General features: G+C 42.3%; 2 protein-coding genes across 6 annotated transcripts; both read left to right on the plus strand.

Moving 5' to 3' along the window:
* Window positions 1-5,493: 5,493 nt before the first annotated feature.
* Window positions 5,494-30,367, plus strand: IFNGR1 (interferon gamma receptor 1). Its single transcript, XM_030448430.1, has 7 exons — window positions 5,494-5,650; window positions 17,528-17,642; window positions 18,037-18,209; window positions 21,147-21,307; window positions 22,036-22,213; window positions 23,184-23,299; window positions 28,510-30,367. The coding sequence occupies exons 1-7, from the start codon at window positions 5,566-5,568 to the stop codon at window positions 29,002-29,004; spliced, it is 1,323 nt and encodes a 440-aa protein (XP_030304290.1). The 5' UTR covers window positions 5,494-5,565; the 3' UTR covers window positions 29,005-30,367.
* A 9,027-nt stretch (window positions 30,368-39,394) lies between these two features.
* IL22RA2 (interleukin 22 receptor subunit alpha 2) lies at window positions 39,395-45,722 on the plus strand. 5 transcript variants are annotated; one of them, XM_030447692.1, is made up of 8 exons: window positions 39,396-39,598; window positions 39,967-40,084; window positions 41,000-41,150; window positions 41,934-42,112; window positions 43,347-43,516; window positions 43,972-44,053; window positions 44,134-44,150; window positions 45,144-45,722. In XM_030447692.1, exons 1-8 carry the CDS (start codon window positions 39,524-39,526, stop codon window positions 45,165-45,167), a joined length of 816 nt encoding a protein of 271 aa, XP_030303552.1. In that variant the 5' UTR covers window positions 39,396-39,523; the 3' UTR covers window positions 45,168-45,722. The 5 variants fall into 5 exon arrangements, with proteins under 5 accessions (XP_030303550.1, XP_030303552.1, XP_030303551.1 ...); XM_030447691.1 differs by lacking the exon at window positions 45,144-45,722 and adding an exon at window positions 44,783-45,060; XM_030447690.1 differs by having other exon boundaries at window positions 39,395-39,598; window positions 43,972-44,150.
* Window positions 45,723-67,915: the final 22,193 nt, after the last annotated feature.

Consider the following 67,915-nt stretch of genomic DNA (forward strand, 5'->3'; position numbering starts at 1 on the left):
TGGAAACACTGCAGCTTTTTAGACATGTTCATCAGCTCAGAACCCTGCCTTCTTAATCTGTGCCTGCTACCTTTCTCTCTTAGTTTTCTTTTGTAGCAGGCAGGTACCTTCCTGAGCCTCAACTGAACCTGTTGTCTTTTATTGGGTGGTTGACTTTAAAGTAGTGTTCATTGCTGCTGCTCTATTGGAGGGGTGAGCACCCTGGTCAGCTGCCACTATACCACTAACAGCATTTGGTGATGCCAGGATTTCCATGATCCATAATTTATCTGCTTTCTTCAGGATTCAGTGCAATTGTAATTACACAATAAGCATGATGGGCATTTAAAAGAGCTTCCTGGGTAGTGGGACATATTCTTTCTCTTCTGGAACAAGTGGTAGCAGTCTCTGATAAGAGACAGCTTAGCCTGCTTCAGTTCTCTGATTCCTGGAACTGTTAATTCAGAAAGAAGGGGTAGCCAAGGGGAGTTAATGGGCAGAAACTTAAAAATACTGCTAGAGTCAGGAATGCTGCTTCTGGAAGATCAGAATGTGTATTTTTACTGTAAGTCTGCATGAAAATATCACTGAACTTCCTGATTTATGGGGTGTGTAGAAGCTAGATGTTTGTAATGATCATTTTTTTTGGAGGGGGGAGGGGGGCCTTATTATTTGTACCTTTTCAAGGTGAACACAGGTAGTGCTTTTAATCAGTGGGGTAAAGTTCTGGTTAGAGGTAACTTCTTCATGTTTTTGATTCCTCTTTGTGACAGCATTTAAAGAAAAGGTGGAGCTACCTTTGAAATACGCCTTTCCTAAAAATATTTTCTACTGCCTCACACAGGTTCCAAACTTGTTCATTCCCACACTAAATACGGTATCTATCTTAGTTTTTCAAAGCTTGAGCAGTATTTCAAAGACAAAACCCTGAAGGCCTAGAAACATAGCCTTGTTTGTGAGAAAGCATGACTATCATGATGAATCAGAGCAGGAGGCATTTTGTTGGAGTGTTTTTGGAAGAAAATGGACATGTGAGCAATCCTGACTACTTAGCATTAGACAGAGTGAGCTAAGGGGCCCAGCTGCAAAATTATTAAAAGATCAGCTACGGGCAAAAGATAAGGGAGCTGGCAGCAGAAAAGAATAACAGGATGGGAAAGCATCGCTTAGACAGCCCATAAACAGTTGTGCTTTACCAGTTAGTGCCCTGTGGCGTATGAAGAACGTGTTGTATCAAACAGCAATATGCTCATAATATGTTATCAGCCTGATTGTGTATAAAAGGGCTACTGCTACTCTCAATAAACGGCAGTACTTTGATTACGTTGATTACTTTGATTATATTTGATTACATTGATAGCATGTTGTCCACTGATCTCCCACAAATGGCGCCCGGAACAGGGACCCTCTTGCTGTTGCTTCCCAGGAGGGATGAAGACAGCTGGAATGAGAGGGTAGCAGGAAAGTCGACTGAAACAGCTTGTTGCCCCGACGGCTGGGAGTAGCATGCGCCCACTGGAGGAATCTCACCCTGATCAGGTGAGCAGTCGGGGAGGAGATGGGGTCTGCACTCTCTAAAGAAGAAGAGGCAGTAGTTAAGCTCCTCCAACATATCCTCTGCAAGAGAGGGATACGTTATGACAGTGGCAGTCTGAAGCAGCTGCTACAGTGGGCTAAAGAAAGAGCCCTGATCCCCACTGTTGGTATAGCTTTTGAGCTGTGAACGTGGGAAGAAATTGGGAAGTCCCTCTGGTATGAAATTAGCAAAGGATCTAAGGCGGCTGGAAAATTAGCCACGTTATGGTGGCTGATTCGAGACACATTACAAGAAATGAAAAGTGAGAGGGTAGCAGCAGCCTTAGTGTTCGCTGCCTTAACGCCTGATCTAGCAGTATCGACGAATGCTTAAAATATGGACTTGACCTCTGAACAGTTACTGACGAATGCCCAAAATATGGACTCAACCTCTAAACAGTTATTTGAGGCACCTAAAATACCCCCACCAGCATCCGCGGGGGCTATACTAATTCAAGCTCAGCCAACTGTGCCATTTGACCTTGTGGTTCTGCCAAAAAGTAAAAACGGGACCAAGAAGCAAAAACAAAAGCGACCAAAAACACCGCTGCCACCAGAATTGTCAGTGGACCCAGAGGGAGAGGTAAGTCAGAGAACACGGGTGAGGAATCTCAGGATGCAGACCCCCACCTCCCGCATGCCTGCTGTGGCTCCTGGCCACTCGGCCGTCACTGCCTTCCTTCCCACCTCCACCACCCCATTTATCTTCTCAACCACCGTTGCCATCAATCTGTCCTCTGCTCCCCTGTCAACACCAGCAGTGCCTGCTATAGAGCAACAACCAAAGGAAGAGCTGGGACTTGGAGACAAGCAACTAAGGGAACTGCTGAAAAAAACGGAAGAACTGGAGACCAAGGATGAGTATACCTCTGAAAAAAAAACTAGTTTTTGCTCCAGGGAACATCCCGAACAAGCCAGGGGCACTAATCCATTTTTTCCTCCTGATCCATTCACTATTCCTGCTCTTACTTCCCTTAACCCTTTAACACCCACTGCTCCATCTCTTCCAGATCCAACATGGGAAGGGGAGGGTGGTGGGGAAGGTGGAGGGGAAGGTGGGAGTGTGCATCCCGTAACTAGATGGAAGGGAATTATTTGAAATGCTATAGTTGAAGGAGAAATGGTTCCCAACATGGATTCGATGGCTTTTCCAGTGACTGTAGGACCAGAAGGAGGAGGTCAATGGGTTGCATTAGATTGGAAAATGATAAAAGAAGCCAAAGTTGCCATTACGCAGTATGGTTTGAAATCGTCATTTACTCAATCTCTTTCACAACATCTTCTTACTGCTCAATTGTTGATGCCATATGATACAAAAATGCTCATTAATACTCTGTTAACTCCTTCTCAACAATTGCAATTTCATAATAAATGGTAAATGCTGTGTGAAAATGCAGCTGTGATTCCTAGACAGAACACCGATGTATTACACGGAGTGCAAGCACAAATGTTACTTGGTGCTGGTCCTTTTGTAGGTGCAGATTTGCAGGCAACAGTTTCAAACTGAAGTGTTACAACTTTGACAAGAATTCGCTTATAAGGCTTTGCAAACTGTTCATGATCCCGCACAAGCAACCCCCTCTTTTACAAATATTAAACAAGGGGGAGCAGAGCCATATTCAAAATTTGTGGATTGCTTATATTCAGTGATAACATCACATTCCAATCTGTCAGAAGAGGTGAAAACAAAAATTTTTGATATGTTAGCATATGACAATGCAAATGAAAAAACTAAACGTGCATTAGGACTACTCCCGACAGGTTCTACAGCAGCTCAATCATTAGAAGTTTTTGAGTGAATGCTAGAAGCAGATAAAGCTGCTTAAGAACCATCATTGCAATATGGTCCTCAATACTGATGTATATTGTGGTGCATGGTGCAGTGGTGTTTCATACAGAGATAAAAAACTTGGTTGGTAATTACACTTTCAGTTTTAATTTGGGAAATTATAACACTTCATCTTATTTCGGGCTGACTCCACCAGATTTTAGTTGCAATAGCATTTCGTTTTTTAATCTTCTGGTGGGTGTTGTTAATTTTTCTCATACATTGGTGAGGAGTAAGACAAAAACCACAGTCATGAGAATGAGCATGCCTTTTCAGAGGCCAAGAGGTGCTGTTCTGAGAAATGTGTTTACTTACAGGTGAAGGACTATGGTCAGTCCTTGAGATGACTGTCAGAATACCTAACCTCTACCCAGGGCTGGTGATTCCTCTATCCAGGGATAGTGCTTTCCTACACCTACTTTTGTGTCAAACTCTATTTCAATCATAGAAGCATTTAGGTTGGAAAAGTCCCTTAAGGTTAAGTCCAATTGTTAACCTAGTGCTGCAAAGTCCACCACTGAACCATGTCCCCAGGCACAACATCTGCTTTTAAATACCTCCAGGGATGGTGAATAAATCCCCTCCCTGTGAAGCTTTCTCCAGTGTTTGATAATCCTTTTAGTGAATAAGTTTCCTGTCTAAACCTTCCCTGGTGCAGCTCAAGGCCATTTCCTCTTGCCCCAGTGTCATAGGAAACATCTTATGTGTTAGATTATATTACGCAAACATTCCACCATTTGAGAAGGTAAAATCCACAGGCCAGTGAGCAGTCAATATTCCAATCCAGACAGTTAAGCACTTGTTGGTTGTGAAGCTTTTTAGTGCACTGGTGTTAAGCACAAGGGTAAGTCTACAAGTGTCAAGTTGCCATATAACGTGAGCATAGTTTCACAATCCAGTTTCATCAGCCTAAAATGCAGATGGGAGGAGAAGTTGACTCTCTAACCTCTACACCCCACAGTCCCATTTCATCACCTGTGGAGACACCACTATTTCTGAGACTGTACCAGTTCAGCTTTTTCTTTGGCAATGCTGTTGTTGGCTTGTGATCTTCCTTCTCCTGGCTGCTCATTCCCTCCCATGCAGCAAATCATGCTGTCTCCTCAGTATTGCAAATGCAGATGGCAGGAAAAGCAACTCCTCTACACTTTTCTCCAGGACATGGGACAATGTTTTCAAAGGAAATAAAGGTGAAGAAACAGCTGTACATTTTTCGAACAGGGGTGTGAGAAAGAGGAGGCATTACATCTCTGGCAAGTAGTTCCATTTCCTCACTTCAGTCTCACTGAAGGCCTGGGAAGAGGCATGGGTGTGAAGGATCCCTAAAGCTGCCTCCATTTCAGGTCTAGAAAACATGTCACTTGCGTAAACTCAGAAAGGAGCTGCTACATGCCCTAGAGCTGGTGGGTGTGAGTACCATAAATTTTTAATTTGTGTTCTTGTGCTCATCTCACCCTCGAAGTTGGCTGGTAAGGTGCAGCATTATCTGGCATTGGTGGGAGAGACAGAAATAGGAGGGCTGAAAGCTGCCACCTCCATCTAGCTTGGCAGCAGGATCACTCCATTTTATTAAGTGCACAGAAGTTCGGGTTATTTGCAAGAAAGAGTAAAATCTCTTCAGTACAAATTGTGATTCCTCTGCGCATGTGAATTCAAAGTACTGCTTCTGAAAAACTCCATTGTGCTTTTTAAGGAATGGGGAATGTGTAAGAGAGCGGCAAAGTTTCCACGTGACGAGGGGGACGATGCACCTTTCAGCGCTTGGGGCTGACAGGAATGACACAGGACCGGCGCTTAAAAAAAAACAAACAACAAAACAACCCACAACGAATAAAGCCAGGGCGCGACGGCGGCAACACCACCCAACACAAACATTCACACCACCCAACACAAACATTCACACCACGGCCCCCGCCAGCCCCGGGGAAGCTCCAGCTTCCTCCCCTGGGCCCCAACCCCATAACCCCGACACAACGCTCCCCGGCGCCCGGCAGTGCCCCTGAGCGCTGTTTCCCACCCCATGCTGGCTTCCTCCCAGGGGCGCTGCCGCCCGGCCCGACCCGGCCCTCCCCAGCTGTGCCGGCGGGCGAGGAAGGCACCGCGCAGGCGCCGGAGGGGAACGGGGAGGCGGAGGAGTGCGGCTCGGTGCGGAGAGGTCGGAGCTGGAGTTGTAGCCGCACGCCATGCGGGTGCCGCTCGCCCTCCTGGTGCTGGCGCTACTGGAGCTCCTCCGCAACTCGGGCTCCGGAGGGGAGCAGCCGCCCGCAGGTAAGGGGCCGGGCAGGCTGGGCCGGGGGAAGGCGGAGGGCAGGGCAGGCTGGGCGGCAGCACGGTACTCTTGAAAGGGGCGAGGGGCCTGGAACGGATACGGCGGTGCGTGACTGAACGCCGCCGAGGCGGCGGTGGGGCCTGCCCGGCCTCGCCGCTGCTCTCCGGTAGCGTGGCGAGGCGGAGGGGAAGTGTCGGGGTCCGCCTTGCCGCTTGGCTGGCGGACGAGCAGATTCACAGGGACGTGGTGCGTTTTAGAGGCCGTGCCAAGGTGGAATGATTGCACTTAGTTGTCCCTGGGGATGAGCCACACCATACTGGACTTTGGAAGACTCTTTACTGCTCCTAGTCCATATGAGGTAAATCTAATAATATACCCGCTGGCTTGTCCCTCGGTGGTTTACATCTTGAGTGCCCAATTTGTTTGACTTGGTGGTTGCTGGCTTCACCGTGAAACCTTTCGGGGAAACTTCTTCCAGAGAAGGGCAACGAGGCTGTGAAAGGGACTCCAGCACAAGTCCTGTGGGGAAGGGCTGAGGGAGCTGGGGGTGTTCAGGCTGGAGAAGAGGAGGCTCAGGGGAGACCTCATCACTCTCTACAACTCCCTGACAGGAGGGTGTAGCCGGGGGGGGGGGGTCGGTCTCTTCTCCCAGGCAGCTGTCAGTAAGACAAGAGGGCATGGACTTAAGCTCTGCCAAGGTAGGTTTAGGTTGGATATTAGGAAATATTCTTTCCAGAGAGAGTGATCAGGCACTGGAATGGGCTACCCAGGGAGATGGTGGATTCTCTGTCCCTGGAAGTTTTTAAGAAGAGACTGGATGTGGCACTCAGCGCCATGGTCTGGGAACCACAGTGGTAGTGGGTCAATGGCTGGACTTGATATTTCAGAGGTCCTTTCCAACCCAGCTGATTCTGTTATTCCTTTTTTCACATTTTAGAAGTAAGGAGGTTTGCAGTATTAACTAGTGTTTTTTGAGATCTGACTTCACCTCTTTTAGGTGCGTGCTTTTATTGCTAATAGAATATGCTACTTTTACATCGCATTAAGCAATTTTAATGTACAAACACAATGCCAGTTGTGTATGGTATACCGTGTATCATTTGTTGTGATGGATAACTCAGGGGTCAGTGTGCATAGAGGAAATGCTCTGTCACCTTCCTCTGCTTCAGGGCACACTTTTCCTTAGAACCCAAGGGCAGTTGTCTGAACAGTTGAACACTGCTGCCTTTCCTACAGCTGGGTGATTAGCATAAATAGGCCTGTGACTCATCGGTGGAGCTTCGTTGTTTGGAACTCTGTCTGCTTTTAAATGTCCTAGAAGAGAAGGCTGCTGGTCAAGTTTATTAGTATTTATTATTAGTAGTATTTATTATTATTATTATTATTAGTATTTATTATTATTAGTAGTAGAAGACTAGAGACTGTGACAGCAGTTCAGGTGCTTCTTGCACATTGAAAGCCAGATTTTCAAGGTGATGTGTGCACTTCATTTTTTCAGCTTCCTTCCTGATGTGTATGATGATCTCAGTGGTTTTGATTTGTTCAGATTATTAGCAGTCATAGCAGTTCTTCTGTCCAGCCTCAGATAAAAACAGATTATAGGAAGTGCATTTAGATGTAATCTATTATGACTTTCCAACTATAACAAAAGTGGAGAACTGTCATAAAATGGATACAGCAGCATTTAGATTCTGCTGTTACAGCAGGTTTTAAAATGTATTCTTGTGGGGTTTTTTAAGGTGATGATCTAGGTCTGTCTTTTGTTTCATATTTTTTAACATAAACAGGGATTTTAGAAGCTCTGTGGAACAGTATAAAACCTCAGAGTTCTGAGAAGATAAAACCCCATTGTAAATAGAAGCTGTAAAAATGCACTGAGTATTGTGTGTAGTCTCTGCTCCCAATTCCTGTGAAATAATTTAAGTTCACTAAATTAAAACAAAAAGCTTTTAATTTTAGTCCTACTCTTCATACTTTCTTCATTTGAATGTGGTTTCCTTTTTGTGTTTAAGGTCTTTTAAGAACTTAGGTTCTGCATGGAATTGTTGCACCCACTAATTCAAGCTTGTTTTAATAACTTTGCTAAGGGAGTGCCATCAAAGTATAGGAGTGACAGTATGGTAGAAGTGTATGCTTCATATTTGTTTTGGAGAGATAAATGAAAGTGAGTGAAGAAAAGCCTGTGCAAACCTTTCCATATATGCTGTATGGCTCCTGCTGCTTAGCAGTCTGGGCAGATAGCAGGGACAAAATTCCTCAGCACCTTGTTGCTTGGTCTTGGCCTGTCTTTTGAGCTCCCCTCCAAAACCACCTTAGCAGGTCTCCCCTCCAGCAGTGTGAGGAAAGCAGGAACTGGATGGTTTATCTTTCCTTAGTGCCTTTGCTGCCAGAAGTGCCCAATGGAGACGATGGATGCTAACACAAGTGTGCTGCCTAGCTGGGGAGCTGACAAGTGGACAGAGCCAGCGCTCTGACAGTTGTTTCACACAGGGTGTGTGCCTGGTACTTCTGGTGAGTGCTGAACTCTTCCTGCTCTGCAGTTCTGAGCAGTACTGCCAATTCTCTTTTAGCCCCCAGGTCGCTGTATTCTGCTTTAATACAGGCTAAATTTTGCCTGATTCAGAACAAATTGAATTGAGGGCCTAAATGGTTAAAGAGGTCCATTCTAGAAGGGAATACAGCTTTCAGAAACAGACTAAATTCTTACTGTGTCTTGTTTTTCACCTTTAGTACAGACTTGCTACTCTTTAAACCCATTTGCCAGGGCTTATGCTGCCTTTTTGACAATTTTGTTTTTTTTTTTTTTTTTAATTGTGTATTGCTGCAGTGTCCAGCAGAAGCACTTGGGCAGTACTCATTTAATCTGATCTCTTTCCTCTCCTCTTTCAGTGGTGGTGAATGCTAAGGAGAATCTCTTTTTTTTACATTTGTGAAGTCACCAAAGCTGCTACCCTTTTTTGGGTGCAATTAAAGTGGATATATGAGCTCAAGTGGAACACAGGGCTGGTATATCACATGGGCTTGTCTATGGGACCAGTGCTATTCAATGTATTCATCAAGGACCTGGATGAAGGAACAGAGTGCACTGTCAGCAAGTTTGCTGATGGCACAAAACTGCGAGGAGTAGCTGATATATCAGAAGGCTGTGCTGTCATTCTACAAGTCCTAGACAGGCTGGAGAGTTGGGTAGGGAGAACTTCAGTGAAATACAACAAAGGCAAGTGCAGAGACTTGCATCTGGGAAAGAACAACCACAGGTACCAGTATAGGTTGGGGACTGAGCTGTGACAGAGAGCAGTGTAGTGGAAAGAGATGTGAGGGTCCTGGTGGACAGAAGGATGACCATGAGCCAGCAATGTGCCCTTGTGACCAAGAAGGCCATTGGCATCCTGGGGTGCATTAGAAAGGGGGTGGTTGTTAGGTTGATAGAGGTTCTTCTCTACTCTGCCCTGGTGAGGCCCCATCTGAAGTACTGTGTCCAGTTCTGGGCCCCTCAGTTCCAGAAGAACCAGGAACTGCTTGAAAGAGTCCAGTGCTGAGCAATCAAGGTGATGAAGGGAGCGGAACATCTCCCTTATGAGGAAAGACTGAGGGAGCTGGGTCTCTTCAGCTTGGAGAAGAGAATGAGGGGTGACCTCATTAAAGTTTATAAATATGTAAAGGGTGAGTGTCATTATAGAGCCAGGCTCTTCTCAGTGGTGTCCAAGGATAGGGTAAGGGGCAACAGATACAAGCTTGAGCATAGTTGGTTCCACGTAAATACGAGGAAAAGCTTTTTCACCATGAGAGTGACAGAACATTGGGACAGGCTGCCCAGTGAGGTTGTGGAGTTTCCTTTTCTGGAGACACTCAAAACCCACTGTACATTTTCCTGTGTGACTTACATTAGATGATCCTGCTCTAGCAGGGGAGTTGGACTCGATGAGATTTTGGGGTCCCTTCCAACCCGTAATACTCTCTGCTTCTGTGTTAAAGAAGGCACACTGTTTTCCCAGTCAGGGATCCAGAAGGGACTGATTTGTTAGCATTTTATCTAATACTGCATGTTCTTTCTTAGGCTAAATGTTGATTACCCACTTGGAATGTTCTCTTGGCTTGCTGAAATGACTTAAAACTGTTTTCCTAATGTGTCACCCAGGGATTTTAGGGACTTTTTTTTACTTTTCACAGGAAAATAAATAAAAAAAAGCACCTTCCAAAGATTCTTTGCATGCTTTTTTTTCAGTTTGTCATTTTGATCTTTCAATTGTTTTCAATCTCTATGTTAGTGCCTAAGTGAAATTTAATAGACACATGCAACTTGATCTCTTTTTTTTAAAGCTGTTGGCTCCATAGAGTATTCACTGTGGAGTCCTCAGGCCTTATTCTCTTACATGCATTATTATTCTTTCAGTTGAATACTGTTTCCATGAACATTGGTGCCTCTGTGTATACAGTAACACCTCATGACCTCCGCCAGAATGAGAGGAGGAACTTAGTTGTTGCACAAGATACAAACATGAATTTAAAGACTATTTAATTTTTATGTCTCTGAACTGGAGAAGGGGAAATTCAGTGGATTCAGTTTTTGTTGTTGGGTGATTCATTGCTGAGGCTTAATGAACAGATGGGACATCTGCATGTATAAAAAATAAGTACTTCTGTATATCCTTTAAAAATAGGTTTTTATTGACTATATGGGGGTTTAAAACTTGTGTTTCACAAGTACTTTCCGTAGGTAATATGACTTGGAAATAGTTATAATCTAAAATAGATAGTCTAGTTGTATGGAAATCTTTCTCTGTTTGTGTGTGGCTAACCCTATGGTGATTGGTGAAATATGGGCAGTGTGGTGGTGTTTTTTGACTTGAGGAGGTGAATGTACAAAGCAAGACAAGTTAAACTTGTAGAAACAAGTGAGCATTTTCAGGTTTTATGTACTGGAAGCAGAACTACGTTGTATGTGCTGTACAAGTAGTGAATTTGTTGTTGTTCACATTGTCTTCCTTGGGCGTCCGCCGGGAGCCGAGCAGCCCGGGAGAAGCTGCTGACGGCGGGGCGGCGGCGCCCCGCCTTCCCCTACAGTCGCGCTCCAGCCCTAAGCTGGAGCCCTGCTGGGCTCCGGGGCGTCCGCCGGGAGCCGAGCAGCCCAGGAGGACCTGCTGACGGCAGGACGGCGGCGCCCTGTCCTCCTTTCCTAGTCGCGCTCCGGTCCCAAGCTGGAGCCCTGCTCGGCTCTAGGGCGTCCGCCGGGAGTCGAGCAGCCCTGGAAGAGCTCTTTACGGTGGGGCGGCAGCGCCCCACCTTTCTCCTATAGTCGTGCCCTGGCCCTAAGCCGGAGCCCGCTGTAGCGGGTGTTTTTGCGGCCGCTGGCTTTGTCGTCCAGTACGGCCCTGTGCATATGTCCCGGGGTTGCCGAGCCTGCCGCGGCTTCCCCCGAGTCCCCAAGGGCTCGGTGAAGGCACCGCTCTCCTTTCGGAGGGCTTGGGTTAAGTGTGCCCAGCTGGTGGTGTGGTCCCGGCTGCACCGCTTCGTTTTTTTTGCCCACAAGTTTGCAGTGCCGGAGAGCCCTCTGACTTTTCCTGACCTGGGGGATTCGTGAATTTTTACAGGGCAAAGGGGAAGGAGGCTGTCGGGGAAGGAGGCTGTCGGTGAAGCCTCTCTCCCCTCTCCTTTACTTTTCCTTCGGCCTTAACCTGGAGCTCACCGAATTGCTTTTTTTGTTTTTTTTTTTCCCCTCCTCTTACTGGCCCTAATCTGGAGCCCGTGAAAAGCCGGGCAGAGGGGAAACAGCAGCCCGGCCGTCCCACCTCGTGACGGGCAGCTGAACTCGGGCGGCTTTGGGGTTGCCTTCCCTCGGTGGTTTTCCCCCTGCTCCCCGGGTGCTAACCTTGTCAGGGTGCTGCGCCCTGCGGGTTGGCGTCGGTGGTTTTTTGTTTTTTTTTTTTTCCATCTGCAAAACCGATCCCCGGCAGGGATGAGCGGTTCCCTACGGGTTTTGGAGCCGGCGGCCGGCGGCGGTCGCCGGCAGTTTCGAACGCTGAGAAGACGACCCTGTCGGGTGCGTTACCCTCGTCGGGCATGAGAAAGGGTAAAAAAGGAGGAAAAAAGGGAGCCTGTGGTTCCGGAGCAGGTGGGGGGCCGGTGACGCCTCCCTGCTCCTTCCCGTTGCAAAGCGAGATCCGTTTGAGACTGGATGTGGCACTCAGTGCCATGGTCTAGCAACCGCAACGGTGGTTCAAGGGTTGGACTCGATGATCTATGAGGTCCCTTCCAACCCAGCCAATTCCATGATTCTATGATTCTATGATTCCTTAGTCTTAGATGCAACTAGGTATACTTATTCCTGTTACTATGGAAAAAAAAAAACCAAACCAAAAAACCCTCCCACTTAGCAGCCTGGAACCAAGCATCAGATACTTGCAGTAAAACAAGTGTCTTTCAGTAGTATTTGTTTTTATAATGCCCTCCCACGTGTATTTCCTTTCTGTACAATACACAAATTAGCTTTAACTGTTCAGTTTCTTGCAGATACAAATGTCTCCAAAACTTAAATACCATTAGTTAAGGTACTTGCACATTAAGAAGATACTTGATACTGTATATATACACATACACCCCACAGTAGTGGCACCTGCTAAGGTCTTTGCCACCAATATCGCAGCAATAGTTAGTCTGGATTGTTTGTATGTGAACAAATAAATATTTGTATTTCTATCCCACTTATGTAGGTTGGTCATAAACTGATGCAGGTGTGAGTTTGTTGAGTTTGTGTTGTTGTATTCCCATGTCTGTTCTCTACTAAATATTCAACTTCTAGGTCACCCAGTGATCATGTTTGTGCTTCCTTTTGTTCCTCCTTTAGTCCTGCTTTTGCTTTTTAACACTCCATCTCTTCATCCTCAAAGGCCAGGTGTGCTTCTTTTCTTTCAGTAATCTTCCAGTATAGTCTAACTGGCCTACCTTTGCCTTTTTTTCCTGTATTCTCTGAACACAGAACTGCCATTTAAAGTTCCTCCTATGTTCTTCCACAATGCATGTATCCAGCTAAATTTCTGCGAAAAAAAATGTTCCTGCTGACATTTCTGTTGCCTGTCAGCCAGTATTGCTGTCTTACAATGCCGGGTGAATGGACAGAGATAACTGCAGGTGGAGATCACTGCATTTGAACTGGAAGTAAACAAGAACTTCTTGAATGTCCTGTATGACATGATTTGCTGATATATTTTCATCTCACCTTTTCCACGTTAAGTTTCTCAGTGTTTGAGTTTGCACCTCAAGTGTTGCTGCATTTGCTTATTTATTGTAAGATATGATTCCCATTGTGGCATTAGCCACTATCAGCTTCCTCCAATTGTGCTTGCTTAGCAGCACAGAACAGTGTGAAATGTGTTTAAAAAAATAATGTGTCATTTATGGTTTAAGTAAAATAGTCCTTGTTGCAGCATTTTAACTGGCAGTATGCAGAAGTGGCATCTGTGAAAATTAAATGTTAGCGCTTCGAAAATCTGCAGTGTTCTTTATGGTCTGGAGTGCTGGTGTGAAATGAAGCTGATGTGTCCCAGGGCCATTTCTCTGCACTGGTACAAGATGGGGAACTAGCCAGAGAAATCACTAAAAGCTAGATAAACAGCTTGAGTAAAGGGGCTGTGAGCTGAACAGTGAAGACCATTTGGGGCAGGCAGGTAGGATGAGAGACCTGAAGAAGAGGCCTAGAATTGTCTGGCCAAGGCATTAAAAGCAGAATTTCCATGGGTAATCACATGCTGATCCTTCTTCTGTGCCTTTTTTGAGGTCCTTTGGTCTGAACTGTTACAGTGCTTAGCACTCAGTTCTGCATCTTAAACTTCTGTGACTTGCACTGAGTTTCTGTGTATTATTACTAAATGAAGAGTAAGTCCTTGGTGACTCAAATTGGTAAGGCAGTGACTGCAAGTAGAGGTAGTCTTCCATGAAAATAACCATTGCAGTTAGGGAAAGGTGGTGAGCTTTCAGGCATTCTCTGGCTTTAAAGTAACCAACAAATCTCAAAAATCAACACAAGCTGAGAAAAATTTACTTTTTCCTTCACTAGAAGTGAAGGTGGTCCATTGAACCACCTGAAAGACAGTATTTCTGTTGCTTGTACAGAAGAAGATTGGTACAAGGTGTGATTAGGTGTCATCCCTTAGAAAAAAAAGGGAGGAGATGATTCTTGGCCCGTGAAACATGGAGAAGTTAATGAGATGAGCGGAGGTGTGTTATAAACCTATTTCTTTACTGGCTTTTGTGAGCAGAGCTATAGGACTTTGAGCTTCTCAGTTCATGCTGAAAGGTGTCCTTAATGCCTGTATCAATGTTTAACAGTGGGCCAACAAGTAGATGACTGAGAGATGCTCCTCTCCCTTTCAGAGAAGGGTGCGACAATGAGAGGCTTATAGGTCAGAAACTAAGCTGCATAAGCTTTGATGAAGCAGTAAAGATGAAAAGGAAAATAAAATATACACAGAATCACTGTCCCCTCACCCCCCAAAGGTGCTCATGTCACCACCAAAGCTGCAGGGCAGGCCTTGGAAAAATCCCAACTTGTCCAGAAGGATGCTGTGAGGGACATTGTCAGAAGCCTTAATAAAATCCAAAAAGGCTAGGAAGGTGACCTTATAATAGGATATTAGTTAAACAGGCCTTTCCATTTTTTAATCTATGATGATTGTATGTGATGATCCTGTTGTCCTTTAAATGTCTTTCAATAGCAGCCAGTATGATCACCTCTATAATTTTTACAGGTGCTGAGGTTAGACTAGTAGGTCTGTAGTTTCCTGGGTCCTTGCTCTTGTCCTTCTTGTAAACTGGAATAATGCTGGCTAGCTTCCAGTTAATAGGGACCTCCCCGGACTCTCAGTGCTCTGGGGTAAACCCCATCAGGTCATGTGAACTTAGAAACATTCAACTAATATGACTGCTCCCTTAGAATTTCAGTGTCCACAATTGGGAAGCTGCTGTTCTGCAGCCAGGATCCTCTGATTTAGAGGACTGAGCAGGCCAAGGTTTATCAAAGGTTGCTTATTATCAAAGTGGACTATTACTCAGATAAACAAAAGGCAGTAATGAGACCATTGTTTAAAACTGAAACTGTTCAGGTCCCAGCTGCTAATAGACAGTGGGCTCCAGCTCCACAAACACATACAACGCCTTATTCACTGACAGAGCTCACTGAAATCCAAGAGAAATTCTTGAGATTGGCCTCTGAAACTGGTATGTTTGGAGAGTTTTTCTGACAGGAGGAGACAGAATTTTCCTCTCTGAAAATGGGGCACAAGGTTACTGGGAGCCTGGAGTTTTCTTAAATGCAGGAGATGAGCAAGGTATGTGATCCCTGACCCCATTGTGCAACATTATGGGCAGGAGGCACGGATTCTCGAGAGCAAGGAGACCACCATACTATTTGCCAGCAGTAAATGTGACAGAAAGCTTACAGGCAGCTTGTTTCCAACTTAGGCATGATAGGACACTGGTTCCCCAACATCCCCCTCCCATGTTGTTGAATGCTCACCTGAAATGGTTAACACCTGGAATTCTGGGACTTCCAGATTTGTTAAAATTATATTGGGTCCAATTACAAGACCTGGATCATCCTGGGAGAGGAAATAGGCAAGGAAGAGCTGCTGATCAAATGATGCAGAAGGAGGTAGTTCAGGAGCAAATCAATTATAGAAGAACGAGAGAGGTCACCATGACCCCACCTAAACAGAAAGCAGTGAGAAGGATGAAAGTGAGGTTAAAGGCAACCTTCCTATCAAAGTATTTGGGGCAAGACAAAATCTGATATGGGTGGAGGGGATAGAGAAGACGATCTCGCAGGATGTAATGGACAGGCTACCAACTTTGGTCTCAGAAACATTACTGAGAGTCTGAAAGGATGGGAAATCCCATCCTAAGCTACCATCCAAACAGCTCAATAATTAATATAATACTCAAAAACCACAGCTTGAGGAAGCATCTGCTCCTCCTCTCCCTGGGGAGACTTTGATAGATTTGAAGTTAGGAAACTAGAGATGCTGTCCCCTAGATGTGAGCCACTGGACAACAGCTGGATTTATATAAGATGGCTTACTGGAAGTCAAAGTGAGGATTTGATGGTTACCTTCTCCTTGGGGCCTTTTAAAACACCAGATGCTTCCTTGGTAGGCACAGGCACACATGTACCTGGTTTACAAATAAGTGTTGCCATTAGGAGCATCATCAAACCTGGAAAAAAAAAATAGGGTCACCCCCATACCTCTCTGATCATCTTTGAACAGGTCAACATTTCTGAAAGTAAAAAAGAGCTGCAACACGGTTTTGGATTATTAGTCTTTTGGAGAAAGCATATCCCTGATTTTTTTGATCATTGCTTGCCCACCATATGACTTGACTTAGAAAAGAGCCAGGTGGGACTGTGTACTGGTTCATGAAGAAGCTCTAAAGCTCCTAGTTTATGAGGTGGGATTGTATCAGTCCTTAGGACCCATACACCCAACTGATCCTTTGCATGCATGCAATCCATGGGTTTATCTATACATGTTGCAATGAAGATCTTTAAGTCCAACACACCTGCTTGGCTTTATCTTGTGTAGTTTTATAGAATCATAGAATCATAGAATTGGCTGGGTTGGAAGGGACCTCAGAGATCATCGAGTCCAACCCTTTTAAAGGTACAGAAAAAAGATACTTACTATGGGAAGAAGGCCTTTTTGTGTCCAAGCTAGCCTTGCAGGAGGCAGACAAAATTGTACAGCAGCAGCCACTCATACTAAGAGTACCCTCTAAGGTTTTAAAAGCAATCACAACAGGGACCCTTCCCCCTGCAAGGAGCTGCTCAACAAGAAATAATCAGAAAATGGTATGCACAGTTAAGCCATTATTGTCATATCCATAAGACTGAGGAAGGTGCTCCTAAAATACTTCCTGTACAGTAGCCTCTTAAATGGGGACTTGGACAAGGGATCTGCAACATCTCCCATCAAGGTAGCACCTGAGTTTAAATCATCCCTATAAAATGTTTGGTTTACCAATGCATCTGCCAAGAGAGAAGGGAAAATGTAAATATCAAGCAGTGGCTCAATATCTGAACACTGGGGACAGAATTGTGACAGAGGGAGAGAGGGATGCCCAAGTGGGAGAGCTGGTGGCAGTCTGGAGTGTAATAACTAGTAGGAAACTCCAGGCTGCACTGTATATCTTTACAGAGTCCTATGCTGTCCTTAAGAGATGCCTGAAAGGCTCCCTTTCTGGAAACAGAATAAAAGGGAACTTAATCAGATACCAGTCTGGCAAAAGGAAAAGTGGCCAGAAATCTGGGCACAGAACAAGGGAATCCAGTGGGTTTTCCATACTCTGTTTTATCCTCAAGCCAATGGCATTGTTGAGCACACCAGTGGCCTTCTGGAACAGTTTTTGAGGCCCTATGAGCCAGGCTGTCTTTTGGCAAGGCTGAGTTGGCAGACAGTAGAATTCTGTAGAGCTCCCCTGGAGCAAGAGAAATCTGCAGGACCTGGGCTGATCTCACCTAACTTAGATAGATTTATACCATCTTCCTGGTATGTCTGTATAATACCAACATAGGGGTATAATTGTCACAGCTTATGAACCTAATATGGGCTGTGTGATGGACCTGCTTTCAATGAGCATGGGTTATCCAGGGTTCTGGGAAAGAAAGCTGTCTCTATAGGCGACAAGAATAATAAATCACATCACAGGGCTTGTATGTGTTTGTACTGGTGGCAAACTAGTCCACTTGTGGGATAATTGCAATTTTTACATTTAGTTTTTTATTCAGTTATTTCTAGCGTATTGCCTTTTCCAAACACTTTAGAAGTATATTTGATTGTTCTTATGATTGACTAGGTCAGTTTATCAAAGTGTTCTATTTCTTCTAGTGCCTTCACCAACAAAGCCTCTAGTAACATCTGAAAATTTCAAAACTATCTTCAATTGGCAGTATCCACCTATGTCTGAAACTCCTCGTTTTACAGTGGAAATCAAACCTTACAAGTAAGTTCTTACTCTTTTGTCATTTCCTGATTTTTCTCTGCATATAAAAGCAGTAAGTCCCTGGTAAATTCTTTTGATTCCGTGTGTTGAAATCAAGTAGGGTGAAGTTTGCCTAAGTGTAAGTTAAGGTAAAATTTGTAAAATGACTGGATGGTTGAGTTTGGCAGGGACTTTCGGAGGTCATGTAGTCCAATCCATTTGCTCAAGCAGGATCACCTAGAGCCAGCTGCCCAGGACTGTGTCCAGGTGGCTTTTGAATATCTCCAGGAATGGGGACTACACAACGTACTGAGCTAGTGTTCAGTCACCCTTTTAGATGTTTTGTCACATTCAGTGTATTGTGAAGTATTGTGTAATTGTAATTGTATTAACTTTAACTTGATCTGTTTTACAGTTTGGGTACCTATAAGAACGTCTCAACTTGTGTGAACATTTCAGCTCATTTTTGTGATGTCTCAAGGGAAATAAGTCATCCTTTGGACTCTTACTGGCTTCGAGTTAAAGCTCTTCTTGGGTCACAACAGTCTGAGTATGTTGAGTCAAAAGAGTTTATTTTGCAAAGGCATGGTAAGTTCCTTCACAAAGTAAACCTCATAAATTTTCCCCAAATTTGAAAAGTTAGTAATTATCCTTTTCACTGTATTATTGTGTCTCATTTGAGAATATCGTGAAGTCAGGAGTCCAGGATTAAATGAAGCATGATGGCTGTTCAGTAGGAACTTCTGTAGTTCTGCCTCTGTGGGGACTATAATCCTATGTACTGACAGCTTTCAGTGTCTAGATATTATCTAGAAATTGTGGGAGTCCACTGGAGCATCATAACAAACAGTTGCTCATTGTTCATGTAAATCCCTGGGCTGCTTTGGGAGAAATCACATTTTTTCTCATCAGTATTGTGTCTAGATTTCAGGCCAGCCTGTCCAAAGCAGTGGGGGAGGCACCAGCTTTAGACAGAGCTGGATTTTTGCATTTAAGAGTGGAGACCCTGTTTGTTTTCCACTATGGTTCCCTCCCTGCCCTATACTTTCATGACTTGGAATCTCTGGTTTGTTTCTAGTATTTGACAAAGGGACAGAAGTCATGGTAATAATGCTGGGTTTGACAGTTTTCAGAAAACTGGTAGCCATGTGTGGAGGAGAGAGACAAAACCACTTGCCCATTGAACAAGAAACTAAGATGTTAAATCAGATCATTAGACATCAAAAAATTACCATAGGCCTTTGCCATGAGAAATGAAGTTTGCTAAGTACTGTTGCTCAAGATGAGATTTGTTTAGATTTTCAGCAGTGTTTGTTTCAGTATGTTCTTTTTTTTAACTGAATGATTTATGATGGGATCTAGTCAGTGGTATTTTGTGTTCTGTTCTCATTCACATAAATATGTGTAATTAATCTTGCCACTTCTGTTAAGGATAACAAAAAATCCTTCTTCAGATATATCAATAGCAAAAGGAAGGGCAAGGAAAACCTCCATTCTTTGATTGACATGGGGGAAAACATAGTTACCAAAGATGAGGAAAAGGCTGAGATATTTAACACCTTCTTTACCTCAGTTTTCAACAGTAAGACAGGGTGTTCTGAGGACAGCTGGCTTCTAGGGCTTGTAGAGAGAAATAAGAAGCTGAATAGCCTCCCTGTAATCGAGGAGAGAGCAGTTTGTGACTTGCAGAGGCACTTGGATCCTCACAAGTCTACGGGACCAGAGGGGATCTACCCCAGGGTGATGGGGGAGCTGGCAGAAGAGCTCTCCAAGCTGCTCTCCATCATTTACCAACAGTCCTGGGTCACTGGGGATATCCCAGATGATCGGAAATTGGAGAATGTCACACTGATCCACAAAAAGGGCCAGAAGGAGGACCCAGGAAACTTCAGCCCTGTCAGCCTGACCTCAGTGCTTGGCAGGGCTATGGAGCAGATCATCCTGGGGGCAATCACACAGCACCTACATGATGGACAGGGGTTCAGACCCATTCAGCACAGGGTTAGGAAGGGCAGGTCCTGTCTGACCAACCTGATCTCCTTTTATGCTCAGGTGACCCGTATAGTGGATGAGGAGAAGGCTGTGGATGTGGTCTACCTGGACTTCAGCCAGGCCTTTGACACCGTCTCCCACAGCATTCTTCTGGAAAAGCTGGCAGCCCAGGGCTCAGACAGGAGCACTCTGTGCTGGGTTAGGAACTGCTGGAGGCCCCCAGAGAGTGGTGCTGAACAGTGCTGATCCAATTGGCAGCTGCTCACCAGTGGTATCCCCCAGCGATCAGAACCGGGCCCAGTTCTGTTTAATATCTTCATTGATGGTTTGGATGAGGGGACTGAGTCCACCATTATCAAATTTGCAGATGACACTAAGCTGGGGGGGAGTGTGGATCAGCTGGAAGGCAGGAGGGCTCTGCAGAGGGACCTGGACAGACTGGAGAGTTGGGCTGATTCCAATGGGGTGAGGTTCAACACGGCCAAGTGCCGGGTCCTGCACTTTGGCCACAACAACCCCATGGGGAGCTCCAGGCTGGGCACAGAGTGGCTGAGAGCAGTCAGGCAGAAAGGGACCTGGGAGTCTGGATTGACAGGAAGCTGAACATGAGCCAGCAGTGTGCCCAGGTGGCCAAGAAGGCCAATGGCATCCTGGCCTGTATCAGGAACAGTGTGGCCAGCAGGTCCAGGGAAGGGATTCTGCCCCTGTACTCAGCCCTGGTGAGGCCACACCTTGAGTCCTGTGTCCAGTTCTGGGCCCCTCAGTTCAGGAAGGAGATTGAGGTGCTGGAGCGGGTCCAGAGAAGAGCAAGGAGGCTGTTAAGGTATCCAGCACAAGTCCTGTGAGGAAGGGCTGAAGGAGCTGGGGGTGTTCAGTCTGGAGAAGAGGAGGCTCAGAGGAGACCTCATCACTCTCTACAACTCCCTGACAGGAGGGTGTAGCCAGGTGGGGGGTTGGTCTCTTTTCCCATGCAGCTGTCAGTAAGACAAGAGGGCATGGAGTTAAGCTCTGACAGGGGAGGTTTAGGTTAGATATTAGGAAAAATTCTTTACAGAAAGGGTGATCAGGCATTGGAATGGGCTGCCCAGGGAGGTGGTGGGTTCTCCATCCCTGGAGGTTTGTGAGACTGAATGTGGCACTCAGTGCCATGGTCTGGTAACCACGGTGGTAGTGGATCAAGGGTTGGACTTGATCTCAGAGAACCTTTCTAACCCAGCTGATTCTGTGATTCTCTGATTGCTTTTGTTGTTTTTCTGTTGTCAGTGAGCTGAATATTTATGACCTTACATATTTAGGAAAGTTGAATTGCTCAGCAGTGAAATTCCATGTCCATTTTAGAAGCAGATTTCTGAATATCAGACTTATATTCATAAAGTAACCTCCTTTAGTTCTAAGTGTCATATTGTGTGATATTTATAACATTGAAATAAACATGTAATTCTTCTCAAATCTCTAATGAACTTTGGAAAGCTAACTATAAAATATTTTTTGTCAAAAGCTTTGGCCTAATAGCAAGGGTGCAATGTGTTGCAGGAAAAATAGGACCACCAAAACTGAAGCTCTCGAGACACAGTGATAAAATCGTGGTTGATATTTACCATCCTCCATTCCCATCTGTGGAGCTTCTTCCTCGGACCGAAGAAATTAATTTGGATCCCATGTACTCAGTCACTTTTTGGAACAGTAAAAATGAGGTAAGTTTCAAAATGAAATCTTCAAACTAAAAATGTGGTTTTTACCTTAAATGCATGAACAAGGGGTTCACTCCTGTGACACTTAGGGTCAACAGATATCAATAAAACAGCTGAACTTAACAGAGGACTGCTGAAGCCCTTAAACATCAGTTGTATCACCATGAGATACATGTCTGGGAGGTCTGGATTTTAGTTGTCCAGGGAGACATCTTGCAACAAAAGGAGATTACTGCATTAGTTGTGCACAAGAGAGAGTTACTTGAACCCATGCTATAGTTTCTGCATATGTATTAAAACACTGGTAACTTTACCTATGCCCCTTTTATTTGTGTAGGGTAGACCTTTAGTTCAAGATGATTACCTTTCAAGGTATTGATACCACTTTATTTAGCAATCATGGAGGGTAAATTTGAGAAAGATTAGAGTAGATGTGTTTATTTACCTTTTCCTGTGTGTACAGATACAAATTTTATAAGGGAATTAGGAGTGCAAATCTAGATTGCAGTCAGTACACATTTTAGAAGAAAGCCCCGTAGTGTGATCAAATACAACATTTTAAGGTAGTTCACAAGCTGATGGCTAAAGTTCACACAGCTTTTTCAAGGTATCTGGATGATGTAGGAGCTATATCTAATACTGATTTCACATTTTTGGAAGTGTTGAAAGATAGTATTACATTTAAGTTGATATATTGAATCAAATTATATGTTATGACTGATTTTTTGCAGACTAAAGAATTGTTCCCTGAAGACAACTGTACGGTGTATAAATGTACTCTTGAGATCCCAGTTCCTGCTGAAGATTCCTCTTACTGTGTTAGAGCAAGGGGAGAATTTTATGGCAATCTGATGATTGGCGCTCCATCAGAAAAAAGCTGCATTGATGTTTCTTTCAAGCAGAAATTCAGTAAGAAAAATCTAAAACTTTAGTTAGAACATACTGAGTCTGACCAGAAATCTGTTACATCTAAGTATTTGAGCTCTGATTTGAGCCATGGGATTACTTGGATGCATACAGGAGAATGAGAGAAGGGAAAATATGTCATTCTTTTCCAGCTGTACTTTACCAGTTCTAAAGATGTTTATTTAAATTAACCCTGTTGGATTTTGGGGGGGATGCTTTTCCTGCTTTATTGATACTACGAAACCTGTTTAACTGCACCTGATCATTGGTGTGATTAACATATGACAAATGGATCATGCACCAAGTTGTATGGTTTTCAGAAGTGTTGTTTCTTTTAACAAGTGGCTTTTTGTTCTGTCTTACCACTGAGGAAAATATATAGACTTTTCTTAAGTTTGAGGCAACTATAAATTTGTGGTCATGAAACTGTGATGTTAACATCTTCACTAAAAGAGAACATAGGCAGCTAGTGATACGACTTTGTATTTCTGATAACTTCTTAAACACTTATTAATGTTTACTTCATTACTTCTCTAGAGAAAAGAGATAAAATTGATAGAAGAGTTGTGTTCATTCTTTCATGCACAAGAGCAGCACTGTGATCGAGGGGGAGAACGTTAAGGAGAGTCAGACTAGTGGAACCTTACTCATAGTAGTTAACAGTTCTATGTCTTGGAAGACATCTTTTTGTCTCCATCTGTCACCTGAAACAAAAAATTAAGTATAAAATTCCTTTACCTCTATAAAAACATCATTGTGTTTATTTAAAATGAAAGTTTTCTGTCATTTTTATTTACTTGACATAGTGCTTTGTAAATAAAGTTTTTTTCGGTGAAAAGAAGGTGGTAAATTAATAAATTCACACATTACAGTTAAGCTTTTTGACCTAATATGGCTTCTGAAGTTATTCTGTATGATACAGCAGGGGTTTATTTTTCCAAACTTCCTCACAGATTTTGCTCTAACTTCATAGGCATGCAACATATCATCATTCCGTGTGCTGTAATTTTGAGCCTGAGTCTAATATTGTCAGTATTTTGTGGCTGCAAGAAGATAAGGAAGAGGAACATAACGCTGCCTAAGTCTTTGGTAAGTTCAGACTTCATATCTGTGTCAGATTTTTACTATCCGACTAAGTAACTTTTATAACTATAATATCTTTTGTCTGCTTCGTCTTTTTTTACCGTGGTCTTGCAGATGTTTAGGATTTATACCAGTCTAATGTTCCAGTGCTGTTTCTAATGTTCTGTTGCAGCCTCTGCGAACAGGTGTCATATTCATTTTAGAGCTAGACTTCAATGTCTTTTTAAATGAAGTAGCAGTAATTGGTCCGGTTTGGGAACTTTGCTCTTAACACCTCAATGTGTGTGCAGATGGGGAGGTTTGTATTCTTTCCAGTAGTGACACAGAACCGTGGAATCGCTGAGGTTGAGAGACTTTTTGCAGTCGTCTGGTCCAGCCCTTTGCTCTGACAGGATCACTGGGAGCAGGCAGCCTGGGCCTTTGTCCAGTTGGGTTTTCAATATCTCCAAGGGAGGAGACTCCACAACACACAACCACAGTCTGTGCCAGAATTCAATCACCCTCACAGTAAAAATCGTTTTCTTGCAGTCAGATAAAATTCCATGTTTCAGCTTGTGCTCGTTTCCTCTTGTGCTGTCACTGAACACCTGTGACATTCCTTCATTACATGGTAATATTGTGATAATACTAAATGCTAAAATGTTCTTATAGATGTGCAGAGTAAGGAAGGTGAAGTAATAGTGAAGTAAGAAGAGAGAAGAACAACTAGGTGAAATGTTTTCTCACGCTGAGCAGTCACAGGGAAGAGAGTTCAGCAGCTGTACTATCTTAGAAGGTTCCTGTAGCCATCCTTAGGAAAACAGAGTGAATAAAGAGCAATTTCATATCAGGCAAGAGCAGAGTATCTGTCTAGTACTGCTATTGTGTCCTGGTGTCTCATTAGTCTCAACATGTGAGGCAGTATTAAATGGTAATCACATTGAGAGTGTATCTTCTCAGCAGATACACAAAACATATTTCAAGAGGCCATCTCCTTCTGCTTGCCATCTTCAGTAGTTCTGATTTGTCATATACTAAATTTTTCTTGTAAGGTTTGTGATCAGTGCTAAGCTGTTTCAGAAGGAGCCTGGCCTTAATGTATTGGTATGATGGAGGTATCTCCCTTTGATTTAACCTTCTTCTTCTTTTCTTTCTTCTTTTTTTCACTTTTTTTTTTTTTTTTTTAGTGTGTAGAAAAAAACCACTCTATAAGATAAAGATTCATTGAAAAGCATCAACTGCAATTTTTAGCTCATACTTAGTTCAACCTTTCTGCTCCTTGCTGGTGCTTACTCCAAGCCCGACAGGGATGACAAGTCTGTGTACTCTCACCGTATTTGTGAAACACTCCTGGATAATCACAAAGAACTTAAGAATTATCTTTGTAAATCTTAACTTCTTTGGTAGACAGCATCTATTTTTGATTTGGATGAATTATAATTGTTCACGACTGATACTTGCCACAAATTGTCATCTTACAAGAGAGAACCTGCTTTACTACTTCTTGTGATTTTTTTTTTTTTCCTGTAAGCATCTGTCTATAGGACAGTAACATATTCTTCTGTTTCTACATTAATGCTGCATTAATTTGTTTTGGGATCATGCAAAGGCCATGCAGATTTTTCCCAGGTGCTAAAAAGATTTGAAATGGACTTCTCAAACTCTCCTTCATAAAATGTATACCTGAAAATTACTTGTAGGTGGACAAGCCATTAGAAGAGAAAGTCAGGAGAGAAAGTGTTGATTACCTCAACTGTTGTGGATTTCTTGGTATGTTATTTATGTGTATCCTTGAGCTTGGGTTCCACCAGTGTATCTCCCTAGCCTGTTAAGACAGTGAAAGACCTTCAGGCTCAGGTGCTCTTTACTGGAGAGAGAAAGATATCTTGAGCACTTGCACACGCCAGGGAACAGCTTAAGGTTGTCAGTTTGTTAGTATGAGATAAGATGCATGAGAGACAAATATTAACATACATAAGGTAAATAATTTTCTTCAAATAGCAACTGTATCTTGATTACTCATTACTCAAGGTGCTTTGAATTCCAGATAGCATAATAAGATGTGATTCTTTTCTTTGAAGATAGAGGTAACTGCATGAGTTGCTGACTTGTCTTGTAGTCATGACTCACTGACTCAAACCTATGGTTCCAGGAAGCCCTGAGGTGTTTTTTTTTACTTCTGATGACTTCCTTATTTCATGAGTGGGAATAGGAGTGTCTTGGCCTGATCTTGCTTTGCTCAAAAACTCAGAAAAAGGGGTTTCCTTTTTGAGAAAGGAAGTCTTGAATGTAGCTGTATAGAGAGTACTTTATCTTCGAGGTCTATCTCTAAGTATTTCCAGCTGGCACTGTGAAATCCAGAGGACAAGGCCTTCCTCTAACACGTTTTACAGTTGTGACTTTTAGGGCCATGTGACAATCCTAAAAAGGACAGAAACAAGAACTTGTTGGGCTTTGGTTTTAACTTTAGTATAACATGTGCTGGTATGGGAACAGATGGGAAGTTGTGATTGCAGCTTTTAGCCATAGTTTCTTCCAGCATTTCTTGTTAATTCACATACCTCCAGGATTCCAGTTTACACAGAGAATTGTTTTCTCTTGTCACTTGCTGTGGGACTATTAGAGGCAGATTTTTCCTTCCCTCAAAAAAACTTGCAGATTCTGATCCCTTCAAGGTGAGTGTGAGTATACAATAAGTATCCAGTAGTTTTTCATGCATCTGTATAAACAGGTTTCAAAAGGTACATTAATCCTACCAGTTGTACATGGTATTTTCAGTATCTGCACATTATTGATTATATTCTGGCTTCTGCAAAGATCTTTTAAGCATCTGCTTCATATGAGCAAGCAATTTCCATACATACTCATGGAAATCACTCTGAATATTCCTCACTTAGTGTTCTGACTGTTTCTGCATAACAGGAAATGAACACCCGGAGAGAATGATGGCTGAATGGCACTTAGGTTGTATTGTGGTATAGTCTCAGTGTCAGGAGCCACCTTAATGCTCTTCCTAGCAGTTTTCCAGAGGCAGTCCTTGATTCCCCAGGGGATCACATCACTTTAGTAGCATTGACATGTCTGTCTGTAGAACTCACTTAAATTGCACATGACTGCTCTCCAGGGAGCGTTTGTTTGTTCTGTGGTGGTGTTTTTTATTTGTTTTCTTTTAAACTATGATAATTCCATTAATCCAGAGTAAACCACAGTGCTATCAACAGGTAGCAGGGCAACTGAGCAGAAAGGTATAGGGATGAAGTAAGGGTTGAAGGTAAATTATAAGGAAGATAACGATGTAAAGATACAGGGTCACAACCTTCTGATCAAGGAAGACTCTTGAAAAGCACACTGAGATTTGATTGTCTGGTTTTGATGGTGCTCTCAGTTCATATGCTAATACAGACTGGGCAGTTCTTGCTTATTTGTAGGTTTCTTAAACAGTGTTATTTTTCTCCCCTTTTTCTACTCCTAGCCCTTTCTTCCTTATTTCCCTCAACTTGTAGTTTCAGTCAGATTATTTTGTTACAGAGTATCTAAAAAACCAGTATTTGTGTTCATTTTATTAAGATATTACCTTAGTCTATGATACACATATGTAATGGATTATGAAATTTGGAGAGGAACTAAGTAACCCTTTTCCCCCGTGCTTTTGTTAGCCTTAGGGAGCACTATCATAGGGCTGAAAATTTACCCTCTTTTATCATTTATATTCTTGAAACCACCTTTTACAAAAATAATTCAGAAGAACTTTTAACAACCTGAAGGTATGTCATAATTGCTTAAAACAAGCATTGGCATTGAAGGAATTAATATATTCTTCCTGTGGAGGGGTTTCAAAGTGAAACAATAAGGCTTGTCTCAGCATTGAAGGAGAGCTTAGTGACACAGTAACCAGGAAGACTTCAACATAAAGTAATGGGTATGCATAAAAGTTCTCATGTAATTGTAAAGATCTCTTTCCAAAGTTTACTTTGCTCCCAATTGAGAAAGGTGCCACAAAATATTACAGTTATTCCAACTTACACTCATCAGCTATAGAGTATGAAAGGTTTTCCCAGCAAGTTGAAGAGTATTACAGCTTTTTCTTCCTTTGTTGTTTTTCCTCTACATTGCAAACTTCAAATTACTTAAAATACACTGGGTAACATGAAACAGATTTGGTCCTTGCAAATGTGTTTGCACATAGAAAACGTTTTTGAGAGCTTATATAAAAGTGTGACTCATAGATAACGATTTTGGTTGGAAGGGATAATCTAGTTACAGCCCCCACTGCTATGGGCAAGGATACCTTCTACTAGACTAGGTTGCTGAAAGCCCCATCCAACCTGACCTTGACCACTTCTAGGGAGGAAGCATCCACAACTTCCTTGGGCAACCTGTGCCAGTGTCTCGCCACCTTCACACTAAAGAATTTCTTCCCAATGTCTAATCTAAGTCTACCCTCCTTCGTCATAAAACCATTCCTCCTTGTCCTATTGCTGCATACCCTTGCACTGATTTCCTTTCCAGCTTTTCCTGTAGACCCCCTTCAGGTACCGAAAAGCTGCTCTAAGGTTTTCTGGAGCCTTCTCTTTACCCCATGTGAAAAAACCCAGCTCTCTCAGCCAGGAGAGGTGCTCCAGATCATCTTTGTGTCCCTCTTCTGAACAAACTCTGACAGCTCCATCGGGAGAGCCAGAACTGTACCAAGTTCCTCAGGTGGGGATCTTAATGAGAGTGGAGTTGGGAAGGGGCAGATCACCTCCCTCAACCAGCTGGTCAGGCTTCTTTTGATGTGGCCCAGGATATAGCTGGCTTTCTGGTCTGCAAGTGCACATAGACAGCTCATGTTGAGCTTCTCATCAGCCAGCACCCCCAAGTGCTACTCATCAGGGTTGTTCTCAATTCATTCTCCACCCAGCCTGTAATGGTGCTTGGGGTTGCCCCAACCCTGGTGCAGGACCTTGCATTTGGCCTTGTTGAACTTCATGTGGTTGCATGAGCCCACCTCTCAAGCCTTCACCTCTTAATGAAACAGTTGAAGTCATAGACACAGGGTAATGACTGTATATATACACTATACTACAATAGTCTAACTTTGCTAATTTCTCTTGGTATTGGTTGGCATGACATTAGAGTTGTATTATGAACTTGTGTCTTTTTTTTTTAAACCTCTAAACTTCGACAGAAGATAGAGCAAATAAATTAAGCTGATTATGTGGAACTTAAAGTAATTTTTTTCCTCCCCCTCATTTCAGGTCAGCGTGATAAGAAACCTGAACACTGACAGCATTCTAGACTCAAAATCAGAAGCAAAATACATATATGTAGTAGACGTCTTGCCATCCCCTTCAGGGTTGCCAGAGAATGATGAAGTAATCTCGCTGGAGGGAGAGCCAAAAGAAGAAACTGTTAGTCCTGAGAATTCCACTGAAGGATCCTCTTCTGTTCCTTCCCCAGAGGCACCAGTGAAAGCAGAAAAGGTCCCTGTGCAGGAAAGCACAGAGGAAGTATCTTGTGATGATGAACACAGTCACAAAGTAAAAGAGAGTTACTTTGTTTCTGACAGTAGCCAAAGTGAAATGTGCACTAATTCTTCAGATCCAGAGGTTTCTGCTGCAGAAATACAACAATTGGTCATTCCGAGCAGCTGTCTCCAGTTTTCAGGCTATGACAAGCCTCATGTTCCCTTAGATACATTTATAGATGTTGGTGAAGAACAACCTGTGATTGCTTACAGGCCGACAGAATAACCAGGATACCTGAAGTTTTCTACCAGCACTCAGGAAGAACAGCATTACTGAAGATCAGGGAAAGTCTGGGTTATATTGTGAGCATCTACAAGTTGTACTTGTTCTGATCCAAATAGAGTAGCCTTACTACAGTTGGATCTTGAAATGAGACTGAAAGTAGTGCCTAAGAACAGCATAAAAAAGGGGGAGACTCTTCATAATACTTCCAGAAATGTTCAAGTATATGACATAACTCACTATTTCCTATTTGGAACCATAGAATCACAGAATCGTTTGAGTTGAAAGGACCTTAGAGATCATCCAGTTCCAACACTCCTGTGTGGGCAGGGACACCTCCTACTAGACCAGGTTGCCCAAAGCCCCATCCAGCCTGGCCTTGAACACTTCTAGGGATGGGGCATCCACATCTTCCTTGAGCAACCTGTTCCCAGTGTCTCACCACCTTTACACTGAAGCATTTATTCCTAATGTCTAACTTAAATGTAACCCTCTTCCAGTTTAAAGCCATTCCCCATCATCCTGTCACTACATGGCCTTGTAAAAAATCTCTCCCCAGCTTTCTTTTGATCCAGTCTGGGATATGGTTGGATCTCTGGCCTACAAGTGCATATGGCCAGCTCATGTTGAGCTTCTAATCACCAGCACACCAAGTCCTTCTCCTTAAGAGGCTGTATTCAATCCATTTCGACCTAGCCTGTAATTGTACTTGGGATTGCCACAACCATGAGGTTGGCATGGGCCCAGCTCTCAAGCCTGTCAAGGTCCATCTGGATGGCTTCCCTTCCCTCATGTTAACTGCATCACACAGCATGGTTTCATCATCTCACTTGCTGAGGGTGCACTCAATTCTGCTGTCCTTGTCACTGACAGGAGGATCATTAGTGCCAGTCCCAGTACCAGCCAATTTGAAATGGTGCTCTCTAGCATGTTGACTTCACTACAGTTTGGTGCTCTCAGCAGACCTGCTGAGCTTGCATTTGGTTCCACTCTCCCGTGTTGCCAGCAAAGATGTTAAACAGCACTGGGCCAAGTACTGACCCTTGAGGTACTCGGCACACGTCTGCATTTGGACACTGAGCACTTGATGACAGCTCTCAGGGTGTGATCATCCTTCATCAAGACAGGTCACCTTCCCCTGCCTCCCAGAACAGGACTGGCTTGGCTGCTCCAAGTTTTTTGTGGACTGTCACTGGGACCCTGGACTTGGGCACTTCTGTCTGCTGCTGAGGACAGTTGGAAACTTTTCTGGTTGGGAAGTAGTTACAAACTGAGGAGTATTGGTTCTGTGCGTAGATATTTTTATACATTTGTAATTCACCATCGTTATTTTTATTATTACTTCATTAAACCTTTTTTAGCTTGTTTTGTGGTGGTTTTTTTTTCCCCCAGTCTTAAAGTCTCTCTCCCATATTTCCCTTTTTATCTTCCCCCAGGAGGATAGCGGGGAGGATAACAGAGAGCATCTGTTGCCTGGTCATTGGCAAAAGCTGTGAAAAATTTATTGTCACCCAACATGGGGTTAGATTGAGTCTTGTACTCTACTGACTGAGCTAGGCAGACATAATGACCTGTCCTGGAGCCTCTGGCAGAAAGCACCAGGGGGGAATCAAGGTTGTCCTTTAGGATCTGGGAGTTAGAGGTTATAGAGGCTCAGAGGCCAATTACACTCCCACAGAGAAAAAGAGATCCTGGCCCACCTGCAGAGGAGTTGGAGCTGCTTCAGGAGTAATGGGTGCTCAGGCACAGCTCCTCCTGGCAACCACCACTGCTAGCCCTGAGTTGGGTGTGCAAGGGGAAGGTAGCCTCTCCTCTGAAAGCACATTTCACACTGCAGTGGAAGGACTTTAAACACCTTTTTAGCATGAGGAAGATCAGGTGTCCACTGGCGCGTAGAGCCAAGGGGGTAGGGGAGACTTATCCGAACAAAATTCGTCGGGGGGAGGAGGGGGAGCCGAGGGCACACAGCGTGGGCTGCAGCATGGTCCTCCGACCTCTGGCGCCTGCCGCAGCCGCCGCCGCATCTCCGTTACAGACGGGCAGATAGGGACGTCGAAACCAGCCGCAGGTGGCCCGGGGGCGAGCAGCTTAGAGTCCTTATCCACAGGCGCGATCTCGCCTAACATGACTCGGGTGGCGGCAGCCACTTTCTTTTCCGAGTGGTGTAGTTGCAGAGTATTAATAATTTCCCTCCACGTCTTCCCAAATTCTTTGGCTTTAGCATCTCCATCTAACGTTCGATCCCACAAGGCATATTCTTTCCCAAGATGTGACTAGCTAAAAACATGGGTTTTCCTTGGTTCAATAAGCTCTATTTCCCCCAGTCTTGTTTCCAGCAGTTGCTAGTAGTGATATTAAGAGACAGCCTAAAAACAGGGCAAATGCATGATGGTATTTCTGCTAGGCTGCAGTCCAACACTGCAGTCTGAGGACTTCTGGCACAGGGAACATGGAAATGCCTTTGCAGTTACATCGTCTTAGCCTTGCTTTTGCAGTTCCGTAGTACCAAATATGTGAACCATGTGATTTTGAAACTGTCAGGTAGTATTGATCTGTGCCCTTTTACTTTACTACTAAATGAGTTTAAATTAGTAAATTAATATTCTTATGATGAAGAAATAATTTGCTTAAGCTTCTGGATATCCATGCATAGCACCTTGACATGAGATATCAAAGTGCCTAACAATTCCAGGTTCAAAATAATTTAATATTCCTGCCTTTTACAGATACACCAGCCATCCAGTCTGACACAGTGTAGAAGGTTTCACCACTTCATGCTGTTTCAGGTGGTGTAGTCCTTCTCTTGTTAAGACTGCAGAAAAAAGAAACTTGCATGAGAAGAACTGTTTTTCTCAAGACTAGAAATAACTGGTTGCTTTGAAGTGGTGCCATGTAAACAGTTTAGGATTAATAAGTAGGAGCTATTGTACTTGGTTTAAATTCATCATTTCAGCATGTCTTAAAAAAAAAACCAAAACAAAAAAGCCCAAACTGACCACAGAAGTTGTCCATCTCATAAAACAAGTGCCCTGCACAGATTTTTTTTTTAGTGTGTTTTTTTGAAGATTCAGTTCTTTAACCATGAAGCCTTTTTCTATGTTCCCTAAATGGATGAAATCAGTGGGCTAGGTGGGACCTCCAGGGGTCTGTGGTTTATTCTTCTCCCCCAAACTCCATCACTGTTCCTGCTCATTTGTTTAAGGACTCTGTGACTGCCCCAGGCAATTTATTCAAGGAGTTTTTACCCCTACAAAAGTGTTTGCTAACAAAACTTGAGAAACTTAATTACCCACAGTGGGCCTCCGGAACATGCTTTGGTTCTTGTCTGAAATTTTTACTTGTAAATACTGTAAATTTTAAATGGTTTTACATGGAATTAAAACAAAAAAATCCTAGAAGACAAATGTGTGTGCTCACTTTTTTCTTACTGTTAGCTTTTGTATTGAAGACTAAATCTACTTTTGAAGCTTGCTCAGTTCATGTTACATATGTGGTGTATGCTTAAGCAATATTGAAAATTAATAGAAGACACTGTGGTATAGCCCATATGCCTATGTGTATAATTAAATGTAGCCAGTTACTGTGTTACACTTACCAGATGTATTAGAATTAATGTTAACCTAAGGTAATTTTTCATTTGCTGAGATATCCTTTGGGTGAAATACCACTCAGTCCATGCATTGGTGGAAGTCTGACTTTGAGGATGTGATTTGTATTCATCTGTATTGAAAGAGAGCTCTCTCCTGTACAGATGTGAGGTGATGCCTTTGCTGTACTACAATGCTTGATCTTCGAGAGAGATGAGGGCTGACACACAAGCTCCTTGATCCACTGATTCTGGCTACATCATCACTTTGACAATTTCTTTTCTTGCCTTTTAACATTATTAATGCTGCCTGCAATAACTTCAATCCAGTTCTGTTGCTGGAGCCTGGAAACTCTCCTTATGATTATTTTTAAATTATGGACAAAAATTAAATGGTCATACTATATGAATGCATTAATTGCTACAGAACAAGCAAATCTTGGCTTCCTTGACACTCTTACTGATTACTTGATTTGAAGTTTAAATGATCAGAAAAGTCTTACTTGATGCAGTGAGCATGTGCACTCTTACATGTACCTTTTAAGTCAACTGTTCATCTTTAAGTGTCATGCTAATTTACCCAAAAGAATCTAGGCTGCTCTTAGAATTTTTGTTTTACTTGTCAAATCTAGAATGTGCAGTTTAAAAACATTTTCTGCTCCTGATCAAAACATTTACTCCTTCCAAGTAACTTCTTGAGCTTATGGGTAGGGCTGTTCCTGGGCTGATTCCAGTAAGAGCAGTTGTACAGGAGGAATTCAGATTCTCTTAGAAGTATCTGTGCAGATTGAGCAGAGTTAGAACAAATGGAGGAGCTTGAACTTTTCATATGTCTGCATTAATTACTACATTTAAATCCAAAACACAGACTGTGTGAGCTTTAGTATTGGATCAAGTTTTTGATTAGCCCATTATGAATTGCAAAACAGTCAAAACATTTTTTTTCCTCAGACCTTGGGGTTTTTCATCTCATTTGAACGTAGCTCTTAGCCTCATGTTTTCTAACTTGCCCATCTGTGTAATTGGACTATGACAGGGTAGCTGATCAGGCTGAAGACTAATTTATCATTTATCTGGGCACAAAGAAATTTTATTTTCTACTGCTAGTCACAGCCTAAAAGAGGAAATGTGTGACACACAGAGCTAGTGATGTGCAGGCAAACAAGGTGGTTCTTCTAGCCAGGTTGCTAAGTGTTCTGCAGAATCAGTCCTGTGATTGTCAAATATTTGCAGTAGAGCAGCAGAGCAATGATAAGTCTGATTCAGCTTTACTGTGCTGCCATCTCTTGAGCAGCACAGACTCAGAAAGGTTCCTTAAACAAGTTATACCTTGTTTAAGGTATAACTTGTTTGCCTTCAAAAATACCCTTCCACAAAGAGGATATGGAATCCTTTCAGATTTAAAATACTTAGAGAAAAGAACACAAACACAATGGACTGTGTTTTCTTTCTGAGCATGACTTTGGTGTTATGTTGTAGGGTTTTTGAGGTTTTGAGTTTTTTGAAGGGTTTTTTTGTGCAAGTTAATATCAGCTCAGTTAATTATAGGGAGGGTGGACAACATGGGAAGAAGCGTCCCAGAAGACAGGAACCATACATAGTGATGTGTGTTTTTTGCTACCAGAGTCGAGGTCTGTGACCACAGCAGCCATGATTGCAACCTACTGCAAATGTGCTTAAATGTGAGATAAATAATAACAGGCAAGGAAGGGTTGCAAAAGCTTGTCTGAATAGATAGGGAGCAGAGGCAAAGAGGCAGAAAGTACCTTTGCAATTCCTCAGTCTCATCTTCCACATTGGCTTCTTCCAGGAATCAGTCTGGCAGTATGTCCTGGTTTGGGCCACGATAGAGTTAGTTCTCTGTCTTGTAATTTTGCTTTCAGCTATGTCTTTTGTAAGTAGCTGTACTTGCTGAAATTAACAGCAAGTTTCTCAGTCAGTGTCTGCTTCTAGGACCCATAATACTCAGTGTTTATAGTTACTGCTGGAGAATGGTGTGCAGAACCAAGGACACTGCTCAGTTTCGAGGAACATCTTGCCCTCCGGAAGGAGAAAAGGAGTAAAGAGGTCACACCTGCAGCCCTTCTTTAGGAAGGAGCAGACAAGATAAATGATCAAACTTGACCAAATGGAGTATTCCACCCCATACATGTCATACTCAGTATAAATTTGAGGGATCATGAGGGTCAAACCCCTTCCTTCTTCCCCTTCTTCACCTGTCCCTGTTTGCTTCATCATCCTGGGAGGATTCCTTCCATTCATCTGCCTGTGGTCCTGATCTGTGCCATTCTCAATCTGTGTGTTTCTGCCTCCAGCTCCTGACTGCTGCTGACTCCAGGATTCCAGCCTGGACTTTCCCAGGGCTGCCCTGCAGCCTCAGTGGTGACGTGAGAGTTACTGGGGGAAAGCGGGGAGGATCACAGTATAATTTTCCTGTATATTTGTATATATTTAGTATTTTTTCATTTTTATCATTACTGTTTCATTAAAGCTTTGTAGTGTAGTTTCCAACCCATAAGTCTCTCTCCCTTATCTCTCTCCTTTCTTTATCAGGGAGGGGATGGGGATTAATAGAGAGCATCTGTTATTTGGTTAATTGCTGGCCCAGCATTAAACTGTGACACAGTACCAGTTAACCCTGCCCAAGTCTGAATAGAAATTGGAACAAAAGACTGTGAATTTGAGTGATTAATTACTAAAAATTACTTTATCAACTGCTTCCAGAGCATGCAGCAAAGCTAGCAATTCTATTTGAGATATACCAAATTGCATTGTCTCTAAGAAAAAATACAGAACGGAGCTTTTTGACAAACAAGTATCACAGAGTGATCTCAATTTTCTGGTTAAATGGTCACACAGTAGACTCGAAATTAAGTCCTCTGGGAAGTGTAAAACCCATTTATGCTGTGTGAAGGATTCTGTCTTGAAAAGCTAAGCACACTGATTCCTGTATGTCAGGAGACTATACACACAAGATCTGAGAAATCTTACTAAAACAAAACATACAAATAACCAAACAAAAAATACAACAAAACAGAGCAACAAAACCCTGTAAAATTGAAGTATGTGTACAAGTTCAGTGGTAATTTGGAGATGGTAGAGGTGAAGGCTGTTGTTAGAAGAGTCCTGTCCTAGAGTTTGCACTCCCTAGATGATGGTGAGATGGTACTGAGAATTCAAAGGACAGCCAGACAGCAGAGCCACAGGCGAGGAAGTGTGATGCTTAGAAACTTCCAGTTGCAAAAAAATGAGTGAAAGCTGGTTTTTTGAGGGCTGTTTCTCTTTTTTTTTTTTTTTTTTTTCCTTGTCCAGGGGAACCCCTGGAGCTTGAATTTTTCTAGGTTTTATTTTCCAAAGTAGCTACCAGAAGCATCTGCTCCTTCTGCAGCTGAAGCTTTGATTACAGAAATGGCATCAGGCAGCCCAGTTCCTTCTGTCTCTTCCCCCAGTGCATGCCCATCAACTTCACCCTTTAGCACTACCAGGCTTTGAGCCTTCCTTCCTTTCTTTACTTTAGTAGGTGGACCAAGAAAGTACTAAACAATGTTTGTGTTGCACCTTTCCAGGATTACCTGTGGTTTTGGCTGGCTGAGTCACCATAGCAGCTTTCCTATGCTAGAAAGATTGCCTAAACAAAACCAATAAAATATGGGATTTTTATTTCATATTTCAATATTCTGTTGTCTCCAAGCTATTGGGGTTTTGTCTGCACATGATTTGGTGAGGGTCCCATCAACTCAAGAAAAGTGAGGGGGTTTTTCAGTGTGCTTAAATAAGTTACAGCACTCCTTAGAGTTAAAAAAAATAAGTCAAATGGCTTTGCAAATGAGAAAAGCTGACAATTTTAAAGAAACTTGTCATTTAAATAAATGCTTTGAGATATTTTGGGGTTTGGTATTACCTATAGTTCCTAATGAAAGTTAATGTTGGTTACTAACTTTCTGGCGCAGTTCAGTGTCTTGCCCATAAATGCTGTATGTGCAAACAATGACTTGTTACACAGCAAGCCTGCAGAAAATAGTCATCTTTATTATGTTCAAATGTCCATCAAGGTGCAGCTACAGCTTTGGGAATTTCTAACTATAATCTTTAAAATGTTGACCCAGGCCCTTAAAACAGTAAAAGCTGAACATTTTATACCTGTGGGCAGGACCCAGTGAAAGCACACACCCTGTGGTGAAAGTCAGCCTGGCTTCCTCAAAAACAGCTCTGTAGGAACGTGTGTGGTGCAACGTCTTCCCTAAAGGACGAGGAAGAAAAATCCAAAAGTCCCTCCTGCCTGACTGTGGGGGTTTTCTTTCTTGTGAAGTGATTAATTTCCTCAGTCCCTGCTGAGCCAGTGAAGGGCCATGCTGTTGGGCACGACACACCAGAGGCTGAGGATGCTGGGTCCGTTCAGCTGGGAGACGTGACAGCTGAGGAGGGGATCGAGTTGCAGTTGCCAACTATATAAACATTTGCAGAAATTACAGCAGGCTTTTCTCCAAGCCCTCGAATGGAAAAGCAAAAAGAAGCTGTCAAAAGCTGCTGCAGGGGACTACCACTTAGTTATGTGGGGGAAAATCTCACACTGAAAGTCGTTAAGTGTGGAATATTGCTAACTTTAGCCCTGCTCTAAGCATTAGACTGGATGACCTGGAGAGCTCTTTCCCAAGACAACTTTTTCTGTGCATCTATGCTGGCTTCTTAGAAAGGTCATCTATGAAGGATCATCTTCTTAGAAAGGTCATCTATGCTGACTGAGAACTATGGCTCCAATTAAGAATAGTCTTTGGGTCCCAAATAATTGGAATCAGTAATTTTTTATCGTCAGTTTGTGTGAAATGCCACAAGTCTCTCACAAAAAGAGGGACTTGCCTGGCCTCTTCCAGTTATTAGAAGTGTTCTCTGCATGCTTTGAGAGATTATCCCCTTCCTTCATCTTCATGCAGCATCATCCAGGCGTTTAAGAAAAACTCATTCTCACATCCACAGCAGAGATCAGATTTGCATCTGGAGCCAAAGGTGGTGCTGCAGAAGCAGTTTCCAATTTTCTTCTCAGTTTTCCAAATTTTCTTCTCTTATGGATGGGAAACAACTGCAGTTAAAGGGAAAAAGAAAAAAAAAAAAAATCATATAGGTGGTGCTATCAGATTGGACGAGTCAGACAGCTTCCAGCAAGAATGTACTTGACTTTTACATCTGTGTAGCAACATCCAGTCCTCAAAATAAAGAAATCTGTTTACCCAGCATTCGGACATTCAAATATGTTTTTATTCCAGGAATGGAATGAAATGGAAGAAGTTCTCATGATTATGTCATTTCACAGAAAAATCAGTTTGTTCTGTTTCACAAAGGTTTGGATCAAAATGAACTTTCAGAGCAAACCATGATGAGGTAACAGCACAACAACTTATGTGGGTTGTGCTGGGGAAAGCAGTACATTTTCATTTTCCATTCTTCCTAAAGTACTGCTCAGAATATTCTGAAACAATATTGTTTTTTAAAAGCTCTCATTCATATTTTACATAACAGTGCAGTGCATGTCACTTTGCAGTACCCATCATTTGTTCACGTTTTTAAATGTAATCTGTGTGTTCTGTGAAACTCAGGATATGTCTGCGCATATGTGCCTGTGTATGTGTGTGTGTGTAGGTGGCACTTGTCTGACTGTAGCTATTTTTATGACACAAAGTGCTGCAGAAGAAGGGCTGAAGCTGATGAGTGGAACAATGTTATGGATGCAAATAAACTGGGGATTACCTGTGGTTGCTCCGATAATCACAAAAATTATGTAACGAGTTATCGATTGCTTCAGAGTGCCAAACCCAACTGCAGATAAAGAGCTATCGTGGTGCTGCACTCGGGCAACCCTCAATTTTCTCACAAGATAGGCATTGCTTTCACCATGTAGCAAAGCAGACTTTTCTGGGCAAAACCTGGCAGTGCTGGGCAGGCAGTGCTGAGGAACTGCCATCAAAAGCAACCTTGGCAAAGCTCCATCCCTCAGCTCCTGGCAATGGGGCTTACGGGAAGGTGTGTTAGGACAATACTAGTAAGCAAATACCCAAGCTGTGACTAAACTATGATGACATTTCAGTCCGGTGATTGACTTATAAAAGTTCCCTGTTCCCGCACTTGAGTTCATCTAACATGATGAAATACTAATTGCATCGGTGTGGGGAACTGCTGAAAGGTCACTGGATTTTGAAAATGTGTTTGGAAAATGGAAATTCCCAGTCAGTAACGTCGGGGTGGCCTTTCCGTCATCTACCTCCGTTTTGTGTTTTATTTGTTTCTTGCATTTCTGCTCAATTCTTTAATTCTCTTAACTGGGTTAACTAGTTAACTATTCAGAGCAACATATCTAGCATTTTAATGCAGCTGCTGCAAAGTCAGTGCTTGGATAATGAAGTATAGGTGATCAGCTGATCTGCCAGCTTGTGCCCATGAATCTGACCAAAGACAGCTTCTTTATTACGTGTTCTTCAGTTTGCTGAGTATAACCAGGGGCCTTTAAATAGAAAAATACCTTCATCTGAACCAGAACTTAGGCTTTTTTTGACCTAGCAGGTGTTTTGCTTCCAACTTTTCTCAAAGTAAAATCATATTTAGGCAAATATATATATATTTATTTTTTTTTTTGTAGACAGGTAGTCTTCACATCCATTATTTCTTTGATGGGCTGCATTCTGTAGTGCTGTGCTGTGTCATACAAAACTTGGGGCTTTCTCTTCTTGCTTGTTGACATGAGTTTGCAAAAGGAGAATACATCCCAGCTTTTGCTCAGAGGCACTCGTGTGTGAGCAGTGAAGTACATGTGGATGTGCAAGGGACTTTGGCCTGATGGGTTGGGCTTGCCAGCATGGTGTGGATGCAGTGCTCAGCAGTGTGGCTGAGCCACTCACAGCCACTCACTCACTCCTCTGATGGTATGTACCTGGATGACATCCTGCCATGAACACAACTGCAAACTCCATCTGCTTGCATTCAACCTGGAGACAGGCCACCAGATCAGACAGCATCCCACAGGTAGGTATTTTATATGTTTGTAGCAAAATTCCTTGTGTTCTTCAGCTATGAGATGATAAATAAATAAATAGAAAAACAAATTAAAATGTCAGCACAGCAAGGGAGCAAGCCTGTGTGACAAATTTATGGGGTAAAGCAGTGTTGCCAGATGTCATTTGGGAATTAGTGTCTAAAAAATAAGGACCTTTTCCATGGTGGTTTTCTTCATAATTAGTTCCAAACTTCAGTGTGACCACAACTGCCAAGAATGATGATTGCTTGTGTTCAGTTTAGAGCAACTCATGTGTTTTTCAGCTACACTAAACCAAATCCAATCTGGGAAACCAAGTAAGGGGAACTCTGCAGTTTAACAATTACTTCCTCATAAGACATGCTCAAGAGGAAGAGAGATGCTTTTCAACCATGGAGCTGCTCTTCTAAGCATGAGGGGGATCTCACTTGCCTCTCTCTGCCTACTGATGCACCTGTTTCAGGACAAGATAACTAGTAAGTAAAGGATTTCCACTCTTTTCCTGTGTAGGGAAGGGGGTGCTGGGTCTGTTTTTGAATCTCTGGATGAGTCAAGAAATCTCCAGATCTTTTGCTGGGTTACAAAAATCTTGTCATTTCCAAATTAGTCTGTAATTTTGTCTTTCAAGGTTCTGAAAGGCATCTAAAGCAAGCAGGGGACCCATCAAATTTATTCATAGCTATATTAGCATTTCCAGTTCAATTAGTTCAATTCTTACTAGCTTCTGTATGCCATGGATTAAGCTGCAGTAATACAAATTCATCTGGGTGACAAACCCCAGAAAAAAGTTAGCATTTGGGTGCTTCAGAGAGATTGTTAACTGATTGTTGTTTGTAGGCATTGCAGTTTGAAAACAAATTACCTTGAAAATTCTCAGGCAGCTTTTTCCAGTAGAGCAGACTGGAAAAGCAGTAAATCTCAGGTTATTTTTTATAAAGCAAGAGTTGATAAACATTGTTGTGGCAACTGTTAAAAACAGCTACACTCCTTGTAGGTTAAAGTTGAGATGTAAAGGAAAGAGCACTAGAGTTGAAATACTGATGTGGCTGCCTACTGCGGGCTCTTTGAATTGATCCAAAGGGTTTGTTTCCTGGGATGTCTCTCAGGCATCTTTCACAATAGTAAAGGGAGAACACAAACAAACAAACAAAACCATACCACACACCCAGACTACATAGAAGTGTTCCTGTAATAATACTAAGCATGTTTCTTCTGTAACTGCTAGATTTGGTCACTACAGCTTTGAAAGTTTTGAACATGAGATCTTGGATGTTTAATTTGTGCAGACTGCTAGCCTGGAACCAAATGAACTGTAGCAATACCTCCCATTGGAATGTGGAGGAGTGTGTTTGTGACAAACTTAATATGCTATCGTTCCTTATTATTTGCAGTGATTTTAGTTTTGGAAAACCAAGACCTGCGAGATTCAATTAAGCCACAGAAGGTAGAGTTCCGTTCGTTCAACTTCAACACCAGTTTGCACTGGCAGCCTGGGAGGGCCAGAGAGCCAAGAGACATCATCTACTTTGTGCAATATAAAGTGTAAGTACTGGGGTAATTCCAACCTCCTGCTGGGCTGGGACCCATCCCTGCTTGACACAGAATTTTGTAGGTGGCAGGGGATATTCTCCCCAGAGCTGGGCAACAGCCATGTCCTGCTCAGATGCCAGCTCTCGGTTGTTTCTGTGCTTCTCAATAGCCCACAAGATGCAGCTGAACAGCCCAAGGCAGGAGGGAGAGAGGGCACTTCCAGCAATGCATTCTGCACACTCCTTTCTGCACTCATGCAGAAAAATGTGGTTTGGAGGGGACCTCTGGAGGACAGGAGTCCAACTGCCTGTCTGAAGCAGGTGTTGCTAGGGCAGATATTTTTGCAATAGGATTTTTAAGGTATTTCAGTGGCCCACCTTGCCGATGCAAGGGTTCTTTCCATGGCGAACTTGAGGCAGAGCTAGGGGTGGTCCTCAGAGGGGGACATACACTCCTGGCACACCTAGCAAGCACCTGAAATCACTTTTGAGGAATCAGTTGGTGAAAGGCATCATTCTGCCCATCACTAAACACACTGGCTAAGCCAAAGCTCACCCACCCCTGCTGAGGGGCAGGTATGTGCTGGCTTCCTACAGGGATAGTGACCCAAGTCTCTGCTTTAGGAAAAGACAGAATCCTGTAGCTCCCAAACACACATGAAATCAATCTTCCCGTCATCAAATTGAAGGGACTTAATTTCCAAGGCAGTGCTTATCAGTACCGCTGTGTTAAAAATCTGTACAGATCCAGTCAGCAACAGCTAAAGCTTTCATCCTTCCTCCTCCTTCTCCACAGGTATGGGCAGAGCACATGGCACAACAAAGACGACTGCTGGGGGATTCAAAACCATTGCTGTGACCTAACAAATGAGACCTCTGATATCCGAGAGCCTTACTATGGCCGAGTGAAAGCCGTGTCAGATGGCATCTATTCCGACTGGAGCCTCAGCTGCAGATTCACTCCCTGGCAAGAATGTAAGTACAAACATATGGGTCTCTCTGAGAAAGGACTTGGATTTTATGTGTTGTGGAATAAGTAATTTCTTCCTCAGAATTTGCAGACATGAGCAATCTTTTTCTAGCTACAAGGCTGTATTGTAAGAAGTTGTGAGTCAAAGCTCTTGGGTAAAGGGCTGTGATTAAATAAATATTCCTGGCATTTGAAAGCCAAACAATTGTGGATAAGTAGCAACTTATTTATAGCTGGGGGATCAGAAGTGCCCGGCTCCTTTAACTCAGTCTCTTCCTCAAGGCATGGAACTACAAAAATTACTTCCAGCCATTTTCAAATCTGCTGGAATGACTGGGCACACGGTGGAAAAGAAGGAAATGTTCTCTGCCTGAGGGAGAAAGGGAGAAGAGAGCTGAGATATGTGTGGCCACCATTCTTCTCACGTATGTGTTTTCCTGACTGCAGAGTATTTAGAGAGGACAGTCATCTCTCAGTACAGTCATCTAAGTCCACAGTATGTTAGAAATTGGAAGACTGTCAAAACACTGAACAGTACCAGTCTACCTACCAATAAGGTCCCTGTGAATTAACCAGTTTTCCCTCACAGGTCAAGGCAAAATTGAATTGTAAACATCAGTGCAGGTAACTTCACAGCCCTAAAGTGCGAAGTACCTTGAGCCTCTCATACAGATGAAAACCCAAACTTTGACATTAAGCAGCACCTTGCTGTGGCAACAGCCCAGCTTGCCCTGTGCCACCTCCTTCTCCTAAAGAGAGGCATAGAGCAGCTGCTGTCCTGTCCCCCCACATCTGTGGGACTGCATGCATACATCCTGGCCCAACCTGGACCCTTAGCTGTGTTTGACCAGATTAGATTGCCAAAATGATTGAAGCTGCATCCTTGACATAAATGAAATGGTTCACTGTTTTATGCATTCCAAGCACACAAATAAATTGGGACGTCAGGCAGGAACCATTTTACTCAACAAGCCTGCAGTCAGCAACATTCAGCTCTGAGAGATTTAAAAAAGTCTGTCTCAAAACTAGGTTTAATAACATGGGAAATGTCACCCCCAAAATGTCCCAAGCAATAAACACCAAGAAGTGAGTACTTACAAAGTGGCACTTCAACAGTAAATACAGCATAATATAATTTGGTAACAAAACCAATAAATCATTGAATGAATTCACATTATGGGCTGTGAAACATGATCAATAAGGTGTAATTGTGTCCACAGCATTGGTTTTTTTCCTTAGCTATGATAGGACCTCCAACAATAACTGTGGTTCATAGCAACAAATTCATACTACTAAAGCTCCAGGCTCCACGTTCTCCTTATAGAAGGAAGAGAGGCAGCAAGATACCAATGACAAATTATTATGATCTTCTTTATCACGTCTTCATAACTAACAACTTGCTAGACAAGGTAAGTGTATGTTCAAGTATAAACCCTCTACCACTGAAAAGCCAGGAAAGTGTGGGCACACTGTTCTTGTTTTACAGTTGAAATAACCCTCTGGGATTGTGAGGGCATTTATGACTGAGTAAGCATTTGAAAATGAAGTAGGCTTATTTTTCAGGAACAGAAGTTGATTGAATGAGTTGTAATTCTTGTAATTCTTCCCTTTACTCTTTCCCATTATTTTTGTGTTTCATATTCTAAGACTAAGATTACCAAAACAAAACAAACAAACAAGCAAAAAAAAAGACAGGAGGGGAATTTTAGAGGGAATTTTCTTTAAAAATCATAAGTAAACTATTAATGCTGTTGACTTTGTGCAAGTTCACATGTTGTTCTGCATTTGACCTTGTCAAACTGTAGTCATAGATACACTTGATAGGGCAATGTGCTTGACTGACTGTTTTTACTCCACACTGAAGCACGACAAAGTCCTGATGTACGAAGGAAAAGAAAAGATAATTAAAATAGAAGATTTAAGACCTGGAGCCAGCTACTGCATCATGGCCAAAACGTATGTGCCAGCTCTGTCCCGCAGCAGTCCCTACAGCAGCAGGCAATGCACTGTGCTGCAGTGACAGGGCTGGCACCTCTGCCACAGGTAAGTCACCAGCTGAAACTGGGCATGACTGTGGAAGTCCAGAGCTATCCCCTCACCAATGTTTCCAGTCTGACAGTCCCCAAAGGGAGAAAAAAAAGGTGTGGCATAAAAACTGGCACTAATATGACAATATTAGCCAGAGCTCTTACATTGTCTGAGTTAGTTTTAGCCAGGTAAGAATGATATGGCCACGGAGATTAGAGGAATGGCATAGATAATTATTTGCATGCTGGCATGGTCTTCAGAAATGTCTTTCTCTTCCCTTTCTTTAAACAGTTAGGGTTGTTTTAATCAGGTTTTATTGCTGTCAAGTAATAGTTAACTAGGAAAATTAATGACCTCCAACTTTATTAACATACAATTCTGCTGCATGCACTGCAATTCTATTCAGGAATTTAACTGAATTTTTTTAAATTCAAATGAGCCTGTCCTGTTTTCATGGCCATTCTTCAGGTGTAATGTGTTTAAAAACAAATCAGTTAACCAATTTAATGAGTTTCCATGGGCCAAAATGCAAGAGTTAGTTCAATTAATTGTATGAAAAATCTGCTTGTCTACTTACCTCAAATAATAAACTATCTTCACCTGCCATCTGCCCTGCAGAGAAATTTACTATCAGTCCTGCCTTGCAGGTACCAAGGCACAGAGCATGGAAAGTCCCGAGTCAAAGCTGACTTCAGTGCCATTGGCTTTGGCAAACTCAGATTTGGGCCCTTTCCAGAGGGAACAGTAAAAATGGAAAGCAATGAAGTTGGACCCTGTGCTTCTGTTCTTGGCTCAGTACCCTAACAAAAAAAGATTTGCTTTCTTCTGTTTCATAATAATTTATGCTACACAAGGATTTATGCTACACAAAGCCAAGGATTCTTTCTATGTCCTATATTAAAATAGATGATTTATCCTCAGATTGTTTCCAGGTTTTTTGTATTTTAAGCCTTGGAATTAAAATACTTTTTATAAAACATAAGTTCCTGATATTTTCTTCTCTTCTAGAACAAAAATAGCAATGAAAGATGAAAAAAAAGTGTTCTTGCTTTTAAATAAGAACTGCAGAGTAGAGGAGCATGCTGCAAGCTCACGGTGCCTTCACAGTGCCGAGAGTAACACTTCCAATTGTGAAACCAGTACGTGATTAGGCAGGAGCTCATTTAAACGGAAACAGACAAGATCCTTGCTTCCAGTCAATGACAGACAGTTAAAGGGAAGAGACCTCTATTTCAACCATTTCTTAGTAAACGTGGAAGAAATGCTGACCATTACCTGTGATTTCTAATTATTTTACTCCTACAAGTCTTCATCCCTCAAAGGAAAGGTTTTCTTGGGCAAGGTCTGGAAAGATATCCACTATACCTCTCTATCCAACGAGGCTTGGTGGCATTTCCAGATCTGTGATTAATGAGAATCATAATATTTAATACTGCATTCTGTTCTTGCGTATTAACAAGAGGAGGTGAAAATGGGCCAGACACAATTTGGCAAAGCAAGCCCTGGTAAATATGGAGCTCAATGCTACAGAACCACTATTGATTTTTTTTTTCCGCATATATTTGCAGTTTCATTTGTCCTTTGTTACAGAGGCACATCCAGCTTCCCATATCTGCTTGGCCTGGGGCAGAGGTGGGGCAGGGACTGGAACTGGGGGAACTTCCAGCATCTTCTTACAGGAGCCACCCTTGTGGGCACACCACTGCCAAAATACCACCACACTAATCCAAGACAAACATGAAGAGAGGAATCCCCACTGACCTTCATTGTGTGCCCTATTTATTCGCCCCAGCACTTCTGGAACTTTCACTCTTAATTACCACATAATTTACCATTGGTTCAGTTGTCCCCATGTGCTGTGTAAATAAGTGTGCTTGTTCCTTGCAGGTGTGGAGTTGTAGCTCCCCTTGCTGTCTTAACCTTTTCACAAGGTAGTGCAGGTTTTTCTGACTTCATGCCTTGTGGTACAATAGCTCCTTTGTTATGTCTCAAGGCTTCTCCTTAGGGCATTAATGGTTATTAAGTTTGTAGTATAAGACAGAGTCTTGGAACTCTTCAAGGCTCTTATACAGGATTTTGATAATACTCAACAATCTTCATTTTGTCATCAGTCCCCTCCACTCCAAAAGGTTTAGTTTCAGGGAAACATAGGTTTCTATGAGTGGCTGAAACATTTATCAGTAGAGCACAGGGAGTCTCCACCCTTTGCTGAGTTCCACCTCTTATTGCCACAATGCACCCTTCTCAGCAAACATTTGTCTTGGGGGACCATAAGATGATATGAATGTTGGGGCCACTGTTTAGGTGGACCTGTCCCTTCATTTGGTCTCCTACAGTAGCTGGTCTTATAGGCACAGTGGTGCCTTCATCCACTCATGGGTTATCACAGTATCTGTAGTAATTGAAAGCAGTAATTGAAATTCTTTCCCAAATTCACTTATTTCCTTTGAGATGCTGATGTTGCTGCTGTTACACAAAGATAAAACTTTATTAAGGTAACATCACTACATCACTAATCCTAGTCAGATAAAAGACTCTGACAATGCCAGATGTTGTACTTGTGTCAGATACACAGGATGAAACTGCTGAGAGCTCTCAGGTGAGACCTCATTAAAAAAAAAAAAAAAAAAAAAAAAAATGTGAGAGAGAGAGATAGAAAAGATAGGCATGACAGCATAGGAGTGCTTGAAGCATTTAGACCTAGCTAGAAATACAGCAGCTGACATAGCTTGGATCTATATAGATGTTAGAAACCTGAAAGATTTTTAGTTTGATGAATAATAAAAAATGTGCATCACGTATACTGGGAAATTCCATGAAAGGTCTGAAGAAGTCTTGCACTGTTATGTTTGCTAACCAGATTTCACTTCCTCAGCCAGAGCACTGGCTTGTAGAAAGCAGTGCAAGAGTTGCAGGATGTGTCTGCTTCCATTCTGACAGCACCAGGCATTACTATTGCCAACACCATGATGTTCTGCAAAAGCCGAGTTTTCTTTGCATTTGAAAGGCAAATTTCTTTTGAGTGCTGTTCTGACATGTAATTTTACTGGGGAAAGGATTGGTAAAATGTCTGATGCTGTATTTTTTTTCTCCGCAATCAAAGGTAGTGGAACATTCCCAGGTCATGCTCCACAGGGCTCACAGGATGAGGCTCCTGCACAGAGAAGTACTTTGCTATAACATAGACCTGCTGGGCCATCTTCAATCACAGCTTCTAGAGAGCATTGGTAATGCTGTAGGTTTTTAAAAACACCTTCACTGCCTTATCTTGTTATGCTGCACCCCTGTGAACACCATCATGAGGGTGGAATGTAGGAAGAGCTCTATAAATTACAGCTGGGTTTTCCTGCAGGCAAACCATTTTGGAAATACTTAGAAAAGTGAGCTCTAGCTCTCCTTCCTATTCCTCTTCATGGACACAAGGAGACTCCAGAGCTTCCCAGACTGGCACATGGCTACACAGGACATGTGCACACCACTCAGGACACATTTACATTGTTGGCTTGACTCCTTCTGGCTGTAAGTTTGCAAGACCCAGCTGAAAACACCCTTCTCTTGGTTTTTTTTTAGCCACTCACAGAGCAGGGATCCTCTAATGAAGTGCCAAATGCCACCTTCTCTTTCAGGAAAGAGAAATAAGTGATGGCTTCGAGGGCTATGGCACAGGGTGGGGAAGACCAAGCAGTGTAACAAAAGCAGGACTTGTACTACCCATCCTGTGTGCCCTCATCTCTCATATCACTGGGGGATGCTTGGCATGGCCTGCCACAACCACCTCATCTGGCCAAGGCCTTGTCTGATGTCTGAGGGTCCCACCAATGAGAAATAGATACCATGTCTCTTAAAGTCTGCAGTTACTGAATTTTGCATGAAGTGGAGCCCATTCCACAGAGGCCTGCCCTCCTTTCTTTTATGACTATGGCTGAACATTTTTTATCTGTCAGACTGAGTATAAGCTTATCTCCCACTGCAAATACCTTTAGCTTCCCATTCCACTGGAACTCTGAAGAGCAGTATTCAAATACCAGAAATTCAAGAACAGGGGCACTGAAAGCTGATAGAGCAACAGCCATGGACCAGATGTTCCAGACTTATAAATTAGGAGATTATGCATAGCCAGCTGTACCAAATAAATGCCCAGTTTTATAGGATACCATGATCTTCAGTGTTTATCATATGGTCTAGCATCTGGCCAGTCCTGTTCATACCTCCCATATATCTGCTCTAATCAGGTGTGGACTTGGGGTTTATTTACCTGCATGATTTGATCACAGCTAAGAACCACTCTCATTGCCCAAGGGTGGGGTGCTGTTGGGAAATTATATTGGCTTTTGGTACAGATCTATCAGACATTGTCAAGTATTCCAAACTGCAGGGAATTAATCATAAATCAGTGGAGGTTTCTGTGGATTTTCAATGGATTTCTATATTTGCTACAAGGATACTAGTCTGCAAAAGTTTTCTGAAAAGTCAAAAAGAAGAAAATAAACCCCAAACTTCTGACTTAGTTTGCCACAAAGGATGCAGAGCACAAGAGGAGGTGGAGAAAAGAAATGACACTGGTGTTCATTGCTAGGAAAGTTACAGTCCTCTTTGCAACTTCCTTTCAGAATCTTTTATGAAGGGCTTCCAAGGAAAAAAAAATGATTGAAAATTTAATCCCCACTAGGTGTTTTGTTGCAAGACTTATGTGTTGAGTCTGCTGAAGGCTCAGCTCAAGCAGTCATGTGTTATCCTGAACAGAATTTTGCCTAGAGATGAGGAGACCCACACACACTCTGAGAAGTGAATTCAAAGAGACTGCAGAAACTGAATGAGATTCCAATTCAGTACTGCTTTATGGCACGTTCCTTCTGAATGCTTTCTTGAAGCTGATTCTCCTATCTGCTGAAATACTGTTCTAATCAATTACCAATACCAAGAAAAAAGATACCAAAAGTACAGAAAGGGATTAAATAAGTTAAAACCTTTCAGCTGCTTGATGAAATGTATCACATGCACAAGGCCACCATCTCTTGCATAGTTGCTCCTTTTTAGTGTTTACCATGTAAGGTAGAAATCTAGAAATAAGAGGAGACACAATGACATAAATGTAAGATACTTTGAGTCCTCACATTTTGAAACAGAAGAGCTTGAAATCAATCATAAACTATGGGGAGAGCTTAGCAGGATATTCCCAAGACTAGGAAGTCCAGCTGGTAGGCACAGGGAAACTTAGAATTGTATTTGCTCCAGGAATGCTCCTCCTTGCTCTGCAAGCTGTGCTACTGCCTCAAAAAGGAAGCAGAGCCACAAATGGAATGGAATTTTTCCATGACAGCTCTGATCAATCTTTATCTAAAACATACAATCAGAGCTCATACTCCTATCAGCAACCTTTGGGAATGCAGTGAGGTGCTATATCTCTGAAAGCAGAGTAATTCAATAACAATTCCTGGAACACAGCATGCACCTCTGACCCAAGGCAGGAGGTAAGAAAGAGCACATTTCTCTGCACAGCCCTGAGTCGAAAGAGGGATTCTCATGTCAGAAGCTGAACATCGCTCTGCTCATCCTCTGCTTCTTATTAATGACACCCAACAATTTTGCTGAAAGAGATGGATGTACCAGAATTACATTGGCATGAGACCAAAGGATCTCTTCCACCTTGGGTCAGGCCTCTTCCTTGCTGCAGGGACTCTGCTCCTGCTCCCTTCGTGCAAGTTTCACAAATATACACCTCAAGGCTTCCATTTCCTGACTGGAAAAGAAGAAAACAACTGAAACAACACCCAAGGAACTTCTGCTATGTAATCAAAGGGCCCATGGAGTTTCCTTAGGCTTACATATAGCAAACTGATTTTTAACTTCCCTCTTGCATTTCATTTTAGAATTGTGAAGAACAGCATGTACCTCCATAAACAATTTTTATTAAAGTAATTTGTATAATGTTTACAATCCAAACACGATTGCTAGCATTTCTAATTTATTTCAAAACCTGAGGATTCTCAACACTGAAGTATGACCAAATAGTGAGCCAAAAAATGGACTGGAAGTCATTAAATCCATATCCCTAGGGCAGCCTGCAAGCAGGCACAAGCAAGCACAGAGACTAGCTGCTTGTATTAATGAATATATTAAAAGTAATATGTCTTAAGTTGAAAAAGGGCTTGAGGCCCTTATCAATGCCTTCTATAGATTAGGTTCCTACCAGCCTTAAAGTGTTTCAGTTAGCTGGAGAACAACATGGACAAGCTTACTGAGAGAAGGTGCAAGTCCTAGGACATCCTTGGGATATAGAGAACACAGAATTCCCCAGAGCTATTTCGTTTCTTAATGGCCAAGTAAGAAAAAAGAGTGAGAGGTTCATTATTCCCTCTTGGCCACCTTGTGCTGGTTGCTATTACTCAGGGGTATGCATACTTAAACCTCAGGGAGCAATCTACTCATGGGGCAAGAACAGCTTCTAGGTAAGGACTGACAAGGTGCTGGTCAGTGGTAATGGACAAAATGTGTGTGGATGGCCATAAGTCTGGGGTAGTATTGCAGGTTGTTGCAGAGAGGCCATGGAGCACAAGCAGGGACAGGCTTTTTACTTGGTATACTGTGCCAAAAGCTGAGCCATCTTTCACAATCCAGTGACTAACTTCACATCATGACACAAGGCCATCTGCATTCGCTTTTTTAGAGATTGGCATCTTAGCCACAATTGGTATAAAAACACCAGATGTGATTGTTTCACATTTTCACAATTTTCCATAGAAAAATGAGAAATGCTTGGTAAAGAGAATCCCAATTTAAAAAATACAAGGAAATTAAAAATCCGGACATAGTCATAGGCATAATTTCTTTGACTGTGCTAAGTTGATTTAGCATGGCATGAACTGGGCCTGAAAAAGTGCATTTCAGAACTGAGGGTTTACTTATTGTTTGTGCACCATTTATTTATTTACAGACAAGCATAAAAAAAAACTGATAAACAAATTCAAGTAGCTTTTTTTGTTCCTTAAGGTCTGCTTTTATTTTCTCAGAAGAGGTACATTTCTACTCGGTGCAATCAGCTATTTCTCCACAGATGGAAAAAACCAAACCAAAACAAAACTAAAGCTGAAAAGAACAACAGCAAAAATCCAAAATCCCAAGGCAAGGCTTTTTAAATAAATCAGGGGACAACAAAGCAAACAGTCGGGCTGTACCATACATGGGATTATACTGACATATGGTGGTAAAACAGTAGTAATGCATGCCTTAGTCATTTCTGTGACCACAAGCTCCCCTGCTATTTTTTGTCTCTGGTTGATGAGCAGAGGTCTAGGGTCCTCAGTCCCAGAATGCAGATAGGGACAAGGAATCTAAACAAGTTTATAAGCAAGACCTTGTGACTAGATCCTTCCTTCCAACCATGGTTATCTGGAACTGAGTCATTTCCACATCTTAGCATAATGCAAAGTCTGGTCCAGCTACAGAGCTGCAGAGCAGAACTGAAAACCTTACACCCCTCACAGCTGCTGGTGTGTCTTTGGAGGGCTTCAATCTTCCAGCTTTCAGCCAACCAGAGACCTCTTTTTTTTTTTCCAAAAAAATATTCCTGAATGACTCAATTGAATCATTTTTCTCATATCACTGATACTCTGGGGAAAAGAAATAATGTCCAGGTACAAACTGTGCCCTGAGACATGACATTTTCAGAGGAAAAAGAGCACGCAAACAAAAAAATTCCCAGGACTGTGGTAATGAATCTGCTGCTTGGACCACACACTCCTCTTGGCCATGGTGAGAGGCTGCCAGGCAGGACCTCCCCAGCCTGCGGAGCTCAGAATCTCAGTTTCAACTACTTCAGACTTTCAAATAAAAAAACATATTGTGAGCATAGTTGCTGTGTACCACTCTTTCCCAGTGTAATTTCATCAGAGGGTGGAAGTTCCCCTTTGTCTTCCCAGCATATGCCCTTGGCCATTTGTAGTAAAATATTTTCACCTCCCACTAATAAATTTAAGTATTAATTCTTTTCACTAGCATGCACTTAAGAAAGCCTTTCAATCCATGGAGTCACAAAAATCAGACTTCCTGCCAGAGCCACAGTTCATCCTAGTCAGAGAATAGTTGTGGTGGAGTGTTGAAAGGTGGTGAAGTGAAGGTTGACCACACACAGGTCCATCACATCACCAGTTGTAGAAGGTGGAAAACATCTGCAGAGCCACTTAGTGCGCCTTTTTCTAGGCTATGAGCAAAGTTTCAAAGATGGAATCTTTTTGTATGACCATGAAGACCAGAGTCATTTAAACACAAAGCCAGCTAACAGACCTTATATTTCCTATGTAAAATATGCTCTCATGAAGAACACAATATTCAGAGACCACTACTTCAGCGGGAGTTAGTCAACCAGAGTTTCAGTGCCTTAAATGTATTTATATTTGCGGATCTCTGTGAACTAGGGAAAGGGCTCTCATCTGGTCTGTAAAGATATTCAGAGGTGTTTGTAAACATATAATGGCACCAAATCAACTCTGAAGTAAGTGATTTGCTAAGATTACACAGAAAAATTATGGGCAGTGCAACGAGCTGGACCTAGTTTTCTTTGGTCTTAGGATCTCAAACACTAGACTGCTGACTGCTTTTACACTACCTATTACTCAAAAAAAAAGAATCAACTTAATACATGAATGCCAAATTTGATCAAAAGTTTTTCTTGGCAAAGAAGATGATGACAGAGTTTGTATCACAGTCAACAGACTCAGTGGTTGAAGGCCACTGAAGGTTGAATCTTAAGTGCCAAGACATTTTAAGGAGAAATATCTACTCCAACGTGCTGCCTTTCAAAAGGCATAGAAAGGTACAGGAAGGCTGGCTTAGCAGCAGAAATGAGACTTCTTTCTCTAAGTCTACCCTAAATAACTAGAGATGCATCCTTTTTTTTTGCTGCTCAGAAGAAACCACTAAAGAAGCAGCAAGATCTTTTCACTGAGCAAAAAAAGTAATAGATGTTTGCTCCAGCAGAAAATGCCTACTCATTTTCCTCTCAGGTCAGCAAAATAGGGAGTCTCAGTCTACAGCTTGAGAAGTTTTAACCACTGTTAGACCCTGATGTTTTAACCTCTGATGTAATTAAAACCAGATTCCTATTAATGGCACTGTTACATACAAAGAGAATTGAATGAAGCAACAGCAGTTTTGACTGCTGAGCTCTCTGCTGAAGTGAATTTTGTTTTGCTACTCACAATTATCTTGCCAGGTACTTTGCTCCTCAGGCACAGAAGAACACACAGCTACAGAAGAGCCCTAACTATTTCTTTGAGAAACCTGCAGTCTACAGAAATGAGCAAGCAATGCCTGTTCTGCCTACTGAGAAAAGATTTCCTTGAAGTGAATCACATGTGGTATTCTTATCTTCAGAAAAAGTAATAACTTTTCTATGGCTGCTGGAACCTGACAAGGTTGTTTCACATCCCTACCTCTGCCTAGTACATGATTCTCCTTCCTGTCCTGATATAAATGTTGATTGACCAAATAAATACAGATATGAATACCAAATGTCTTGAAGCTTGCTTGGAAGAAAAGTAAAAAGCATTATCTGTAAAAGACTCAAAGTGCAACTGAGGCCAGCGTGTTAAATCAGTATTTCTTTAATACTCTCATAACTTCCTTGGCCAGGGACAAAAAGGTTGAGAAAAGACTATTTCACACTCCAGTGCATCTGTTGCTCACATTGTACTGTGCTCCCTTGCACTTGCAATTATTTTGGTATTTCATGATACTGCAGAGATTAGTGAAAGCAACCCCAGCAAATATAGAGATCCCTGGTAAGCACAGCCCAATGTCAACCTCCTTTTCCATACAAGTCATTACCCACATCAGGGAAAAGCTCACCAAACCTCTGCAGGACTGAGCTGTCCCTGGCTAGGGGAAGACCAACAGGTGTCTGGGCACCCCACCTGGCACATGCTTTGGTGCCAGGAGCCTGATTTTGGTGACATTCATCTTTACCTCTCAAAAGGTAAAGTTCATATATAGCCCTATGTGCAGAAGTTCCTCTCCAGGTGTGCAAAAGGCTGCACCTGGAGCATCCCTCTGGCACCCATGAACTCTTGGCCCTGCAAAAGAGCAGGGGTGAAGAAAAAGTCCCTGCAAGGCCACCTTCCCCATTCAGCAGCTTGCTGCAGGGACAGTTTCAGCCTCCTTCCAGGCTCACAAGTATGCCAGGAAGGCAAGAGTAGAGCAAGAAATCAGGAGTCGGGGAGTACCAGCAGGTCAGGATATAATAAGACAGGCAAAGGACAGAAAAATTCCAGTGTGGGAGTATGGCAATAAGAAAGAAAGAGACAGTAATAGCAGTGAGACTCCTGCCCAGCAATCTGACCACTTCTCCTGAGACTGTGCACTGCACTAAACATGATGCCTAGAAATTGAACATTACAGTACTGAATGCTGCAATGTTGGATGTTGCAGTGCAGGAATGCTGCTTGAATCCCTAATTCCTGGATCCCTGGCAAAAGTGTAAAAGATTTTGTTTAGATGAATGCTACATTTGCAGTGACTAGCAGCCCACTCCAGGAATCAGAGAGGATGGGATTAGGTGTACACAGAGGAGACAACCTGCCTCTGCCACCTCTCTAAAGGAGACCACATAAGAGCATCCTGTGATTTCCAAGATGGGTACTTGTAAGTGTTAGCTTGAAAAACATAACACTTGAATGCTTGAAAGTGAGAACCTGCTTTGAAAACTCTATGAGCATGTCAAAGGTGGCTATTAAATACAGTAACACAAAAAAAGCTCTCTAGAGAAACCTGGAAAGGCAGAAAGACATCTTGAACTTCTGCATCTGCTCGGAAAGGGGAGTGCAGTGGGGATGGGCAGTGACAGTGTGACAGTGTGACAGTCCTCTGGTTTCTTGACACTCACACCTTGGCCATGAGAGGAAGTTTCAGTGGGTGACCCGTGAATTTTAAACCTCTCAAGTTTCCTCATGTACTCCCTCTGAAGTAGGCAGGCTCAGCAGCCCAGGCAGTCTCTATCTTTGATCCTTCTGTACATTTCCCACTTTGCTATATGATTTGCTGGAAAGGGGTGTCACACTAGTTGGAAACAATTTTTTCTGTCTGTTTTCAGTTCCTCTAAAGGCATCCAGTCCCTCCTACCACCACTTGGGCTATTTCTGCTTGTCGGTAACACACAGTAAGAAAGGAGGAAGTACAAAACATCACAATGATAAAATTTCCATGAGATTGTGCACGCAAGGTGTAAGTCAGCTCAGACTGACATGCTCTCTACCTCTACTGTTAGTTGAGAAAACATCACAGCATCAGCCAAGCAGAAAACTCCTCAGGTATTTTCTTATGTTTTAGAATGGTCCCAACAATATAATGTCATGGGACTGTAATTTCTCTCTGCAGACATATGGCAAGACAACACAAAAAGCCTTATAATGGTAAGCATGGGATGTTACTAAGACATGAATTAAAGCTTCTGGGCCATAAAGTCCCGGATTTTATAGAGATTAACTACGTTATGTATTCATGCTTTCATTGTGGGATCATCAAAATTAACAGAAATTAAGATCATGCTTAGCTGACAGGTACTTTTGGGGCTGATCTGATTGTGTGTCACTCATCTAGCTTTGCATATGTCTGGCTGTTTTCTCTTGCAGGAAATCCTGTCACATTGACAGTCTTGACATAGGTCCTCTGACACAGGTTTTCAACTCACCATCCCTATAGATATTTAAAAGACATCTTGGGGACATGGTTTAGTGTTGGACTTGGCAGTGCCAGGTTAGCAATTGGACTTGATGATCTTAAAGGCCTTTTCCAACCAAAATTATTCTGTGATTATATCTATCAAGTACTGAAATAAATCCTATGAGGTAAATTCAAGTCAAATGGTATTGAAGTCGTACTTTTGAGTGCTTTCAGATCAAACATCACACAGGAGACTAGAAGTTTTATTTAATTCCAACATTTAATTCCAATTTCAATAGGACTGTGCTGAAAACATACACCTGGGGAAGGATGCTGTTACCTAAAGCAGGGCAGAAGTACATTTTAAGTGCTAAGTGTATCCTGCCTGCCCTCCATCAGTCACTGCAAAAAACACTCCATGTCTCCATATAGCATGTATCATATTAACATGTACCTGGTACTCAAGAACATCATAATCTAAATATCTAATATAAGCAACTATCAGAGTGCTACAGTTTAGTATCTGTCATCATCATCTGTCTGTCATCAGATACATCAGTATCTGTCATCTGTCATCTTAGGTGATGATGTACTTTTCTACTGCAAGTTCTTGGCTGAGGTACAGCAAGTTGCATACTTGAAGCACATCTTCTGGTTTAAATAAACTAAAGACTGCAGCTAACAATGCAGTCAAAATTAGTGTAGTTTCTGCATCAGTGTTTAGGTGCCCACTCCTAAGCTGATATTCAAACTAACTATTTTGGACACTGTTGGCAGGCTGTTATGAAAACATGAAAAAAAATATAAGCTAACCACATGAGTATTCCAGCCCACAGAGAGATCCATATTTCCACAGCCACATTGCTATAGGTTTCTCAGATACCTAAGGTATAGGTCTAGATGGCACCACAGTATAGCATAATCCTGGTCACAGTGAGTGCACATCTCTGGTCCTGCAGTGTGGAGTAAGACACTGCACTGAAGACACATATGTCATGTCCTGGCCATGTTCCTGAGGACTGTGTTCTTCATACTGCTGTCCCTCTGTGGCCCTGGTGTCCCCCAACCTCACAGACAACCCCTTCTCATGACTCTGCTCCAGAAAATCTTTCCCCTTCCCTGCACAAACCATTCCTGCTATGTATGGAGGTTTTTGCTTAGCTGAAGCAGCCATGGCAGGCTGGTGTGGAAGCCAGGATACCAGATTTAAAAGGTTAATGATTTAGTATAATGATAATCCATTATACTAAATCCTATGCAGCAGCACTAATTCTTCCTACTCAATCATCCTTTTCCCAAGAGCTTGGGACAATGTGAGGGACATGGCAGGGTAGCTGATTTATTGCTTTCATGCAAAAGGTCAGACTAAGGAAGACTAACCACTGCAGTCTGTCATCCTATACACTTACTAGCTTGTTAGCCATTGGTTAGCTTCTCTTCAAAATTTCCTTTGATGTGGAGAAGAAGCTTTCAGTAACTGTACTTCACTTACTTGTTTTTTCCCTAAAGAAAATGAGAAAATAGGGGTTTTTTCCTTTCAGCATCACATTTTCACTCTGAAATGAAAGCTAAGACTTTCTGATTTACCTTGTCGCCTACATCTATCTCACATCTTTATGTGCGGGTAACTATTGAAAGTTATCATAGGAGATAACTTTACAGTAAGACTGCAGCCAGGATTTTTGTTGCTGACTGAGAATACTCAGAGTAAAGATAAATTACTAGTAAACCTTTTTCCTTTGAAATAAGCAGACATATGTCTCAATTTTCAGATCAAAACTACAGTTTAGGGTTACTGAGAATGCACACAGCTCTATACACAGACCGATACAAAGATGTGTTTATATATAGTATATTTGGCTGTGTATATACAAACATATATGCATGTAACACAGATATGTATTTATTATATATGAGCATACATATTCTCTGCAAGCTCAGAGACACAAAAGACCCTAAGCCACCACTTTTGAGTTCCTCTCTGTAGGAGAGTTACATTCTGACAGCAAGATAAATGAAGGGACAGCTGTGTTCATTCTCTAGTGCTCATGCCTGTTTAGTACCCTGATTAATGATGAGTGCCATACTTAGTCTAATTTATCTCTTGCAAGCCTTTATATGCTGCTCAGAACCCAATGTAAAGTTTATGTGCAAATGCACCCCCACAATAAACTGATTCCATATTGAAAATTACTTTAGTTTAATTTCAAAGTGAGTCCCCAAGGACCTCATTGCTGAGGATGTGGTGTCTCAGTCTGCCTTGACTTTACTCTTGCATTACAGGCTCCTTGGAGGTCTGCAAGAGAGTTACAACACTGCAGTAAGAAGATGCAGCAGATATTGTGAGAAAACAGTAATGAAGTTGCTACTTAGGTAAATTTTTATTTCATTTGGACATTTCAGAAAGAGAAGGAAAGAAGCCGGGGTACCAATAGAGAAAAAACTTTGTACACTGCAAGCCAGTTCCTACAAAGTTTATCTATCTGAGCAAGGTAAGAAACTCTCACCTCTACTCTAAGACTCCTGCTGTCTCAGAAGTGATTCCATCCTACAAAAAAGATATATGTGGAGAAATATCGTGGCATGAGCCTTCTAAAGAAAAAGCAAATGATGGAGTCCTTCTGTGTCCTTATAAAAGATTTTAAACTTTGTTTTCACATTCAGATGAGTAAATATTTTATGAGATAGAAGTAATTGATAAACAGCATAATGGGCATTCCTTGAGATCCCTTCCAACCTGGAACCCTATGATCATCAGGACCCTATGATCATCACCGGTCCTTGGCCTTGTTTATTGCAAAGCAATGTGAGTGACCTCCACATAAACTGAGCACCAAACAGCTGCAGAAGCTTAGAAATAGCCTGTGATGGCAGAATGGATAAAGGGGAAAAACCCCACTTTGTTATGAAGTTAAATGCACATGGTTAGGCAAATGTGAACTCAACAACATCAGTTGGCCTTCAGCAAGTCCAGAAGAAATCAGGAATAACTCTCAACTTGAAGTGTGAGCTTTTAAGAGCAGAAGGCTTATTAGTGACAAGCCAAAGGATTCTCTATGTAGAAAGGCAGAATGGGAAAACAAATGAAGGATTGTACTTGACATCATAACAGCAAAGGAGAGGAGATAGCCTAGACCATAAATCTATGCTCTACATCTAGGTAATTCTTGCTTTTCAGTGAGATGAATATTGCGATCTACTTGTCAAGACTGAGGCCTGTAAAAGGCCTAGTACATCCTCATCAACTGACTAATCAGACGTTAATTTTGAGATGAATCTTACTCAGACTTGCAGCTTCAGCTTTGACTGTGTATTTCCTCTTTGCTTAGTATTTAATTTTAAATAAGTTCAACATCCCTAAATGACACTGCTCTAGGGCAAAGAATACAGATAGATTTCTATTCATTTTTAAATTAGAGTTGGTATAGTAACTAAACGTAAGCAAAATTTATCTATAAATTCTCTCAGCAGCTAATATAAATTTAGCACTTATTTTTCTGAAGGTATGATGCTTAAATGTGTTCTATATGACACTAATGCTAGTAAACATAATGCAAAAGGTGCAGTTTCCTGCAAAGAATAAATGGTTGGCATTTTAAAAAGGAGATTTAATAGAATTTACAATGACTGATGTATTCATACTATCAAGCATTTGTGTGATCATATGGATTTCTTTACCATTGCATGGAAATCAAGTAGCAATAATGCTTGTTTTCTTCAGAATTTAACAGTCTGACCTACAGATAAGGCCCTCGATATTACACTCATGGCTTTCCCATAGACTTTTTTTTTTCTTTTAGTTTTCTAAGGCAACAAAATGTTTGTAAAAATTTTATTTTAAGGGTTAACAGTCTGATGCTGGAGTTAAGAGGAGACGGTAAAATAACTGGAAACATTATTCAGAAGCTAAGTGATTTCCTCGTTTTCTGGACAGCTATAATGGAAGAAAAAAACAAGGCTGTGATTCATATATTTAAATTGTAATTGGTAGTCTCATTAAACTCTTGAAGTGTTAAACTTACCCATATGCATACATTCACTGTGCTGCTGCTTCAGAGAGCTTTAGAATCACACTCTGCTTCCATGAGTTTCAAGAGACTTTGCTTGCATCATGGTAACAATTATTGCATGCAGTGGCAATAGGACAAAGACTATTAATTAATCTATTAATTTATTCTAATGCCCTTGTTTGTCAACAGCAAGATGGTTATGATCATTGACTACAGATTTGCAAAACAGCAGTCTTCTTCAAGAAGTAGTGTGCCATGTCCTGTTTCTAAGAAACATCATCAGGAGTGTGACTGTCATCAGATATCCAGCTGCAGACTTCATGAGGGATTGTACCAGGTGAAAGATGGAAAATCAGCTCTTTAAGTTGGATCTAAAGCATTAGTACAATATCGGAGGCAAAGCCTTATTGCAGTTGGGGAGTTTGATAGTAAAGAACTATAATAATGACAGAAAAATCCAAGTAATTACTGTATTAAAATTTCAGGGCAATTAACACTCATCCAGCTTCTCCAGATGCTCTACCCTCCTATTACCTCCAGCCATGGCAAATGCAGGCTAGACTTAGGTAGTAATCTCTTAAAATCTACGTTGCAGGAGTGGTGGCCATCAAGGTATTTGGCTTCACACTTTGCAAAGCAGTGTGGAACCCACACAAAACATGTTGTTACCTGTTCTTTGACATCCTCCAGATGATGTTGAGACATCTCAGAACCTCCCTAGTTCTTTTTTGCTGCAGCAATACAGGAAACCATTTTCCTGGTGAACCTGTTGCAGCCACAGGCCATGCAACAACATCCTTTTTAATATTTCATTTTTACTGCTGACCTCATGAATGACCTACCCCAATTTCCTCTAAACATGTCCATTAGTGCATACTCCCAACTACAGCTGTCCATGAGCCAGCCAAACCTCACACCTCATGACCAAGGACCAGTGTAGATTCAGTAAAACAATACAGAAAAAAAAGTCAGCCTGACTTGTACAACATGACAAGATGTTTGAAGCTATCCAGTTGCACCCCTGCCTTTGCTAACAGGAGATGCCCAGGCACATATTTCTTGCCCATGACTAACGGGAATGTGTGCTCAGGAGGAGCCCAAGCAACAAAGAATGTTCAAACCATGCCAAAGCTGGAAGGTTGGACCAGGGAAACACAGGAGGTTTGATTGCATGGTTTAGTGGTGGATTTAGTAGTGTTGCCAACGTAAATGATTCTATGATCTAACTCTTTTGACCAGCACTTATGATTCTGTGATACTCCATGCTGAGTTCAACTAAACATGGAGATGGTGGCAATAACCACCTATATCCCTTGATCCTGGAAGGACTGTATCTGCTCAAGATGTGAGAGACTTGAATTTCTTTACCAGGAAGAAATGTCTGAGCAGGTGCCAGAGGCAACATCAGGGGTATGTTTCAATGGTCAGAGTTTTATTGACCATTATCTCAGAGAGGATTTGACCTCACTACCTGCAGAGTGGAGATGCATAGTTCATCCCTAACCGTTTCTCATGGTGCAGAGGCACTCAGCATGCATGTCAAACCCATTGGCTTACTTCCTAGGGCCCTCCCCAGCTGCTGCAAACCTCAGGTTGGGTACACTCACTATGCTGCCACTCAAAGAACAGAGACATTCACAGGGAAGTCCATTCTCCTGAACTGCTTCCTGTGGTGCAAACACTACAGTGCCAAAGGTCTTCTGCCTCTTCTGAGCCTCAAGCATCCTCAGACATTTACCACAAGCCAGGAAACCCCACTGTCTCAAGTAAGGTGCTGTGCAGCTGCCAACCACGGCACCTCCTCTCCCAAAGAGCATACAGCTATCCCCTAGTGGCAAGGTGTGTGTCTAAGGACAAGACCCTGCCTTATGGCTTCTCCCCTTCCTTAACAAAACTCTGCTACAATTACACTGCTCCTAGTTGCATCCGTGTCATCTCAGGAGTTCCATACAAGATAAGCTATTTATTATTTATATGGAACTAAGCCTTCCCCATTCACTCAAATGACTGTTTCAACAGCCTCTTATGATTTATTAAGTATTTGCAGCATTTTTCTTTTTCTTTATTGTCATAAAACATCAGTACCACTTTGAATGGCATGGTTCCCACTCTGTTCCCAAGGGGATGCAACAGAGCAATGTAACATCTGTGTTGATTATGTTGTAGAGAAACTTTCAAGTGAATGGCTTCTTTATTTGTGGTTTTTTGAGTATGCTCATATCTTTGCACATCATTCCTGGTAGTGGTGCCTGGACTAAACAGCTTGAAAGATGATCCCCTCAGGAAGCACACTTTAAATATAAATCTAGACCTACCATACCTACCTGTACAAAGACCATTCAGTCTACATGTCTGCAGTGAAGAACCCTGACAATGTAAGTTTTCCAGATTCAGGTTTCTCCGGTTCATGACTGACTCTGGGCACCTATGTTAATAATTATGTTTGACTTTCTGGCTGCCTGAGTAAGAGCAATAATCACAAGAAAGCAAATCGGAGTAATCCATTTGAGGAAGACATTTAAAATAGGTGGTGGTGTCAAAACGTGAAGACTTGAGAAGATGACTGAAAATTAGGCTTTTTAAAGCTAGGGCATGCTAGCCATCAAAATATAGTAGTCCTCAAAAAAACCCACAACCCTTCAGCCCTTCAAAAATAGCTTGTGAACATAAATACTTGCTTGTAAACCCATAAATACAGATGTCTGACCTAAACTCATCTGAGATTGCATCATTCTTCTACTTCTCAGGCTGGAACGATACACATAGCAGCAGGGGAGATAGCAGAGACACCTGCCTGTGATTTCTAGGCCAGGCACCATAATATGAAGCGTGGGTTATACTTTGAGGACCCAAGCAGCAATATATTTCCTCCTGTTTCAGGTGTTTCCTAGACTCATTTCTGTTCTACAAGGCTGTATCTTAAAGTTATAAATGCTTCTGATAAACAAGAAGTGTGCAGGAGAGGCACATTTTTTAGTTTATCATGATCTTGGTTTTCTGAAGGCTCATGAAAGACGTCCTGGGAGTTCATGCTAGATCCATTCTACCCTCCACTGCAGGATTTAGGAAGAAATTCTTTACAGAGAGGGTGATCAGGCATTGGAATGGGCTGTCCAGAGAGCATTCTGTCCCTGGAGATTCTCTGTCCCTGGAGGTTTTAAAGAAGAGGATGACTGTGGCACTCAGTGCCATGGTCTGGTAACCACAGTGGTAGTGGATAAAGGGTTAGACTTGACCTGAGAGGTCCTTAGCAACCTGGCTGGTTCTATGATTTCTCTTGCTATGTCTCACTGCAATTATTCAGTAACTTAATAAAGAAAAGGGAATGAAAGAAATAAAATAGCTTGGCCAAATCAGTGAGACCTATACATCCAAATGACTTACTGAATCATTTTTTTTTTTCTCTACCAGCCCCTCGCCAAGAGACAGAAGAATGATCTGCAGTTCAATCATCTATCCATTTAAACAGCTCTTGACACCACTTAATCCTAGGGTACGACCATCTGATATCCTGGGAGTTGTTTGCTGAGGAAAGGATAAATTAAGTCTCTTCAGGAAGAACTTCAGTTGCTTTACTCTAGAAGAGGCATTAGCTGATCTCCACCAGCAAGAGTGTCTTAATTCAGAGGCACACTTTCATATTGGACACTGTGGGGCTCTAACATTTCTCAGAGGTCTTTGTGTTTCAGTGAGTGTGAGTGCATCAAGCTCCACTGGGGACAATGCTGTTATGATTATTACTTCTCTGTCTATGTTAGATTTTTCTGCCTTGTTAAACTACCCTTGGATTCGGTCTTACAAAACAGGAGGAGTGTTCTTGGCTGTGGTCAGTGCTTGGGCTTGATGCCTGGACTATGCAAATCAAGATTTGAAAATACACTGTTCAGAATAGCTCTGCAGCTGTGGCTCTGGAGAGTGGAAGAATGATTTTCACTTCTCTTATTAAAAAGGTTTAACTTCATGGCTTTTGATAATAACAGTGGATGGACCACATGCTGTATCCTTCTACATTTGACACCCAATGTAATGTGATGTGTAATCATAATTAGTCATCTTAGTTGAATCACCAACTTTGGTAAAGGTATTAAGTGTGATCACTGGAAGGTTTACCATGCTTTCCTGCTCAGTTAGTCCTTAAAATAAGCAGTTTGTTTTTACAGAGATTATTGACAGCGTGTCAAATTCAGCAGATTGAAGCATTTTGCTGGGAGAAGACCATTTATTTTGGTATTTCCTTGGTGATAAAATCCAGAGCAGAGTGTATAGCATTCACATTCCCCCCCACACACACACTACACACAGTGGAGCTTGGATATCAGAACTTTTTCCTTGGTCAAGCTTGCATTCATTAGCAACAGCTTGTAAGAGGCAGGAGGCAAAACATTTGCAAAAGATTCACAGTTTTAATGACCTTCAGGATTTAGAATATTTACTTATCTCTTTCACCCAAGCTTGTGCTTTAGGGATTGCTTTGTAAAAGTGTATTTCTAATTACAGATGCATGTAAGAATCAGTTTTTATTGGTGCTGATTAGTTTTACTTATGATTTTAAGATTATTTGTTTTGTTTAATTAACCAGTTTAAAAAGAGCAAAGGAAGGTGCAAGAAGCAATTTTGTAATTGCAGTTCTCTGTGAGCAGGAGTATCTGAGATTTTTCTTTTTCGAAGTTCTAGTGAAGAACACTGTTTAAATGAGATCTGTTGATCACTTATCTATATTCTTAGTGAAATACAAACATCTGATCCTTTTGATCCAGTCATAGGCTGAAAATAACTGTGCTATTTAGCATTCTTGGTAGTCAGGAACTTTTATAGCAAATAGCAAAAATATCTTAGGAAACAAGATAACAAAGAATCTCTTTCACAAGGGGTACTTTGTGGGGAAGATGATTAATTATTGTTACACTGAAACAAGTAGGATGAGGAATAACTTACAAACTCTGGGGGAATGTGAATCATCATTCAAAACTCTTCACTAACACTCAGAATTTTATTTTGGCCCCTTCAACTTTGCCTTTGGAAGCTCTGACACAGTTGCATATCAGGGGAGGAAAAAAAGTTATTTAACTTATTGTTACATAAGTGTATATTTATTTTATTTTCAGAATGTGACATAATTTCATAACCAAAAGGAAAAATCAGAAAGGAATGAGTTTTACTTGTATTTTCCTTTTGATATTTCTTGTTATATTTTTTTTAAATAACAGCAGGTGGGGTAGCAAAGCTAGAGGCTGAGCAGCCTTCCCATTGATACAGACAATATGCACTAATTTCCCATCCACCTTCCGCTGAGATGAAGAACAAAACCATTTCCTCTTGACTGCACCAGCAAAACCCAGTAGCCTGAGTCTGGGTTTTAACATGGCTGGCAAAATAAAGATTCACAGCATAGTACAAATGACTATGCAAAGGGTGTTGCAAAGATGAAAGCCATAAAACTGTACATTGTCAGGAAAAAAAGCATCCTAATCTAATCATAAATAAATTGCTTAAACAAACAGAAAACCCTTCACAACTGTAAGGTGGCTTGCATTCAGAATACACAAGGCACGCAGGTCTATTCCTATAGTGAGCACAAAACACAATGTCTTTCTCAGTCCTACATTGGGATTTCAAAACATAAGTCTGATAACATCTTTTAATAGTTTCAAGCACTTTTTCTTTTAAGTTCCATTGAAGAGAGCTGAAATGCAACTGCTCCATCTAGTTAATGCAAAGGCAAATATTTCCTGAAATGTTTTCTGAGTAACAATGCAAGTCTGTCTTTTACATATATAATTTTAAAATTGACCAGAGCAGCCTCCCTGCATGTTTAATTACAACCATTTAAAATATTTCCATTGGAAGATCAGTTTTATGAGGATGGATTGGATTGTGGTCACACTTCTGAATTTTTCAGTTCCATCCTAATGCTCATGATGTTCTTTATTAACACATTCAGCAATGTCTGGTGCTATTTGCACTGAAATGAGTCTTTTATTTACACTCCTGAGCTAACCTATATACAGAGTAGAGCGTAGGCTCTCATTCTCCTGAAAAAGCTGTCAGCCCATGACTGTATGCTGGAGGCCCCCAGAGAGTGGTGCTGAACGGTGCTGATCCAATTGCCGGACGCTCACCAGTGGTATCCCCCAGGGATCAGTGCTGGGCCCAGTTCTGTTTAATATCTTCACTGATGGTTTGGATGAGAGGACTGAGTCCACCATCAGCAAATTTGCAGATGACACTAAGCTGGGGGGGAGTGTGGATCAGCTGGAAGGCAGGAGGGCTCTGCAGAGGGACCTGGACAGACTGGAGAGTTGGGCTGATTCCAATGGGATGAGGTTCAACACGGCCAAGTGCCGGGTCCTGCACTTTGGCCACAACAACCCCATGGGGAGCTCCAGGCTGGGCACAGAGTGGCTGAGAGCAGCCAGGCAGAAAGGGACCTGGGAGTCTGGATTGACAGGAAGCTGAACATGAGCCAGCAGTGTGCCCAGGTGGCCAAGAAGGCCAATGGCATCCTGGCCTGTATCAGGAACAGTGTGGCCAGCAGGTCCAAGGAAGGGATTCTGCCCCTGTACTCAGCTCTGGTGAGGCCACAGCTTGAGTTCTGTGTCCAGTTCTGGGTCCCTCAGTTCAGGAAGGATATTGAGGTCCTGGAGCAGGTCCAGAGAAGAGCAAGGAGGCTGTGAAGGGATCCAGCACAAGTCCTGTGAGGAAGGGCTGAGGGAGCTGGGGGTGTTGAGGCTGGAGAAGAGGAGGCTCAGGGGAGACCTCATCACTCTCTATAACTCCCTGAAAGGAGGGGATAGCCAGGGAGGGGTCGGTCTCTTCTTCCAAGTAGCTACCAGTAAGACAAGAGGGCATGGTCTTAAGCTCTGCCAGGGGAGATTTAGGTTAGATATTAGGAAAAAATTATTTACAGAAAGGGTGATCAGGCATTGGAATGGGCTGCCCAGGGAGGTGTTGGATTCTCTGTCCCTGGAGGTTTTTAAGAAGAGACTGGATGTGGCACTCAGTGCCATGGTCTGGTAACCACGGTGGTAGTGGATTAAGGGTTGGACTTAATGATCTCAGAGGTCCTTTCCAACCCAGCTGATTTTGTGATTCTGTGATTTTCTGAGGCAATCTTCCTGTTTGCTGACAGGAGGAAAAGTCACAAAGTTTTTTTTTTTCTTCACTGTTCAGGAGACAGATTCAGGAGGCAAAATGTTTCTTATTGCTTGCAGACAATAAACATGATCTGTAGTAGTATCTGTGCAGTCCACCCACCTCACTTTTCCTGTATTAAGACACCAACTAACAGTCACCACCCATGAGCAGTCAGTCATCCTTACCTGGCATAAACACAGGGCCAGACACTGCATGCCTCACTCAGGCAAATTTCCAAGTGAAGCCGACTGCAACTTAATTGCAAAAGTGTTACAGGATTACAGATAGTGTCTGTGGAGAGATTTAGTATGGAGGCATGGCTCACAGAACGTGGCCATGCGACAGATGAGCAGAGACTGGTAAGAACTCAGTATATCTAACAGAACCCAGTAATACCATGATCTTTGCAGACAAAGAGTCTGACTAAGCATAGATGAGAGCTTAGCAGGTCATAAGCATAGACAAGAATATAGCAAGGTAAAAGATAAGAGTATGTCCACCATTGTTTTCGAGATGAAGTAACAGCTAACCAATGATGAGCTCAGGCTCTGGAATATGCATCAGCTATTTATGGAGCATATAAAAGATCACGTCTGGAAAATAAAGTCAGAGACATATCCTCAAACACGTGTATGTGTCGTTTGTCTCCCACCGTCTTCGACAAGTGTCAAAGCCAAACTCTGTGTGTATTTTTGTACACAAACATGCATGTGCCTTGTTCCATAAAAAAAAACCCCATATTTCTTAGAAACATAAGGAGTACTCAGAATGAGAGGGAGATTGCTGAAAAGCACAACCATTACTTGATTTCAGTTGCATCTGTCACGGTCAGCCCAGCCCCTCCTGTTGGGCTTCCAGGGCCAAGGAGGTCAGGTGAAGAAGTAAAGAAGCACCCGAAGCCTTCCAGAAGGTTCCTTGGAAAAGCAACCTGCTTCTTAGCACTTGTCACACAACATTTTACCAGAAAAAGATTGTAACCTT

The sequence above is a fragment of the Calypte anna genome, chromosome 3 (assembly GCF_003957555.1).
Source record: "Calypte anna isolate BGI_N300 chromosome 3, bCalAnn1_v1.p, whole genome shotgun sequence".
Classification (NCBI taxonomy): domain Eukaryota; kingdom Metazoa; phylum Chordata; class Aves; order Apodiformes; family Trochilidae; genus Calypte; species Calypte anna.

Coding starts and splice junctions, on each gene's coding strand:
- IL22RA2 (XM_030447690.1), top strand. CDS start 39,524: ATGAACACAACTGCAAACTCCATCTGCTTGCATTCAACCTGGAGACAG. Junction 39,599..39,966: donor GATCAGACAGCATCCCACAG/GTAGGTATTTTA, acceptor CTTCCTCATAAG/ACATGCTCAAGAGGAAGAGA. Junction 43,517..43,971: donor CTAACAACTTGCTAGACAAG/GTAAGTGTATGT, acceptor TCCACACTGAAG/CACGACAAAGTCCTGATGTA.
- IFNGR1 (XM_030448430.1), top strand. CDS start 5,566: ATGCGGGTGCCGCTCGCCCTCCTGGTGCTGGCGCTACTGGAGCTCCTC. Junction 17,643..18,036: donor GTGGAAATCAAACCTTACAA/GTAAGTTCTTAC, acceptor TCTGTTTTACAG/TTTGGGTACCTATAAGAACG. Junction 23,300..28,509: donor TAACGCTGCCTAAGTCTTTG/GTAAGTTCAGAC, acceptor CCCTCATTTCAG/GTCAGCGTGATAAGAAACCT.